General features: G+C 35.9%; 1 long non-coding RNA gene and 2 pseudogenes across 1 annotated transcript; 1 reads left to right on the top strand and 2 right to left on the bottom strand.

Moving 5' to 3' along the window:
* Nucleotides 1-2,273: 2,273 nt before the first annotated feature.
* LOC115278842 lies at nucleotides 2,274-2,786 on the bottom strand (annotated as a pseudogene).
* A 15,174-nt stretch (nucleotides 2,787-17,960) lies between these two features.
* Nucleotides 17,961-28,558, bottom strand: LOC115278841 (annotated as a pseudogene).
* A 14,624-nt stretch (nucleotides 28,559-43,182) lies between these two features.
* On the top strand, nucleotides 43,183-45,969 carry LOC115279508. Its single transcript, XR_003903476.1, has 3 exons — nucleotides 43,183-43,258; nucleotides 44,156-44,205; nucleotides 45,912-45,969. It is a non-coding gene; the product is annotated as an uncharacterized LOC115279508 (long non-coding RNA).
* Nucleotides 45,970-72,089: the final 26,120 nt, after the last annotated feature.

The following is a 72,089-nucleotide window of genomic DNA, read 5'->3' as shown; positions in this document are numbered from 1 at the left end:
GAGAAGCAGCTTCTAGAATGGTGATATAAGGATCTCTCAAAATCTTCCCCTTATAAAAATATAACACTTAGACATAATGGCATATTCAACTATTTCTGAAATCTTAAAATTAACTGAAAGCTTGAAGAAATCCAATGACTATTTATCTAAAAAAGGAAAAAGCAGAATCTCTGTAAGAGCAAGTCTTGTCTCTTACCTTACCCTGATCATTTCCTCTCTCACCCCTGCTAGCTCTGTGGTAGTCTTGAAAGCCAACATTCTCACAACTACACAAAATATGAAAACCAGGAGCCTGGTAGGCTCTGGTGGAGGCAGGGCAGACATACTTGGGGTTCACCAAAAGCATCATCCCAGAAAATTGGCACTATTAGGCTTATCTGAAAATTCCCAGAAAAGTTCAATTTTCAGGGTTTGTTTCTATTCAGTCTGACTGAGAGCTTACTCTGTATGAACAGCCCTACCTACACAACATTTATAAAAAATAATCAGCAGCAATTGTTTAAGATCACAGCTGCCTTAGGTGGCATCATCAACTGGAGTTAACAAAAGCCTGGAAAAAAAACCCTAAGAGAAAAAGTGGAGGAATTGAATGGTCTTGGGGGGCTTTAAAAGCTCTTATATAAATCTGGAAACCTCGAAGGTCACGTACACATCCAGGAAAAATCTGAAAAGACCTAAAGCTCTTACTTCTGGCTGATCTTAAGGTTCTGCATAAGTTGCCTAAGGGAACTGTAGACTCCCTACCAGAATGTTAAAAGTTTAAACACACACTCTCTCTCTCTCTCTCTCTCTCTCTCTCTTTCTCTCTCTCTCTCTTTCTCTCAGTGCTCTTAAGCAAAGTTGGGAGACTTAAGAGCTCAAAGAATAAAATAATATTTCAGTAAAATTATTAGATGACCAAGATAATCAAGCAGACAATTCAGTGACCACATATGACAGGGAATTTAGACTTTACAGAATTAGTTCAGGAAAGTCACAAGCAAATAGTGGCAGTGGCAACAGGAAACAGCATCAACAACAAATCCTGGCAGGTGGGAAGGACTCTGATTTCCAGAGCTGCTGCCAAGATATATTATTTAAAACTTGAGGCACACCTGGGTGGCTCAGTCAGTTAAGCATCTGACTTGGGCTCAGGCCATGATCTTAGGGTTTGTGGGTTAGAGCCTTCCATCGGGCTCTGCACTGACAGCTCAGAGCCTGGAGCTGCTTTAGATTCTGTGTCCCCCCTTCCCACCCCTTTCTGCCTCTCCCGGCTTGTGCTCTCTCTCTCTTTCAAAAATAAATAAATAAGCTTTACGATTTGAACACAGGACAATTGAGATGGTCTTATCTGAGGATCCAAAAGAAGAAAATGAAGGTATATAAATGGAGCTTTATAGACCTGCAGGACACCCTCAAGCATAAAAATGTATGTATCAAGAGACTTCTGGAAGAAGAAAAAAGGAGAAGAAGAAAAAAGGAGCAGGAGAAGAAGAATAAGAAACAAGAGAGGGGAGAGAGTAACAGGAGGAATATTTGAAGCTATAATAGCCTAAACGTGCCTGATTTGATTAAATAGATCAATCTGCATATGCATGAAGCTTAAAAACCTCCAAGAAGGAAAATTCAAAGAAATTCACATCTAGATGCATTATAGTCAAACTATCTAAACCTAAAGATGGAAAAAGATTCTTATAATTCACAAAGTCCTTGCAGCTATTTCCATTTTCAGTGAGAAATTTTGGATGTTCTTCTAAAAATATGTCAAGTGATATAAAGTTCCTTAAAATTCTTATTAGAGTACTAGACACAAAGGATTTGAAGACTAAAAATTTAGGATATAAGGAATTCATGATTAACTTTACTTGAGTGGAATAAAAACAACTGTGTGAAAGATATTTTTAAATCATCGTTAATTGGAAATACATGAATATGGTAAAATATTCAAGTAAAACATTTATGAAAAGGAATGTTTTCATCTTACCTACATCCAGGTATTGTTAATACTGCCTTTAGCATCCTATATATAGAAATGTAGACATGTGCATTCTTTTTTACATAAAGGTTAGCATAATTTTATTTTTTTACTCAATTTCTATTTCATCATCGGAAGCTTAACTCTGCAATCCAGCTAGATTTGGAGGGGAGTAAGGAAAATATGGGACCCATAGTACGGCAGGGAGAGCACAAAGATTATAGGATATTTCCAGAAGATAGGGGTGGAGGGGTGCTTTCTGAGCTACAGAAGGAATGGTCTGGTAGTTGAGATAAAGCACAAGTCAACTTTTTCAGATTTATCCACCGTCAGCAATAGTGATCTTCTTACTGGTCTTGCCATTCTTGGATCCAAAGTGCTCCTTGGCTTCCACAATATTCCTGCCCTCTTTCACCTTGCCAAAGACCACATGCTTGCCATCCAACCACTCAGTCTTGGCAGTGCAGATGAAAAACTGGGAACTGTTTGTGCTGGGTCCACCATTTGCCATGGACAAGATGCCAGGACCCATATGCTGCAGGATAAAATTCTCATAAAAGATTCTTCCATAGATGGACTTGGCACCAGTGCCATTATGGCAAGTAAAGTCTCCACTCTAACGCATAAAACCCAGAATAATCCTGTGAAAGCAGGAACCTTTATAACCACATTTTTCCTCCCCAGTACTCAGAGCATGAAACTTGTCTGCTGTCTTTGGAACTTTGTCTGCAAACAGCTCAAAGGAGATGCAGCCCAAGGGCTCGCCACTTACCGCGGTGTGGAAAAACACCATGGGGTTGACCGTGGCTGGGCAGCAGCATCTCCTAGACATAATTTTCCTTTTACAGCATAATGTGCTAATCTCCCATATCACCTACAGATATTTCTGCCTCTAATTCTTTAGAATCCCATATTTTATTGTAATATTCCCAACTATTTAGAGGGTTTTCAGTATTTGACTTAGAAAATTAGATTTAAGGGGCACCTGGGTGGCTCAGTTGGTTGAGCGTCCGGCTTCGGCTCAGGTCATGATCTCACGATTGTGAGTTGGAGCCCTGTGTTGGGCCGTGTGCTGACAGCTAGCTCAGAGCCTGGAGCCTGCTTTGGATTCTGTATCTCCTCTCTCTCTCTGACCCTCCCGTGCTTGCGCTGTTTCTGTCTCTCAAAAATAAATTAAAAACATTTAAAAAATAGATTTAAGATTAACCTTTGTGGTAGTAGTTTTCTAGTTGGCTTTGATGTAAAAGGCATGGAAGATAGAAGGAACAACCACGGGAGGTAGGAAAATGTGAAACAGTGTAGTGCATTGCAAAGAATAAATGTAGTCTAGGATCGCAGCAGCTGCCTACCCACGTGACAGATGTGGTAGCAAAGCGGGGGACTGCCCTTCAAATCAGCAGTTTCTTGTTAAACTGTATATCTTACTTTCCTATTAAAAATATGCACAATAGCCAACAAATGGAGCAACCAGCAAGCCAAACATCACCAAACTCCTCCCATCTTTCTAAAACATAGCTTCTGTAAATAAAGCATTGTAATAATCTTGCTTACTTTGTGTACTCATAATGTCTGACACAATTTGTGCAAAATAAAAAATAACATTCTCTAGAAATTATGCAAGTTGAAAGCATCTTTGCACCAGTGTTAATGTATTTTAAGTAATCACAAATTAATGAATGTGGTCTTGTCTATATTACAACAAATTATTGCATAAATTATTTTACAATTATATAGGTAATGTTAAAACTCTGTATCTTAGAAATAAACTGAGTATCAATAAGAGGAAACTAAAACTTTCTTGGAATTCTAGGGGCATGGAATTACTGCCCAAAGTAGCAACCAAAAGTTTATTAGAACAAGAAATGTATGTAAGACTTTAAGAACCGTTGGAACTGTGTAATATGTACCATCTTATTGAATGCTAGAATTTGTGATTGCATATAAATATAATTGAGTTGCACAGAGTACTTTGGAAAGTCAATTAAATTTCTCCCCTCCCCAGCATTAGATAAAAACACAACATATAACCACATCTTCAGACAACATCATGGCAGGAACCTTATTTTAAACCTTCATACTATCACAAACGTCATGCCAAAATATGTATTAAAGCAGATTCTACACCCCCATCTGTATACTAATGTGGGATGGGAGAATTTCTTCTTTGCCTACACAAACTGACCATAGTGTCATGGAAATATTAAACCACAGGAATAGGAAACCTAAAGCCTTATGTGATAGATAAAGCTACTAAGCTCATACAACAAGTTGACATCAAAACTAAGATTACAATCCAAGATTCTCATAAAAAATGGAGACCTTTGAAAAACTGTAATTCTGTTACTTTTATTAAATGTTACATAGACAAACATGGATTCACCAATAAATCTAAAAAGTGGATAAATAAAATACTTTTATATTTAAACGAAATACCAACAGTAATTTACTAGTTTTGTCCCACTAATCTCTCCCTGGCCCTCCTATTACTTATGTGCTCAGGATGACTCCAAGACTGACTCAGTACTTGAAGAGTAGAGTGTAACATCAGCATTTAATCCTAGATACTCTATAGTTTGAAATGCATAAATAGTATCACCTGCAAGAAGAAAAAAGAAATAAGAAAGGAAGGAAGGAAGGAAGGAAGGAAAAAAGAAAAAGAAAGAAAGAAAGAAAGAAAGAAAGAAAGAAAGAAAGAAAGAAAGAAAGAAAGAAAGAAAGGGAAAGAAAGAAAGGAAGAAAGGGAGAAAGGGAAAAGAAAGGCCAAACCTGGAAGGAATCTTCTACCTGCCTTTCAGAAAATGAGTAATTGTGTATTGGAAAAGGAGAACAAAAGCTAAATCAACTGTGTGTGATATTAGGGTTGTTCAAATCAATAAATCAGTTTGGGATTCACAGCTCTAACTGTTGACTACTGTGCCCCCAGAGGGAATGGAGGACAGGGGGACTAAGAACATCTCAAAATAAGTAAGCAGTTCCTTTAGATTAATAAACTCAAAGGAAATAAGTGGAAACAGGGACTGACCCTCTAAAGCAATCGGGAATGGAGGCTTCTGCATGTGTGGCTGGAGGAAAGGAAGTAAGGGACATAGTAATAGGCAAGAGGCATTGCATACTGGTATTCTTCAAATACAGTAGAAATGATTGAAGACTCATTACTACAGGGATTCTACAGACACGTAGATACATCTAAGAAGCACAGAGCAGGAGCTCCCCACTTGTAAGGGGCAGAGGTCGGGCCAGAGAAGACCTGTTGTCCCACCTGGACTTTTAGTCCATCTTTCCTCACACAATTAAGAGCATTATGGATGGATAACTGCGTGTGTCTGGGAAAGAGACCGCCAAAGGAGAGTGGGAGGGATTTGGTAGATTTTCCTGGTAATCATTGTGCTGCTGTGGAGAATATATCTCTGAGACAATTAACTTTGCCCAAGTCTTGAAACACAGGTTTGTAATTTCTCATATTTCATAATATCCTAGCATAACTACATACTGTAATGAAAAGAAAATCATGCATAGTTGTTAACAAGAAAATTTCAATTTGAAATCATATCCAGTTTCTCAAGGCATGAGACAGATTTCTTATTGACATAGAAAATTATCAATTTCTCTAAACCAGAAGAGAAAATATTTATTCCTAGAGAATCTATGTTTTATAAAGAATTTATATATTATTTAATGTCTACTTTCATAGAAGATCAAAGAGCTGTCTTTATGGACAGTTATGGGCATTAGCTACATATACAATTAATGTTTTATTTTTCTGCATTTTATAAAATCTAATATACTTCCATTTATGACCAGGGATGATAGACAAGATTAATAAGATTAATTTTTATCACTATAAGTTTTCTATTTCCTGTAGGCTAATGAAGGAAGCCCAGGGTCCCTTGATGCCTTGAAATATATATATATATGTACATATATATACACACATATATATATAATCAGAAAGATAAATGCATAGGATGCTGAAGAAAGTAAGAAAATGGGTAAAAAAGATGCAGGCTCTATAAATTCAGATAACCATTTTAATATATTATCATGAGGAAAATTAATAGGAGGTTAACTGATTTGCCCTGCAGTCATAGATCTATGACCAAGCCAAGGATTAGGGAATGAATTCTAAATTCATGTACTACTTTTTTATGACTACAACACTCTGCCTTTTCTCCATCACCACCAGTGCCACCTCCTCTTTCCAGGGGAAGGAATTCCCAGAGTCTGTTAGAAAACCATGTTACACAGTATGATAGTTGATTCTCAGGCCTCTGCAGCACCGTGTCTTTTGTTTGAGTTCTAGGTCAAAATACAATTGTTAAAGAGTCTATTTAACCCTGAATCAGAAGGAATCAATAATAAAGTTGCTGTACATTTTGAAGGCATTAAATACTCACAACATATATTTCTTATAGGCTTTTCTAAGAAGCAGAAATCACAGTAAAATTGACAATGGCAATTTTCTAGCCACGTTAAATTTCAAATCCATTAATCCATTTTTAATTTTTAATTTATTTATTTTAACATTTATTTGTTTTGAGAGACAGAGACAGATCATGAGCAGGGGAGTGGTAAAGAGAGAGGAACCCAGAATCAGAAGCAGGCTCCAGGCTTTGAGCTGCCAGCACAGAGTCTGATGTGGGGCTCGAACACACGAACCATGAGATCATGACCAGAGCTGAAGTTGGACGCTTAACCAATTGATCCACCCACCCAGGCGCCCCACATTTTTTATTTTTTAAAATAAAAAAATACATTCTTGATTTTCAGAAGCAAATTGTTACAACTCAGATTCTGAGTTGGCAAAATATGCAATGAAAGTTGCTTATGAACACAAAGTATGAAATTACTTTTTGAAAACAGTAAAGCAAATCAAACTTTTACACATGCTGAAACTTACCTACTCATTAAAAAAATGTTTTATAGCAAAGTAGTTTGTACCAGTTTTCTGATAATAAAGAGACTTGTCCTAATAAATCTGATTGAAAAAAAAAAAAGTCTTTCATTTCCTTTCAATTTTTGTTGACGTTGAGTAACGGTAATAGCAAATGGCATGAGTAATGATAGGAAGAATTGACTCAAGAAAAAAATCAATCCCTAGGGAGAAATGCTTTTCAGGCAACAAAAAGATTGTTTCCTTGGCCTGTGCTTCCCTGGCTTTCACTTCAGAGTAACATGAGTTTTCCCTCATATTTTATTCCTTTACAACAACGTGTGTGTCCTGCAAAATGGGAGAGCCTCTCCTGGGGCGGGGGGTCCTTCAGACATCTGCTTTCCTACTATTAATTCTGATGTGTCTCCAGACAGGAAACAAATGCACTGGTCGAAAACTTCCTCTCTAACAAGCAGAATTAGAAATGAACATCTGAGGAAGTATTTTACAGTGGACATGTTTTTGCATGAAGAAAATGCTACCCAATGTTAAGGATGTTGTCGAATGTTTGATATACAGTGTCAAACCCCTTTCCCAAGGTAACAGTTCTTCAAAAGACGGGTAAAGAAAATGGCATATTTAGCCGATAAAATGAAGGGCCAAACAAAATTATGTTTATTGTTATAACTAGCTATTAACAAATAGCTTAATTAAAGAAGCATGTGTGAAGATTCTTTTTGAGCAGATTTTTCTAAATGGTTATAGAATGTTGGTTCCATGAATGAGCTTTGAAGTGAGACAGAATGAAATTTATGTTGCAGGCCAACCGCCTCCTAGCTTTACGGCTTGATCAAATTAATAACCTTTTATTTTCCTGAAGTTACTTTTGAGCTCTTTCAAATAAAAAATTGAAGGGTTCCTAATGCAGAATTTTTGTTCAAAGACCCCTGTGTCTTGACTTTCTGTTTTGGTTTATTTTTGGATGCTCTGACCAGAACATGATGTAAGCGGTGAGGAAGACAGAGAGAGGAATATTTCTTCTTGAAATGGGATGTAAGAAATTAATAGCAGGTGCTCTGGCATATGAGCAAACGGCCCCTGGAGGCCCAGTGTGAAGGAGCCTTTTGCCAAAAAGACTAACTTACCCGTTTCTGAATTCCTCCTAGGCAGTTAACAAATTTTCGCTCCACAGGTTCGCTCTTATTCGTGTGGCTGTTATTTTCTTATCTATTTTTAATTTATTTTCTTATGATAAAATTGAGAGAATTGAGCATTCCCTTGCTCAGTAGTAGCTCCTGGAGCGAAGCAAGAAGCTTTCTGCAGCCCTAACTACCAAATGCTCTCCGACCACGACATTGTTTATTGTTAGATTGAAGTGTGCAGATTCTCTCTCCCTAACACCACACCGAGGACCGCTGTGTGTCCTTACTCCATTCCCATTCTTATCCTATGGCCATACAAAGTGCATCCTTTCTAAGAGGAAATATTGAAGCATATATGAACATCCTCCAGTCTTTTTGCAAGTAGTCAGTTTCGTAACTCTACGTGTAACTTAAAAGCATTCTTATCAGGTGTTTTTATGAATGCAGCTCTCATGAAACTTCATGAGGAATTATTACACAGGGTATATAACATGTTGAAACGTTATTAGCATTCCTGTGGAAGTTTCTCAGAGGAGAAATTCAATTATATTTCCTCCAAATCCTTAACCGCTGCTTTTAGTGGTGTGGCTAAAATCCTGGAGAAAAATAAACCTAACATTTCAATTATTATCATAAATGTTTTAATACTGGTAAAGGTCACAATGCACTTTAATGCTAGCAAGTAAAATGTTGCTAATCACCATGGCTTATTGATTCTTTTTAGAGATAAGTAGGAGAAAAATATGACACAGTTTTCATTATTTGATATACTTCAAGCACAGCAGCAATTCCAAATAGAAGCAGTATATGAATTTGGGGAGGAGCTTAAATCTTAGCAATTTTATTTGTCTAATAAGCCCAGTATGTTACTCAGTTCTTTGCCTTTAGGAACTCAGGCACTTCTATTAGAAAAAAATAATGCAGAGGAGCCCTTAGTGACTCAGTTGGTTAAGCATCCAACTTAGCCTCAGGTCATGATCTCAAGGTTTGTGAGTTTGAGGCTGTCTCAGGCTCTGTGCTGGCAGTGTAGGCCTGGAGCCTGGTACAGATTCTGTGTCTCCGCTCTGTCTGTCTCTCTTTCTTTCTCAAAAATAAATAAGCAGTTAAAAAAAAAAAAAGGCGGGGTGCTTGGGTGACTCAGTTGATTGAGCAACTGACTCTTGATTTTGGCTCAGGTCATGATCCCAGAGCCGTGGGATCAAGCCCCACCTCTAGCCCCATGTTGGGCTCTGAGCTGAGCATGGAGCCTGATTGGGGTTCTCTCTCTCTCTCTCTCTCTCTCTCTCTCTCTCTCTCCCTCCCTCTGCCCTTCTCCTTCCCTCACACTCTTTTTCTCTCTAAAAAATAATGAGAGGGAGTTTGGTTTTATGGTTATGTTTAATAGACTGGAATTTTTTAAATCACTTTGGTTTCTCCATTTTACTGTGTTTATTCATTATCAATAAAATATGTATGAATGATAACAAAACTTTAAGGAATTAAGAAAATTAAATTGAAATATTGTTTTCAAAACATTATATTGATAAAATATGGCTAGTGGTTCATTTTAAATTAGATGTCCATATGGCAGTAAGGACTTCAGGATGGGGAAGCTTAATTTTAATAAGGGGTAGTTAGTAATGCTGTCAGAACATCTCTCTTTAGATGGTTGGTTTTACAACTTACCTCTATGATATTTTAATCTGTAAAATTTCTATGTTACAAAATATATTAATGTGATTCTCCTATTATTCTTTTATCATTTTAATCAAAAGGTGCTTTTAAAGCAGTTATTGTCTGTGAACAGTTTCAGTCTATAGCGATATTAATACAAAAATTAAAATTAAATATTTAGAAACTATTATAGAAATTTCAGAGAGTAATTTTATGTCTACTGAATCTAAAAAATCTAGACTTGTATTTTGTATGTCTTTGTTACTATTATTTTCCTACCAGCCTATGTCGTTAAATTTTATTGAAGTATTACTCCATGCTGGATTGATGAGGGCGGACATAAACTAGACCCACAAACAGTTTAAGAAATTCTGTTCCAGATCTTTGAAAGTTGCGCCAACATAGGCTTAATTTCATTATCTTTTTCTCTGTTGGCGCTTCCTACGTTGTAAGCGAACTTAACATGGTGAGTTGCTCAGAAAGAATCCCGCGTGCATTCTCTGCCTTCGAGCAGGTTACAACCAGAATGAGATTAAAAAGCCCAGGTCCTGTAGCAGGACAACAAGCAGTTTCCTGATTCCAAGCCCTTGGATCACCCTCAGGCAACAACAAAAAGTGGATTTCTGTAATGCTCATAGCTGCTTGTAGATGTCCCTGCTCAGACTGCAGAGTTCACGTTCAAAATGAAATGCAAGACTGACGAATGCGGTATGACGCCAAGGCAGCTGCAGAAGCACAGAGACCTCTCAAAGCTCAGGCTTCCCCCCCCGTCCTTGATTGTTGATGCTGATGCAATGTTCCTTGTCTCCCTCTGGATCTTACCACATAGACTTTCCTTCAGGCAACTGATCTGGGGAAAACATGAGGAAAGTAACTTTATCAGTTGGCTTTCGCAGAGAGTCATTCTCCTAATTTACTGAAAAAAACTTCTATGAATCAGTGATAACTAAGAATGCATCTTTGGGGACTGAGTTACCCTACCCACCTTAAGAAGACTGAAGAATATTAGTGGTCAGCAAATAAACAAAGAAATGTCAAGAGCAAGGGGGCAGATACATTGGAGGATTGGTCATCAAAGAGATCCAACCTGGAAAACTTTCACAGAATAAAACTGTTACAAAACCTCTTACTTAGTTTCTGTTTCCGGTCTCTCATTTCTCCTCCAATGTATTTACCAAAACACTGCTACTCATTTCACATTTAAAATCTAACCTGGTTATATAGGACTCCTTCTTTCAATGACTATACCTTTTAGAATGAAAGCGTCTTTGACTTGGGACAGAAGCTCATCAGGTTCCTGCCAAGCCCTCCCCCAACCCCCCTTCCCCACCTACCCTCACCTTTCCTTCCATTTTACACTATTTGCACATATTTGCATTGAGCTTTCAGCTCCACAGTTAACCGTGTCTTCTTAATGGCTGGGTCTTAGTAGCTTACCAATATTGTTTTCTCTCACGGGCATGTCCATTGTGGGCAGGCTGTGGTCTCTACATGTGCTGCATGTGCTCTCCATTCTGGGATCTAAGCTTGAGGAATGGCTTTTCCCTAGGAAATTGTGACATTGTGAGTCCTGTGACAGAAAAATAAAAGAAAAAGTTGTGATTGCAGTGGCTTATAAAACTTCTGCTTGTCACTTTCATCTATATTTTATTGCAAAATCAATTCACAGAGCCAAGGTTATTGGGTAAAGGAGGGTCTCAGGAAAGGTCCACTTGAAGAGACAAAGGCTATTTGTAAACAATATTATCCTCTGTCATATCATCCTTCAAGATTTAATGTTCACCAGAACACTCTCTGCTGCCACTATCGTACCCTGTGACTCTGTAATCAAAACATCTGTGTCTGTTTCTTTACTATCATTAGCTTGGCGATAATTACAAATCTGTACCATGTATTTCAAAAACTGGCATATATTTGACACTCAAAATATCTGTGCATGGAAAGAGAGAAGGAAGGCAGGAAGGAAGGGAGGCAGGCAGGAAGGAAAAAAATAGGTTAGAAGTAGAAAGAGTTGTAATATACTTGTAGCAATGAATCAATTTAATGGAAAAGAAAAATTTGCCCAAGTCAATAACTTATTAATTATTTGGGGTATTAGAACATATAATGTCTGAAAGTTATATATTTTGATTTGATTTATTTGATTTAAATGGTGGAATTATGATGCTTTCATTATGTAATTTGTAAGAGTCTCAATCCCCTTTGAGGACTAATGGATTCTTTTAGATGTTATTTTTCCTTTTGTTTTTCTTTTTCTCCTCTCTTGTTCTCTTTATAAGAAGATTATGCTTGTGAGTACCTCCATAAGCTATTTGAATCATTTCTAGCTTCCTCAGTTTGTCAGCAATCTCCTGTCCTATGATGCCTTCCTTTAACTTGGACCTGATGGTTATGTTTCACTGTTAATTGATCCCTTATCATATTACTCAAAACAGTCTTTCCAATATTTCACGACATGGAACTTTCCATCTCAAATATGACACTTAGCAGAAGATTCAGCCTCCTACTTTCTGAAATTCTGTGGCCATTGCAATGAATTTCTTCATTTTTTTCTCCTCTTTTCTGAACTTGAAATTACTTATTATGTCCAGGCTTTCTCTTTCTCCTGTTTCAAAGACACATCTTTTTGCTTTGAAAACTTCCTTCTCTAGGGCGCCTGGGTGGCTCAGTCTGTTGAGCGTCAGACATCGGCTCAGGTTATGATCTCACCGGTTCATGGGTTCAAGCTCCACATTGGGCTCTGTGCTGACAGCTCAGAGCCTGGAGTCTGCTTCAGATTCTGTGTCTCCCTCTGTCTCTGACCCTCCCCTGCTCACACTATCTCTCTCTCTCTCTCTCTCTAAAAAAACAAAAACACAAACACAAAACAAAACAAAACAAAAATAACTTCCTTTTCCACCAGGTCAATTGAAGAAACAATTCTTCCTGTGCAACTTCCTGTCCTCTCATCAATCTATTTTCTATCTTTAATGTTATTGTTTTCATTCTTTGATACACACACACGCACACACACACACACACACACACACACACACACACAACTTCTTCATTTAAATAGCAAATGAACCAAGCTTTCTCAAAATGTGCATCCCTCAAAACTAAACTTTTTTTTTAATTTAATATATTGTGAAAGCAAAATGTATGTGACCCTCTTCCAGTGGAAATATTCACTTCTTTATTTGGTTCTTCTTTCAACAACTAGGTAATTTTTTTTTCTATTTCTTAAGCATACTAACCAAATCCTCAAACGTATTAATAACTAAGTGGCTTTACTTCAGTCTTTAACCTCCTTAAATTCTACAGCAGGACACTACATTTCTTCTTATCCTCTACATGTAAAATTTCAGACAATGTAAATAATTGACATCATTTTTAAAAATTTTGCAGAATCGTTAAAAAATATAAGGATTGGAAAAATGACTTGGTGTCTCATTTATATTTCAGCAGTGATCCTACGTTGACAGCTTTTCTTCTCCAATAAGAATATCTAATATTAATACTAATATTTCAGTATATGCTTATAATTTTATTCTTGTACTTCTATGAGAGCTCATGTAATGGTAAAAATCAATAGAGCTTACAATGGAAATAACATTCTGGTATTTTAGGAGTAACTTATTAAACATAATGGAATGTTTTATTTTATTTCTCATGTATCAAGCAAAATTAAATATAAGCAGTAAATATATGAATAAATAAATAAGTAAATAAAATCATATTTAAGTAATGCTCATGTAAGATTTAATCTTTCCATTTGAATTGAGATTTAGCATTCATATAGTTCTCAATACCTTGCATCATTTCAAGCCGTTAGTTTTGCTTGGCATCTTTGAAATATTCTGTTTTTTTCTCTGTTTATACTACATACATGTAAAGCATGCTACGTACATAGAAAGACAGAGGACAAGATAGGGTGGTAAATAGAGACGTTTGATAGATGCATAGAATTGGAAGGATGAGTGAGTGAATAAATGGATAGAATAAATGAGTAAATGCACGAGTGAATGAATGAGTGAACACGTGAATAGATGATGGACTTTTGCTGATGCATGCCATATCCCATACATTCTCATTACCATGAGTACTTAAATTTTACTTCGGATAAGCAAGTCCCACTTTCTAGGTTTCAGACAACTGTTGAGTTTTGATTCCATTCTAAGCTCCAGTCAGGATCCTCCTGAGTAACTTAAACTAATCTTAGTAATTCTATTGTAGCTGTTGTTCTTGATGTTTGTCAGTGTGATTGTTTCAGGCCTGGCAATGGTTTAAAACTAAGATAAACTAACAGATGGTGCTCCTCTGGCCCTAGTGATTGGTTCGGTGGACCCAATTTAGTTAAACTGGATGGAAGCCCGTATCTTCTCTTAAACAATTATCAACTTGATGCAGTGCTCTTCTTTTAGAGGTGAATAAGTAATAAGTGAATGCATGTAGCCCAAATGGACAGTCGTCTGACAACCCTGAGGAAAAACAGGCTAAGATTAATGCCAACAAAGCAAAAGAAGACTGAATTGAAAGAATTACAAACAAACAAATATGCAATCTTAAAGATATCAATGTGTGTATCAAACAAAATATTCTTCTGCTTTAGACTTTCCAGCTTATGAGCCAATAAATTACTTTATTATTTAAATGAGGTGAAATTTCTTTATTGGCTCTAATCCATATTCTAAATAACTTAGATATAGATAGATGGATAGGTAGAGAGGAAGGGAAAGAGGGAGAGAGCGCACACAAGCATCGTGATAAAGGATAAAGAAATAAGAAGATGCATTTGTCCTTAGAATGAAATGGGATAGGTTACTAGAATGCATATTTATTTGTGTGATCTATGAAAAACCTGATTTTCTCATTGCTATAACACTTTGGTTTTCTAAATTCTGTAACCAAGCATTTTATATATGACCATCTTGATCATCAAGTCAGTTCATGTGGGTGACAGTTGGTGATCAATCTTCCAATGCAATATTCAAAAGAATACAATGACCATATGTTAGTTGATGCAGTTGAGTTGCATATAAATGGTTGCATTTATTCTGTACTTTGATATTTATGAAGTAAAAAAATCTTTTGTTTTTTATTTTGCATCCTTTAAAAGAACAGCAAACGGAAATGTTTAGTCCTTAGAGTATGAAACTAATAGGATTTTCTTAGTACAATGTGAAGACAGCAAACTTTTTTTAAATTGGAGCATTTTATGAAACAAAATTAAATATCTAAAACTTTCCAATCAGAATCCAGATAAGATTTTTCATTCATTCTTTTTCCAAAATTGTAATGGCATTATTTGTGGTATAACAAAATAAATTATACAGATCCAGAAGAATGGGGTTTGAATTCTAGCTTTGCCATTTATCAGTGGTAAACTTAAGCAAGCTGTTATATCTGTAAATTTCATTTAAATTCTATGAAGTTCTATATAAATGAGAGCTATTTTTGTTACCTACTATTGATACTGATATATATTGAATACTAATGTGTGTGTGTGTGTGTGTGTGTGTGTGTGTGTGTGACGTATTGTTAACCAGCAATGAGTCCTGGCAGAAAGATATTTGTGTCTGTACATATATGATAAAAATTATATATTATGTAAAATAAGTTAAATGAACAAATTTGATTACATAAATTTGGTTTGATTTAATAACGATCTTGTCAACATTTATTTTGATTTCAGTACCTTTGAGGACTTGTGATTTTATTTCTACAAGTGACATTTTTCATGTGAACCAGCCACCTTGCAAATAGAAATCATTGGTAAAAAGTAAAACTATATGAAAAGAGAAGAAAAATCACTGGACTTGAGTAAAACATTTAGTTTAGCCCCAGCTCAATTCACAAATGACCTGTGTTATGCCAGGCATACTATTTAACCTTATGGAGATTTATCTTACCTATAAAACAGGGATAATAAAGCCTAATTCAGAGATGTTCGGAATAAATTATCTTGCATATGTTTTAGAAGCACTTTTGAATTTCAAAAGCAGCACATAAAAATTATTACCAGGAGCTAAGTATGTCTGTGATGAATGAGTAACTGGCATTTTCTACCTAGTAGTGGTATAGCTTAGTTTAAATTTAGATCATATATTTCTATATTTCTATTATGTTGATTTACTATTTTCTCATATTTAAGTGTATTTAATCTGAAAATAACTTCTAAGAACCTCTAAGATAAGAGAAAATAAAGCATATTTGAAACCTTAAGAATATCTTTAGGAAACCATGTTCACACAAGTGTTTTCATCTAAAAAATAAACAACAAACAGTATTGTGGGACTTCATTTTGAAAGATACAATTAATATATTTTTTAAAGAACCTCCAGTAATCTGCTGCATTTTAGTGTATCATACATCAATATTCCCTGTAAGCATATGAGTAAGGAACTTTTTTGGAAAATTAAGTAAGAGATACAAGGTTGGAGATGGAAAATATGTGACACCTTTTGTTCAAGGTGTCACATTGAATAAAAAATACAGGAACATGTAACAATAATATTTCCCCCCCAATAAGATTCATTTGCCAAAAAAGAAGGAGCATGGGGTAGGCAGGATGAAAATCAATACATTATGAACCCTGTAATTTCTGGTATTTTTACACTTGATCTTAGCCAAAGACGGAGAAACTATTCTAAGTTTTTTTTTCTAACTCCAAATCCAGAACTCTTTACCCAGCCCTAAAGTAGACATCTTCACATTGATGTTTCAAAGCTATTGAGAATGAAACTTCCAAATGTAAATTCACCGTTGTTTCTGATCCAGTCTTGCTCCCAGAACTGCCATTCCCTCCATCTCTCTCTCAGTAAATACGTCACTCAATCAACTTAAGACAGAAAACAGAACATGAGTTTCTCTTTTCCCTCTCACTCCAAGCTAATTATTCACCAAATTGTATTAATTATGCTACCTAAATATTTCTCAAGTTTGTTGTTCTCTTCTCTCACCTCCTTTGCCATGCCTCTACACCAGAACCTCTTTCATTTTTTACCTATTTTCCTTCAATAGCCTTCTCTTTGTCTCTCTGGTCCTGTTCTAATTAAGGGGGTCTTCCTAAAATGTAAATCTTCACCCATCATTCACCTGTTTGTCATTAGCTCCTATTATTTTCAAAAAGTGCAAACTCTTTCTTCACGTGGTTTATGAGGAACTTCATAATCCTGTCCAACTAATTTCTCCAGTCTTTGTCTTCTATCTTTCCCAACCATACCTTGGCAAAATTACTCTAGTTTACTTCCGCTCATATCTTGAGACATTGCCATGCTCCTTTGTATCACTCACATGACAATAACTCAGCTGACCTGTCCCATTCATCACGAAGGTCATTCGGCTTATTGCTTACTTGTGGCCTTTCCTGACAGCTCAAAATGTAGCCTGGGAATTTGTCTTCCATGAACAGCTTATCCTACTGTATTACCAGTTGACGCCTATAGTCCCCAACAGCCCCTGAGCTTTGCGAACATAAGGACCACACTACCTGTTCACATTGCATTCTTAGCACCCAGACTGGTTCCTAGAACATACACATCAGATTCTCTAAGCACTTTTGGTGAAATCAGGACCTTTCTAGGTTTAATGAATTTAATTTGATGATCTAAACCTTCTTGGAGAAAGTGTTGTATGTTAGCCAAATAACATCACACATTCTATTCTTCACTTATGTTGAGTTGAAACTCACATTGAATGAATTTCTTACAGCTCAGAAGAAATGTTGTGACTTGAGTCCTACCTAGCAAGGCTAACTCCTGACTCTGATATGACTTAGCTTCTACCACCTACATCATTGTTTCCAAAGCAAAGTTGAATCTTGCAGTAAACCTTAAGGGGAGGGAGGAACTGAGTTGGGCATGGTTCCTGAAATTCTGTTTGAGAAGCACATGTGAAAGAAACCTTTCCTGGGAATTCCTCTGAACTTCCAAGTATGAACCATAGCGACATTTTATTTCAGATTTCTGAGTAAGCAGCCTATTTAGTAGCAAAATAATGTTGGGGAAAAAGTCATTAAATCTTCGTTTGCTGCCCACCTATGTGGGATAACCTGAGAGCATTAACTGTTCCAGAAAATGTATGGGGAACAAACTGAAAATACTAATTAGCATGAATTATTAAACTACTGCTTAATTTATTAACAGAAAAATCTCATTTTATTTCTTTTTTTCTCATTAAGCATTTGTTTTAATGGGTCTTGAAATTTTGTGAGATGATTTTTGATCAACTTGTTTTTGTTAAAAAGTACTGATTTTAAAAATTGATAACTTAAAACTGACACACACAGAGTCCATAAATCATTCTTTTTTTTCTTCTGAGGTTTTATGATGCATAGTCATCACTAACCAGTCTTTTACTATTAAACTGCCGATTGACACGAACAGTCCTGAGACCACTCTGCCCCCACTGTTACTACGGGGCTGGCAGGTACTGGGAATGATGTGCATTTAGCCTCAGAGCTTTCTGGGCAGACTTGGTGACCTTGCCAGCTCCAACTGCCTTCTCGTCCACTGCTTTGATGACACCCTCTGCAACCATCTGTCTCCGTCACGAACAGAAAAACAGCCCAGAGGAGAGACACTCTCAAAACACACACAAGGTTGCCAGGAATCATATCAATGGTGGCAGGATCACCAGATCTCAAGGACTTAGGGCCATCTTCCAGCTTGTTTCTCCAGAGTGATGATCAGTGTGCCCCTTCAGCTCAGCGAAATTGCAGACCATGTGAGCTGTGTGACAATACAGCACAAGAGTGTATCCAGCACTGATTTGGTCTGGATGGTTCAGGATAATCACCTGAGCCCTCAAGCCAGCTGTTGCCACTGGTTGGTCATATTTGCTGTCAGCAGCCACACTGCCATGACAAACATCTTCGACAGATATGTTTTTGACACTGAAGGTCAAGTCGTCACCAGGAAGAGCCACACTGAAAGCTGCATGGTACAGTCAACAGCTTTTACTTCAGTTGTAACACTGACTGGAGCAAAGGGCACCACCCCTGGGCTTGAGAACACCAGCCTCCATTGGGCCCAGAGGGACAGTACCAATTTCACCAATTTGGTAACGTCCTGGAGGGGCAGACACAAGGGCTCGTCCATTGGATGAACTGGTGGCAAATGCAATCCAGAGGTTCAAACATTGGGTTCCACTGGCCTTGACATCTTTACTGGTGACTTTCCAACCCTTGAGTCAAGGCATGTTAGCCCTTGGCTCCAGCATGATGTCACCATTCCAGTCGGAAATTGGCACAAAATGCTACTACATTGGGATTGTAGCCAATTTTCTTAATGTAAGAATGCGCTGACTCCATTAACAATTTCCTTATATCTCTTCTGCTCCAGTAGCTCTTTCGTAGGGTGGCTCAGGGAACCCATTTTGTTAACACCAACATTTAGGAGTTTCACACCCAGTGTGTGAACTGGAAGGGCATGCTCACAGCTCTGCCCATTCTTGGAGATACCTGCTTCAAATTCACCAACACCAGCAGCAACCATCAGGAGAGCACGGTCAGCCTGAGATGTGCCTGCAGTCATGTTTCCGATGAAGTCTCTGTGTCCTGGGGCCTCGGTGATGGTCACATAATGCTTGCTGGTCTCAAATTTGCACAGGGAGAGATCAATGGTGATAACCCCAACCATGTTCCCCTGCAGCTCTCAGTTTACCCAAGACCCAGGCACGCTTAGAGGAGGTTTTTCCTATCTCAGTAGCCTCCTTCTCAAATTTTTTTTATGGTTCCTTTTTGATCCCACCTCATTTATAGATCAGTTGATCAGCAGGGGTAGACTTGCCTGAATTTATATACCCATGACAAAAATGTTGGTAGGAATCTGTTCCTTCTCTATTTTGGTTTAGGTTTAGTGGTTGGTGGTTTTTATGACACCTGTGGTCTGTCAGCAAAGCTGTATGAAAAAGCTCATTTTATTATTTTTAAAAATTTAAATAATCAGATTCCCATGAAAGATACATAGATGGCATAATTACATTCTGTTCACATTTATGAAATTTGAAACAATTTTTCCCTAAAAAGAATATCATATTTATACGATTAGTATGTCACTTTATTTTAATACCTTTCATAAAGATTGCTTAAAGACTAGGAAAAATCTTAAGAAAAGCTTTTAGGAAATAAGGTGTAAAAGAAAAGATAAGTAATATAGCATGGACATATTCTCTGTTACACTTTGCACTCAAAAATTTTAAAAAGTCTTCAGGATTGGTAGATCACACCAAAGAAATTTTGAGAACTGAAAAATATAAAAATCAGAAATATTAATTAGAGCTAATCTGAATATATGAAAGAAATTTAGTTTGTCTTGGATAAATGAGAAAAAATGTCTCAAAATATTTTTTATTTTTATTTTTTTTTATTATTTGAGAGATAGAGAGAACAAGTGGGGAGAGGGGTAGAGGGAGAGAGAGAATCTGAAGCCAACTTCATGCTCAGCCCAGAGCTGGAATAGTCAGTGCCATAACCCTGGGATCATGACTTGAGGCAAAATCAAGAGTCCAACACTCAATCAACTGAACCATCCAGGCATCCCTCCAATTGATTTCTATTTTACTCAGTCCTCTGATCTTTGATACTTAATTCTGAAAGGATGGCCTGGTAATCCTTCTGCATACTGGATATAATACTATCAGGTTACCTTCTTCCCTCACCCTCCCTTAATATATTATACACCTGAAATATATACAAGGAAAAAATTTACCCTTTCCCTATTTTGTCTTGTGTTCTCCAGGTGACATAGTCTATGTAGTATAGTGCTTTATAGTAATACATGTCACAAAATGAAAAGTAATGTTTTTGTCATTTTTTTCTCTTTTTTGCTACAAGCCATGGAAGACTAAGTCTGCTAAAAATAACACTTAGCTCAATGAAAGGATCATTACGTACTTGTAACAGAAGGTAACTCTGTGGCCAGCCTCTGCCAAGTGAGTCTTAAAATACATACATCCTCCAAATGGTATGTATTTTGAGTAACTGCAATTGTATTGCTTCAGGCAAAGTACTTGCAGACCAAAGACCAGACTGGCAGAATGTGCTGAACAATTAACTTTTGTATTAAATTAGAACTACTTTCTTTTCATTTCAGTGATCGTAAGGCATAAAAGATAAAGAAGTTAAAAATAGCTGAAGGGTGTATGACAGAAAAAAAGTCTTCACTGTTTCAACTTTGCTAGTAATTAAGACAGCTGTGTGAATAATGAAACACAAATCAATTTTCCTTCCCACCATACATTCCGGGAGTTTGACCTGAGTTTATAAAAAATCATACATTCACACAAGAACATTTGAATTTTTTTTAATTTAAGGGAAATACATAAGTTATTGATTAAATTTGCTCAAATCCAGTAATTACTATTTTAAAGTTTTTATTTTATTGTATATGGATTTATTCAAAATTATATTCTATAAAAATATATTCACATTGAGGGTAATGATATATGTACTGTAGTCTTTAAGTTGCAAAAAGTACATGAGCACTTTCATGTTATAAATAGTATTGTTTCAAATAATAAATTTAAGGTTTGTACAATATTCCATGTTATGATTCCTTATTATCAAAACTTTTCATTGCTGTGTTTTATTATTCTAAACAACTTTGTGTTTTAAATAGCCTTTATTCATAAATCTATGATTATTGCTTTTGAATGCATTCCTAAAATATAAATATACCTAAAGCTATGTATGTAATACTTAAAATTATATATGTACTAAAGCTATATACGTTTCTAAAATTATATACATCTAAAACTGTCATCGAACCAATGTGCGTTCACTTCTTGGTGAGCCACAGACACACCAGGTGAGGTGTCACACAAAGTAAAGTTTATTTGCGTCAACTAAGGGTATCCCGGGGAGCAACTTTCAACACCATGACTCCCTGAGCAAGGGTGAATGGGTTCCTTTTATTGAGGGATAGGATGAATATTTAGACAGCGAAACCTTGTCATCATATCTAGAAACGGGCATAACGCTGCATCTGCACCAGAAAGAAATGTGCCTATACATACATTGTATGTTATGTGGATGAGGCCTGTGCTCCTCCTTGAGCAGAGATTTTACTATAACAATCTGGCCAAGGTTGTTGTGGTCATTCTAGATCCATTCTATAGTCCTTCTGTGCAGGTACAAGTTCAAAGTTTTGCCCAAACTGGTCTGGGTGGTTTAGGCTGGAGGTCTTCTCAGGGAAGTTGTTAAGTGACAAACTGGAAAGAAGAGTTTAAGGGAAAATGTGGGACAAAGGTCAGCGAGAACAAGCAGGTGGGTAGTAAAGGTCAGGTCTTAGAGTCTGGCTGGTGAAAAAACCATATACATTTAAAACTACATTTATGATATTATATGCCAAATATTGTATATTATTTACATCTCAAAAACGGAGAGAAAGAATTTATAATTGCAAGTTCTCTTTTTTTTTTTTTTTTAATTTTTAGGGGCACCTGGGTGGCTCAGTCTGTTAAGTGACCAACTTCGGCTCAGGTCATGATCTCGCAGTTTGTGGCCCCACGTCGGGCTCTGTGCTGACAGTTCAGAGCCTGGAGCCTGCTTCGGATTCTATGTCTTCTTCTCTCTCTGCCCCTTCCCTATTCATGCTCTGTCTCTGTCTGTCAATAATAAATGAATGTAAAAAAATTTAAAAAAAAAATTAACGTTCATTTATTTATCTTGGGAGAGAGAGGAGAGAAAGCAAGAAGGGGAGGGGCAGAGAGGGAGAGAGAAAATCCCAAACAGGCTCTTTGCTGCCCTCGCGGAGCCAAAGAAGGGCTCTAGCTCACGAATTGTGAGATCATGACCAGAGTTGAAACCAAGAGTTGGTTACTTAACCAACTGAGCCACACAGGCACCCCTATGATTGCAAGTTTTCTAAAGTAAATGTTCTAAGAAAACAGAGGTTGGGGTCTATAGTTAGGAAGAATTCTGTCTAAAATTTAGTCAAGGTGAGGTGACCATTAAGACTGGGTTGGCTTATAAATAAAGAAATCAATAAGCTAAGACTGTCCTGATATGATTTATATTTTCATGTACCGTGTCACCATCATCACTAGCTCAGTTTACTTTCTTGTGTCCCTCACGCTTCAACTTTAGGAATTTTGGTATTATAATTTGGCAACTAATATTTACATTATTTACCTTCTCATGCAATACCTACTTACAATATACATCATCTGCTCTATCATCAAATTGACATTATAGAACTGCCATCATTCTGGCTCCAAATATGCCATTTAAGAGATCTGTGTGTAACTGGTAACTAATGGGTAGGTTTTTATGAATTCTTGGATGTCACTTCTTATAAGAATTGAAAGATAAATATTTTCATGAAAAGTAGAAATGGAAGACCTTTTTGGAGAACTAAAAACAAACACTCATTTTCATTAGATTGCATAACAAATAACATCCATTAGAAAGTTCAGTATAGGGGTGCCTGGGTAGCTCAGTTGTTTGAGTGTCTGACATCGGCTCAGGTCATGATCTCACAGTTCGTGGGTTTGAGCTCCACTTCCGGCTCTGTGCTTATAGCTAGCTCAGAGCCTGGAGCCGGTCTTTGGATTCTGACTCTTCCTCTCCCTCTCTCCCTCCCTGCTCACACTCTCTCTCTCTCTCTCAAAAAATAAATAGGGGCACCTGGGTGGCTCAGTCAGTTTAGCGTCCGACTTTGGCTCAGGTCATGATCTTGCGGTTGGTGGGTTCGAACCCTGCATCGGGCTCTGTGCTGATGGCTAGCTTAGAGCCTGGAGCCTCCTTCTGATTCTGTGTCTCCCTTTCTTTCTTAAAAAAAAAAAATCAAATGAAACATAAAAAAGTTCAATATAAAGATACAAATCAGTTTTTCTGCAAGAAAGATTAACAAATATGAAATTAATACAAAAACATTTACATGACACTCATATAACTGAGCAGTTTAAATTCATATGAAGTGTTTGGCACCCAGAAGTTACTGTTCTTTATACTGTGTTATAGTTCTCATCAAGGAAAATTAAATTTCCAAGTACATTGTGTAAATTCCTGCAAATTCATGTTCCTGGGTATATATCTCTGCTCTTGTCTCTGTCACTGTATTATTATGTGACCTCTGACAAGCTAATTAATCTTTCTTCTTTGCTTTAGCCTTTTCATCCTCTAAATGTACCTACAGGAAGATTTGTCAAGTTAGTGCATATAGTAGTTTCACCAAAGCACCATATCTCAAGCCAGAAGAAGAACACAATATAACAGTGGTGCCCAACAGCTCTGCTTTCGGGATGACTTTTATTTCCAACACCTGCACTTCACATCAAATTGCAAAGTATAGTTGCCTCTGGGAATATCTGGAGAATGTCAGTGTTTATGCTGAATCTTCAGCATTCTAGGATCATGATGTGAACAAAATAAAGTTTAATTACTGTTGAAATGTAACATTAAGCAGGCACGCTCAAACAAGCGGTCATTAGTGGGGAGGGCATGGAGTAATATGGAAAATATCACAGGGAGGGGCGCATACCTATACATAAGGAAGAGCAGTTCTCAAGATGGACAGACATAATATAACCTTCTGCTTAGAAAAAAGAGGAAGGAGCAAAACAAGGAGGTATATAAAGAAATACTGGTGTGCATAGACACAAATAATTTGTTTAAGTCTATGAGGTGTGACTGCCAGATTTCATGTTATATTATTGAGACAAACACATAGACAAGGACACTTTGCATAGCTGTGATGATCCATAGGGTAGTTGCTAACCCCATATGCCTATTCTGCTCTTGATATGTGGCTAATCTGAATTGAGATGTAATTATGAGGTGTATGAAATACAAACCAAATTCAAAGCCTTCAAAAGAATGTAAAAGACCTGTCTTAGCCTGTTGGGATGTTATAACAGAATACAATTTACACGGGGGTGGCTTCTAAATCTCAGAATAGTATTTCTCACAATTCTGGAGGCTGGAAAGTAACAGATAAGGCACTGATTGCATGTCTGGTGAGAGCCTGCACCCTTTCATAGAGAGGCTGTCTTCTTGGCCCGTCCTCACATGGCAGAGGGGTGAGGCAGTTTTTGGAGTCTCTTTTATAAAGGCTCTAGTCCTACTCATGAGTGCTTCAAACTCATGACCTTACCACCTTCCAAAGATCCTACCTCAAAATACCATTACGTAGGTTTCAAACAGTAGCTTTTGGGAGGACACAAATAAATATTTAACCTGTAGCAAGATCTTACCATAATTTTTTTATGTTGATTACATATTGAAATGCTATTTTAGGTATATTGGTTTAGAAAACTATTAAAATTCATTTGTTCTGTTTCATTTTACTTTTTATGTGGCTATTAGAAAATTTTAAATGAAATTTGTAGCTCTCATTGTATTTCTACTGTTCAGTGGTGTTATAGGAAGCAAAAGTACCTGTGGGTGCTACCCAGAGGGTTCAGAGAGATGTTGAAGATGAGGACCTAAGAAAGTGAAACTTTTGATAATCCCTCGACACATCAACATTCATGCCTTAGAAGGCAAGATTGCCCCTTCTTTTCCCCAACTGTCATTGGTGAAAGTCATCCACTGAATGAAATATCACGGACAGGAAAAAGTCTGTTCCAATATTCCTCCTACTAGCTTAAATTCCTGTGTTTTTTTTAAAAATTGAGATATAATTGACATACAACATTGAGTAAGATTATAGAGTAAGGCATGTTAATTTGATACATTTTTATATTGCAATATGATTTATTACCACCTAGCATTACCTAGATTCTCTATCAGGTCATAAAATTATCATTTCTTTTTTTCTGGTGATCTAATGTCTTAGCAACTTTGAAATATATAATAGAGTATTTTTTACTATAATCATTGTGTTGCGCATTAGGTCTCTAGAACTTATTCACCTTCTCACTGCAGGTTTGAATCCTTCCTTCAACATCAATCCAATTCCACCCCCAACAACTTTCCCCACTCCCACTCTTGATATCTACAATTCTACTCTGTTTCCATGAGTCTGGCTTTCTTAGATTCCACATAGAAGAAAGATCATGCAGTATTTGTCCATCTGATTCATATCATTCAGCATAATGTCTTTAAATTCCTTCCATGTTTTTGCAAATGGCAGGATTTCCTTCTTTCTTATGGATCATTGGCTAGAATAGTCAATCTTGATTTTCCCTTCTCATTAACCTTTTCTCTTTATTCTTAATAGTTTTCTTAAGAATGAAAGTCTACACATGTGATGCTTCTCCTAAATATATCTCCATACTTCCTCATTTTCCACCAGATAATTTCCAACATTCCTGGTCTTATATTCAATATTTTCTGACCAGGTATGAGTTGACTTTCCACATACTTCTACATTATAGTATTTTTCTACATTGATCAGTTATTTTCTTTAAAGCATGCTACTTTTTTTTTTTTTTTGTAAATCAGTTCATGTTATTCCTCTGCCCCTAAGGATCCCTTACACCAATTTCTGACTAGCTCCAACCAAAAATTCATGTCCCATCCCACTGAAGCTATGAAAGTGACTTTGCAGGGTCTTTGCACATATATTTAAGTTAAGAATATTGAGATGAGATTATCCTGGTTAGACCCTGCATCAAGTAGCAATGTCTTCTTATAAGAGACAGAAGAGGAGAAGGTAGCTGTAGAAAAGACCATATGAAAGCAAAGGCAGAGATTGTATTTATACAGTCGCAAGCCAAGGAACATCTGGACCCACCAGAAGTTGGAAGAGGCAAGAAACGATTCTTAGAGCTTCCAGAAAGAGCCTTGACTTCTGGCCTCCACAACCATAAAGGAATAAACCTCTGTTGTTTTAAGCAACCAAATATGTAGAAATTTGTTACAGCAGCCATAGAAACTAATACACTGACCAAATTACTAAATTTTATTCGTCCTGACAATGATTTATTCTCACCCTCAAACAGTAATGTTAACCCCTTCCTTAGTATTTTTTACACATTTTTAATCTATTACTTTCTATTGTATATAGTAAGTGTTCAGTAATCTTCTTTAGTTTAGTTCTTAGTCTGTGCATAGAAGAAAGTGATAATGCTTTACACACATCTCTATTCCCATGGTATCTACCTACCAGAATGTCTCATATATGATATAAAAATGTTTATAAATATTGTGCAAATCAATACTTTGCTTTGAAATTCTGATTTGAAAAATTATATGCTTCTTCTGAGTCTTTTGGGTTTACCAGGATGTTCTATCTGGTTTATATTTTCATATTAAGGATGTGGCTTTGAAATGTATCTTTGAAAAAATATATAATTATATATATAACTATATATACACATATATATAATTATCCTCAAGAACCAGTACTTTGAAAAATTCATTTAATTGTTCTTTTTTATTTTTTATAGATTTTTTGTATTTTTAAAAATTTTTATTTCATTTTTTCCATAATGATAAGTGGACTTATTAGTTTTTAGATCTTGGTTCTTTATAATACAATAATGACTTCAAACCCAATAAGGGTTTGAAATTAAAATATCCTATCTTGAAATTTAATCATGATTTTTATATACATTATATCTGAAATATGATTTGTTGAAACAATCTTTGTCTTCAGCGTGTATCCTGTATAACTTAAGTGAAATATCTTTTGTACGACTAAAGGAAAGGTGTAGGTGTGTATTTTCTCTTAATAATTTCCTGTTATCCTTTTATAAAGCTGAATAAGAAAGACTTCTCTTATGTTTATGGGGAGAATAATTGCTAAAAGGAGATTGGTGACAATGTAATTATATGATGTATCAGACAACATCTTAAATTGTTATTTATACCATGTCTCATTTCTGCAATGAAAAAATAACACCACATGAAAAATAAGTCTGATTCTCACCTCAGTTCAAAAAGTAAATGTCAACATATTTGAATATAATTTCTACAATTTCAGATTATATAACTTAAGATGGAATCATTATAGAGAGTGGGAGCTATGATTCTCCATTAATATAGTTTGATATTTTCCACAATAAAGTTTTTTGATCTTATCTTCAAACTAAATATATTTTCTCATGAAATCTCTGCACCATTCCCTCAACTCAGAGAATTATTATATTATTCAAGAAAGCTAGCACTGGAGTATAAAAAGAGATAGAAATCAAATTATCAACCATTTTATCTTCAATTATCATTTTATTTAATATGTGGCATATAGTAGGGTCTTTCATAAATACTTATTAAAAATATTGATCTTGCATATGGTAGTTTCTTTTTTTACTGTTGACTTTAAGTTTTAGAAGTTCAATCTCTCTTTTTAAAGATAATTATAAGAAGTTTTTATAAAATAAATTTGCAAACACATTACTCTTGTACCAATTACCTTCCATAATAGTGTCTGAGTGACTAAATGTTTTTAAATATACTTCAATTGCATGAATATATTTTTGCTAATTATCTTCATTGATACTCTGTCTCTTTTCTTCTGTCACAAAGGAAAGATTGCTTTCTTGTTTTCTGGTTCCTCCCGTCCACATGAAGAGAACCATCATTTTATTATTGAGTCTCAACTCACCTGTATACTTAACTGTTCTTTATTTATAAAACAACTTCTCTGTCTCTCTATAGGTTGATGTTTATTCTATATTCAGGAACCTCCCTTAACTTTACATTTTGTTCCAATTACCACCTTTTGTCACAGTCTGTTCCATTTTTGAGACACATTTTCCTTCCTTTCACAGTTTCTACAGATAAAAGAATCAAGGCTATGAAACAGTTTGATAGTAATTCCTCATCCTAAAGATTTACGTACAGTCAGTTGTAAGAATTAGTACCCCACTACTATGTGTATCTGAGGTCTGAGGTTTCAATTTCCCCTCGGTTAATTATTTATTTTCATGCAATTGTCTTGAAATGTTGTCAAGTTTCTCTCTCTTGCTCAGGTTGTAGACAGAATTTTACTAGCTCTTTTTTTCATGATGGTATACCTTTTCCAGACTCCTAATTTTCTTCAGGAAGACCAGCTCCAGCTCCTTACACATGTGTAGCCTACTGTATCAAATGCTCTTGAATGACTATCAAAACCCCAGACCTCCATATTCTAACCTGGTCCGATTTCAGCACTGTTTCCACACTGTATTTCAAATCTGCTACCTTTGGATTTTTACCCTCTATTTTCTTGAGATATCCATTCACGCACCTCTTGTCGATTTTCTATTGCTTTGTTTATTCTTAATTTACTCTTTTAGTGGAGCACTTTCTACACTAGCTCCCAAAGAAAGGAAGAAAATATGAGAAAAAGGTGAATTTTTGAGAATTAGATACTTTGCAATATCCTTATTCAATAGAAATGTTTGATGGAAGGGCTTTCATGGGATAAAATATTAGATTGGACATTCCCCTAAAATATTTAAGGCTTTTCTCAATTTTCTTCAACTTTAGAAGTGGCTACAAAAGATTCTTATATTATTCTTATTTATGAACTTTGATTATAAGTGTCTGTCTTTCCTTCTGTGTAAGCTTTAAGATATTTCCTTATCCATAATATTTTGAATATTTTATGCTTGATAAGAGGGCATTTTTATGTGCTGGGATGATTATTGATGGGTTGATCCTTTCAGTCTAGAAAATGATGATTTTTGGTTATGGTTACATATTTATCTTATTTATTTTATTACATATTATAAAAAACTCCTTTTTTTGCAGACTGTTTTGGATATTGGAACACATGAGAGAATAAAATAGAAAATATGTTCCTTTAAATAGTTTATATTCTAATAGAGATAGACAGATTTTTTTAAATATATATTTTAAAGAATGTTAAAAGGTGACCACTGACAAAGGAAAAAATAGAACAGCCTAAAATAAATTGAGAGTCTTAGGTCACTGGGCAGATTGCTATTTTCAGTAGGGTGGTTAGGATGGACTGCCCTGGGAAAGAGAAATTTGAAAAAAAAAAAAAGACATAAAATTAAATGAAAGAAACAGTTATTTGATTATCTGGGTGATTAGTTTCCCAGGAAGAAGGAACAGTCACCACAAAGACCACACTGTATTTCAAATCTGCTACCTTTGGATTATTCCAACATGCTATGTTGCTCAAGGGGGTAAGCATGGCATGGGTAATGATTAAGAGAGAAATCAAAGGCAAATGATCAAACAAATGGATAGTAGGAGATGAAGTAAGAGGTGAAATAGTGGAAGCGAGGTAGATTTTGTAGGGACTTACGGGTAGGCAATAATAATATAGTTAATTGCATAAGCTAAGACCCCTTTTAAAAATGAAAATATGAATTAATAATAACTTTGCAAGGAAAATAGACATAATCTGAAATTTTCTTGTGAAAACCAAGACATATGTGCACTTTAACTGTACATAATTTTAATACATTTCATGTTACTTTGAGTAAAGTGAGGAGATAGTCCTTGTGTGTGTGTGTGTGTGTGTGTGTGTGTGTAGGTGAGTGACATGATCTGAATTAATTTTTAAGGGGATGACCATTGTTACTATGTTGAGTCCCTATGGTAGAAGAACAAGGGTGAAGATAAGCACACAAGTTAAGGGTCTTCTGCATAATCTGGGTGAGGAAAGACGGTGGCTCTGAATAGGGCAATGGCTGTGGAGGTGTTGAAATGTACTTGGATTCTAACTATATTTTAAGGTATAAATTAGGTTATCCTGCTAGATATGTGAAAGACATGAGTAGGCCATCAACTGGGATTCTATTTCTTCCATGAGAGTTTGAGACAGCACAGAAGGAACAAGAGAGTTAAGAACGCATTCAAGGAAACTATCATAATTGACTATTGAGCTGAATAAGGAGGGAAGAAAGACACCAGGGGGAAGGTGCATTGAAGAGTGGAAGTACATGAATAAGATCCTAAAGAATTTTAGGGATTGTCAGAGATGGAACAGAGGAAGTGAGCCAGAAAACTAAGGTGGTTTTGTTTTTGTTTGTTATGTTTGCTTGGCTTTCTGTTTGTTTATTTGTTGTTTTTTAGAAAGTGGGAAAGGAAAAAATGAGGAGTTGATATTTCTGTTACTAATAAATTCTAGGAGGTTACAACAGTTCAAAGTGAGTGATTGAGATTGAATCAAAAGAGAGAAGGTGAAGAACTGACAGCATTGTGGTAGAATCATCTTGTCTTTATTGAAGTAATCAGTAATTAAAACATGCATAATGTTGGAGATAATTACAAAAGCCAAGGGCTAAATGATTTTGGAAGTAAAAGGGAATGGCCTTGAAAGCCTGTGAGGTATTAAAATAACATAATTTGGTCACATGATATTCAGTGCTGGATTTTTATGGAGAAGGGAATATACATGGACTAGAATCAGCACTGAGGCTGGTTGTCTTTAGGGAATTTATCACACTTGGTGAATTTAAGAATCACTAATCATGGTCTTGGGGACCTTGGGAAACAAAAGGTAAAGAAAGAATCAGCTCATGGAAAGGAGGCTAATGGGTGAACCTGTACAAGGATGGCCTTATTGTATCATAACAAAACCAAAAACGAGCTAATAATAAACTCATACGCTAATGCCCACACCCACACACACCCCTCTACCTCATTCTCTTTTCACTATTGCTGAGCATAAGGGAGAAAAATACTCCCCCTGAGAACCTGCAAGTTATCAAACACATTTGCAGACAAATTTATAAGACTTGGGTGGCTTAAAGAAAAAAAAAAAAAGAACAAAAATTGTATCTAAGGTGGTATCAGCACAGGACATGGTAGGGGGCTTGCACCTATGAACCACAAGATCATGACCTGAGCTGAGGCTTGGATGCTTAACTGACGTGCCACTCATGCACCCCAAAGTATGCCAATTCAATTTCTAACACAATTGTTTACCATCTTTGTGAACTTATATGAGTTAATTAATGTCTCTGAGCATTTGTTTCTTCGTGTGAAAAATGAGAATACTATTTGCCACTATGGAATTTTTAATTAGGAGAATAAAATGTGAAAGTTAATAAATATTATTCAAAGCTCATAGATATTATTTTTACCAATAGTATTATTACTAACCAAAATTAAAGCAGAGTATTACAATTTGTAAGCATTCATAAAATGAGTTTCCTTAAAAGATTGAATCATTATGTGAATTGAGAAATGAATTTCAGCCCTTTCTTTTTTATTTCATTCTGAAAAGACTATCTTTGAAGTATATAGCTATGAACTCCAGGAATTAATTTACCAAAGTCAGCATAGACACAAATAAGAACACATGATATAATTAAAAAGGAAGGTATCATGCTGCTACATCAGAAGCAGAGTATGAGAAAAGAAGTAGGGATGTCATTTCGTGGTGGGAAGCAGGAGGAAGCAAGTTAAATTTTTTTAAGAAAAAAAATTAAGACATGTTGAAGTAGCACTCAGCCTGCAAGGTCAGGGAAGGTTAAAAATATTTATCTTATTGTTGAACCAGAGAGAGGAGGAGTCACCACAAGGTGTCTATATGCTTTAGTGACCGAATTTTCCAGAGTTTACATTCGAAAAACATACATTTCCCATTATCTAGAATTGAATTTATGTAATAATTTATGGGAACAGAAATGGTAAGAGTAATTTTATGACACTTAGATAAAATTTTTACTAATAACTTTGCAAGTGGGGGGGTTGGCAGTAAGTACTCCAATAAATGGTACTTTCAGCATTTTATGTGCATTTATAGATAAATACATAGATGTATAAGTTAGCTTTTGCTGCATAACAAATTATCCCAAAATGCAGTGGCTTAAAACAGCATTCTGTTGTCTTACAGTTTCTATGACTCAGGAATTCAGCCACATCTAGGCTAAGTTCTGTGGTTCAGGGTCTGCAATCAAGGTAATGGCCTAGATGGTAATCTTATTTGAAGGCACAACTGGCTGAGGGCTTGAAAGCAGGGAAGGACCTGCTTCCCAGCTGAGTCATTATCATTGACCGGATTCATTATCATTGACCCCTTGAAGAGTGGGACTCAGTTTCTGATTGGCTGTTGGCCAGAGGCTTGCTCAGTTACTTGCCACATGAGACTCTCTATAGGGAAGTTCACAATATGAAAGCTGGCTTCCAACAAAGCCAGTAAGAGAACAAGAGAAGGGGAGCAAGAGAGAAGCCAAGGTCTTCTTGTTGCCTAATCTTTGAGCTTTTCACCATATTCTAGTCATTAGAAGTAAGTTGCTAGGTCTAGCCCTCTCTAAGGAGTTTGGGTTATGTCTAATAGTAGAATACTAAAAAGGGAGGGTTTGGGGCAGCCATCTTAGAAACAGACTGCCACAACAGAACATGTATACACAGCCCAAAATATGTGTAATAATATTATGTATATTTATGTACATAATTATGCTGTATACTTTATATACTTATTTGTACACAAATACAGGTTTACATAAAAATTAAAATATAATTATATACATACAACAAATATATATTATATATGTGAATACACATATACAAATGGACAATAGAAATATATGTTTATGCCAAATATTGAGTAAATAATACATTTTTAGATTTAGCTTTATTTTAAATTAATCCTTTTGGTTGTAATTAATATATTCAGAGTATACGTAACTTCAAATACTGCTAGAATGTTTTTGGAAAGGTTTAGTTTCAAATTTCACTTTTCATCAAGAATATCATGTATAGAATTTGTAGAACAAATGAAGAATAGAGCCATTTTCAATAATGGTGGCTAGCATAACCCAGTTTTGGTTGGCTACAAATTGTCATATCTTTGACACATTTATTTGCACTTATTTATGGTTTTTTAAAGATTATTTTCATTTCTTAAATTTGTTATTTGTTTAAATTTTTATTGTTGAATTTTAGAGAAAGATAGCATGAGAGAGAGAAAGGATGAACAGGGGTGAGGGACAGAAGAAAAGAAAGAATCTTAAGCAGGCTCCCTGCTCAGCATGGAGCCCAATGCAGGGCTTGATCCCAAGACCCTGGGTTCATGGCTGGAGCAAAAACAAGAGTTGGATGCTCAACTGAGTCAGCCACCCAGGCACCCGGATTCTTTTCATTTAAAAAAAAAATACTTTTGGCAAAGTAAAGTATTTTAAGATATTAATTTCTTCAGATTTTCCTCAAACATTATTTTCAAGTTATAAAGATAGTAATCTACGGACAACTAATTAAAGATAACTAGTTAATTTCTAATTAAATATGTACAGGACTCCTTGTTTCATAGAAATATGAACATAAGAAAAGAAACAGTAACAAGTTTAAATTATTATCAAAGGCAACAGAGGAAAAAATATTAACAAAATGGGTATATTGGCCACCTTACAAAAAAAGATCCCTAAGTAAACATTAATGTGATTAATATATTTCAAAACATATCATATTTTAATATTAAAAACAGTTTGCTGCCAGAAAATTGTTGAATTATCTCATACTCTTCTGGGGGAGTTCTAGTAGTACATGATCTTCCAGTAAGGGAATTCACATTTTCTGGCTCATGGCTAATGCTGCCGATAATAATAGCAATTTTCAAACGAATGTCAAGCTTGGTGCATTTACAGAGGCACTTTGGAGGAGCAAGCTAGGGAGACCCATATCAGTTCATTTTCAGAAATCCTCTTATGGGCTCTGATTAGTCAACTATTAAGTAATGTAATTATTTAAAACCTGAGGTGAAATTCAAAATGCTGTATTTAACAAGCCCTATTGCACTGTCAGTCATCAGGGAGGATAGAGCTGACTCTTAAGTATAACCAGAGGATACTGCTTGAATGACAGCTTAGGAGAACAGAGCAGCCTACAGCAGTTATAGGGGTCCCACAAATTACCTTTCAATCAATGGCTGCACGGGCATACTAATTTTCAAGTTGTAATTCATATGGAAATGTACTGTGGTAGAGAAAAAAGTTTCAGAAAAAATAAATGTAATTTAAAGACAGAGATAAAGCTAGATAAATGTGAAAAAATGTTTGCTAGCTCTATTCTCTGTACTGTATGGTAAATACATTACATACTAATATCCCTTAGGAACTCGTACTTCAGAAACACAAAATATAGTTTTTTAACAATGATAGTTTAATCTGTCTTCTTGCCTCTGAATAAGGCCACTGAAGTCTTTTTATTATCACATCTTCACTAAGATTTTTAGAGTTGAAAGTCATCATCACAACTAAATCCAGGGTCATAAAAACACCATTCTTTTAGCCCTTGATTTATCTTCTTTCATCAGATTCCTAAATGTGCCCTTGCTACTGCAGGGATTACATGTCTTGTGGGATAAATACCACTTGAGACAAAAAGTGTACAAAATATAAACATAAAACCATGCAATAATAATTCTGTAATGAAACACTTGTTTTTTTCTGCATTGGCAACCCTGGGAGCCCTCTTTGCAGTATAGGGCAAAAGACTTTCCTTATGTCTACAACCTCTAGTCCCACTCTGTAAATGCCTTCTACCTAGAACTTCTATCATGTAGTCTCTCCTTTTTAAAAATTGATTTTCCACTATTTGCATTATATTATATCTCTACCCTTAACTGAATTCTCTTCTACTCAAAACTAACTAACCAAATTAAAAACCTTGACCTTTCATAACGACTTCCTCAAGATTTCTAACATGGTGGCCCACACATGTTATATTTACCACTCCCTTACCTCCCATTTATCTGTCTTACCTACTGAAATTTGGTGTTAATCCTTCCCTCTCTGGGAACTCCTATGGAAATTTCCCAGTCTTTGAAATGGAATTGCTTCTCTAAAGGATTACATATTCTGAGCAAAGTTCTACCCTCTATTCTCCTTTCCCTCAGGGCATGCCCTAGTCCCTTAATCATTATAGTGATAGAGTTAGTGACAGGTGTTGTAATTGTGGGGGAACAAAGAAAATTTCTTCAAGAAGTAGCTCTCATACAACTGGAGAGTAATGGTGGTGGCAGTGCCCAATGTTCTGATTGGAATGGCTTTATATGTCCAATGTGGAAACAGAGAGTAGTGGGCTATTTCTTTCTAATTTACTCCCTATTATGGATTGAACTTTGTCTCTCAAGTCTTTCCCACCCCCCCAAATCTTTATTTATTTATGTGTTTATTTATTTAGAGAAAGTGTGTGAGTGAGTGGGGAAGGGACAGAGAGAGAGGGAGAGAGAGAATCCCAGGCTGGTTCCTGCCTATCAGTGCAGAGCCCAAGGCCCATCTTGAACCCAGATTGGTGAGATCATGATCTGAGCTGAAATCAAGAATTTGAGGCTTAACTGACTGAGCCATCCAGGCACCCCTGAATTTTGTCTCTCAAAAGATGCTGAATTCTAACCATTAGTGCCTGTGAATATTGCTTTATTTGGAAATAGGGTATTTGCAGTTGATCAAGTTAAGCTGAGGTCATTCAGGCAACTCTAATCCAATATGAATATGTCCTTATAAAGAGGGGAAATTTGGACAAAGATAACATCGTGTGACGTTGATAGCAGATCAGGGTGATGTACCCATTGCCAAGAAATGCCAAAGATTATACAAAAACAACCAGAAACTAGGAGAGAGTCATGGAACAGATTCTTCGTCACAGCTTCTCTGGTACCAGCCCTGCTGACACCTTGACCTTGGACTTCTAGCCCCCAGAGCTGTGGAATGCTACATTTCCCTTGTTTAAGCGACTTAATTAGCGGTACTTAGTTACAGCAGCCCTAACACAGTAATTGTGAAAATAAATAAAGGAAACCTCATTAAAAATGGAGTTGGGAAAAAAATAAAATAAAATAAAAATGGAGTTGGGAGTCCCGGAGGGGACCACTCAGGCACTACCACCCACCCTAAGAGGTAAACCTGGGATTCCCCAACTGGAAGAAGCCTCCGTAGGGAGGTGAAAGTTTCTCCTTGCCCAGCGGCAGCTCAGCCAATGAGAAGCTGCCACATCCAGCCAGTGAAAAGGTACAACAGACCCTCCAGCTGCCTTCTTTCCTCTATAAAAGCATATCCCTCCTCTGTTCTCCAGACTTGCCTGTGGTTCACCATGGATTGTTTATTGTCAATTGTGATTTTCCATTGTCTCTGAACAAACTTTTTTCTAATAAAAAGCTGGCTTTCTTAATGTTTATATTTGAGAGAGAGAGAGAGAGAGAAAGAGAGAGAGAGCGAGCGAGCACGCGCATGAGCAGAGGAGGGACAGGGAGACGGGAGACACAGAATCCGAGGCAGGCTCCAGGCTCTGAGCTGTCAGCACAGAACCCTATGCGGGACTTGAATTCACAGGTGTTGAGATCTCATGACCTGAGCTGAAGTTGGATACTTAACCTATTGATCTACCAAGCCACCCCTGGCTCTTTATTTCCTTTCTTTTTCTTTTCCTTTTTTTTAAAGGTCAACATAATATACTCAAATTGGTCACATATACTGTTTTAGAAAACAAAGTGTTAAGAGATCATTGTATTCTGCTTCTGTTAGTTTTATTAGAAATGCACTTGTAGGAAAATTCTTTTTTTTAAAGGATACATTTGTTTCCCATAATGAAAAATGTCCTGGAATTGTAAGCATTCATGAATTTTCTAAATGAGAAATAAAAGAGACTTTATCAGGTATGCAAGAAGATTGTCATTTTAGACTATCGATGTTTAAATGACATTTATTGCTATTATTACTGTAAGAACAGAACACACACCCTGTAAAAAGTTGAAATAAAATGCTGATGTATCTGTCAGTACAAAAAGCATTGTGTCCTGGCTCTTGACACCGATGCAATAAAGAGTTAGAGGTTGGCTTCCAAAGTGAAAGCAGAAAATAGTTTTATTAAAGCAACAGTATATTCTCTAGAGCATGTGTCATTAAGTAATAATACAAAAAATAGGCATTATAAGCATGTCAATTGGGCCCCTATTCTCTGCCAGGATGGGGTAGTATGGACTCATCCTATACTTTGATATAAACATTATATTTGTTTTCATTTTTAGCTGTTACAACGGAAAACTTAGAGATTTTAATTATATAAACATTTTTATGCTTCTCTGAATATTCCTCTTGTGTAAATTCCTGGGTCTTTATACTACCATTAAAATGCTTTTGGCAAATATTACAAAGTTGCACTTCAACAATATTATATTAAATTACAGTGCATTTAGAAAATTATGAGTGCTCATTTGGCTCAACCCTACCAATACTGGATATGATATTAAAAAACAAAACATAATACAAAACTAGCAATTTGGCAGCTATATTGTTTGTTAAATCTAGCAGCTAATTTACATTTCCTTAAACATTAAATAAATTTATGAGTCATTAATACTTACTCTTTTTTAATTAGCTTTTGCAATACACATTGAGCTGCTTCTTTCTGAGATTGATCCCAATGAAGATCATACCTTGGTTATATTTATATTGTATAATCTACCCTTTGCTTCAATTGATGAGATAAAATTCAGTTGGTAAACATAACTGGAATCTCAAATATCTTCCTCAGCAATTTAGAATTGAAAACCATAGAATTCAGTAAGTTGCCATTAGTATCTCTCCCTGAGAACTACTATAAAGTTGAGTTGGGCAGCCACTGTTGGGTATGTTCATGACGAAGTAGATGATTGATTGTTAGATCTGATCACTATTCCAAATGTGCCCCATCAACCTGTTCAGTACGATGGCTGCTGTCCACTGCTGTGGTGGCTCTTGAGTATTGGAAATGTGACTCGTGTGGCTAAGAACTGAATTTCTAATTTCATATAATTTTAATTAATTAAACTTAAGGTTGCATACAGAGAAAAAGGAAATGAAAGATTCTGTGGTGTTGGAGAGATGGAGGGAATTAATGATAATCTCTAAGCGCTTGTGAGCTTCATGGGTTTTTTTTTTTTGGTTGTTCTAGTTCCTGGTGAAGTGAAACTGTATATTTCCTGCTCTGAACTCAGTGATACCAAATGTTAGCCTTATAAATAATAATTTAGGTCTTTTCTCAGGTCATTTTTCCACTTGTGTATTCTACTTGCCTCAAACTCTGAAACATACATTTTCCTTAGAAGACTGTTTATCTAATAGGGAATTTAATAATGATAAGAATCACTATTTTCTTAAAGAACATTTTCTTCATATGCGATGGTGTGTCTATTTTCTTGATACAAATAGTCTGCACTCCGTAGTTATTTTTTTGTTTGTTAGCTGAATGATTTCTGCTTTTTTTTTTTGCTGCCCTCTTCCTATTTATTGTAATTTGAACAATGTCTTAATGCCATATAAAGACAGAATTCTTCTAAGCTGCAGACCAGGTGTTTTTCTATAAGAAAAATTCTACCTAAATTAAAAAAAAATTCCAAACTTACTTAAACTCTTTCAGGGAATGTAGAAAACTAACCAAATCATAATTCATGTTTACATCATAATACTTACTGTTGATATCAACACTAGAAAAAAGTATAGACTAATCTCATTCTTAAGTAATCTTAAGCAAAATATTAGCGGATCTCAGTAACATATAAAGAATATATCATGATATAATTGAGTTATCTCAGGTGAACAATTCAAGAGTTATTGAAAAATATTTTTTAAATGTTGCTAAATGCATTTAAATAATTACAGATATATATCAAAACCACAAAAAGGAGTGTTTTATAGGACAACATTGTCAATAGTCCTAAAACTGATGAGAAGTCACGATGTAATTATAATGAAAAACCTACAAAAATTCTCATCAAAGTAGACACAATTGATTATCTGCAATTTCTGGGTCAGCAAAAGGCCAATTAGAGCAAAGATACTCTTAATAAAGAATACTAAGCTTATAGGACATATCCTATCAATTGTCAAGAATTATTATGAAGTAGTATCATTTAAACCCATACAATACTAGTGTTAGAATAGTGAAATTGGCTCTAGGAATAGATTACAGAGCCCAGATATAGTCCCATACTTATTTAAAAAAAAAACCTTAATTCTGATATATGAGACATTATAGACTCCACAGGAAAGGGACCCTGGTCAACATAAGATGCAGAGAAAACTGATCATCCATAGAGGGAAAGAAGTCAGTCCACCCACACCATGCTCGAACAATTACAGCAACATGAAAGAACAATAAACAACTCAAAGAAAATTATATACAAATATTTTTTGGCCTTGGCATATGAAAGGGTATTATGAACAGGATAAATTTGGCTACATTGAAATTTAAAATCTTAGTTCATTCATGTATACTGTGGGAATGTCAAAAAGGCACATCACAAGTTGGGGGAGATGTTTGCACCACAGATGATCAACAAAGAGTTTTGTATACATGATGACAATACTGAGTGCTTCCACAAATTCATAATCATAGTAACAATAAACAATAGAAAACTGAACAAAAGATATAGAAAGGAAACATGTCTTTACTCATTCACCAGATGTTTACTTAGCATCAACATATACTAAACAGTGTTCTGAATGTAAAATGTGTTATAATGGAAAAAAGCACATAGATTCTTTATCCTCACAAAACATATTTTCCTGGTGGCAGACAAAAATAAGTGACATAAATAAGTGCAATGGAGAAAACAAAGCAGAAATGGTAAGGGGGTAAAGATTGTGGGTTGGGAGAAGGTAGAGATTTCCATTTGAAGGAGGTTCTCAGTAAGCGAGTGACCTTTGAGAAATGGTTTGGAAAAAAAAATGAAAGGCATATCATGAAGTTGGTGAAAAGAAACACTTTCCAGGCAGAAGAAAATTTGGGAGCAAAAACTCTGAATGTCAAGTGTGCTTGAGAAACTCAAAGATCAGAAAGAAGCTTAGTGCAATTAAAAACTAAGCTGAAACAAGAGAAGACTAGACAAGATGAAGAAGAAGTAACAGGATCCGGACGAGGAAGCACTTCTCGGCCACAGAGAGACTTTGGCTGAGATATCAGCACTCAGCTCTATTCAGATCAGAGAAAGTAAAGTTAAGAACAAAGCCAATATTATTTTATGCCACTAGAATAGACAAACTGGTTCACAATTACAAATGTTGGTGGGGATATGAATGAACACCAGTTCTTGCTGGTAGCATTCTAAATTCTAGAGCAATCTTTGAAAGCAATCTATTTATTCACAACCTGTTAATTCTACTTCTAAAGCCTTGTATATGTGCTTTAGGAGGTATATATTATGGGATATCCATCATAGTACATTTACTGTATCAAAAATTGGAAACAAACAACCCAAATAGCCTTATAGACATACAATGAAGTATTGTATAGCAAAGAAAATAAGTGAACTAAACTTGTGGTAAAGATAAACTTTATATCTATAATGTTAGATATGTTATATCTATTGTTATAATGCTAGATATATTATATCAATACTCATGTTGCAGGAGACTACATTCAGAATGTTCCATTTTTAAATGCCTATAAAGGAGTAAACATTTATCTTATTCATGGAAATATAAATATGGGATAAAGGACTTCAAAAACAAAAGAAGTAACAAACACAAAATCTTCGTAATGACAACCTCTAGGGAGATGGTGAAGTGGAGTGGAGAAGGGGAAGGGGAGACTCAAAATAGGCAGTTGTCACTACTGGTCCAGTTCCAAAGTGGAGTATTGTAGGGACCCAGAGCATGTTGCCCTCAAATGGGCCAATTTGGCAGAAAGATGATTTTGAGTTAAAAGTAATCAAAACCCAGCAGGTGCAGGAAACGCTCTTTGCCTCCCCTTCAGCTACCTAATTTTACACTGGAAAGGAGAGCTTGTACCAGGAAGAGATCTATTAATAGAGATTTCTCTTTACCTAAGGAACTTACCTGCAACCTACAGCAACCTTGTTTTTCCAAACCTTTTTCACATTTTTGCTAATGAGCCTCCCCCTCCCCGCTTTGTATCTTCAGACCCCTACCCCTCTCCTTAGCTCATATAAGCTTCCTGTTGCTTTATTGTCTTTGGAATTTCATGTCTATATGGATTTCCTTTAGGTGTGCCTATTAAATTTGATATTCTCCTGTTAATCTGTCCCATGTCATTTTGATTCTAGGTCTAGATAGAAAGACTGTAGTGCAGAGGAATGTCTCTTTCCCTGACAGTACTTATATGTATATGTGTGTGTGTGTGTGTGTGTGTGTGTGTATGTATATATATGTATGTATATATATATATGTATATTAGTCTATCAAATATTGTCAAGTAGATCCTTTAAATATAAGTAATAAGACAAGCCTAATAAAATTTATGTAAAGGCAAATGAGTCAGTGTGATTGTCTCATACTATTCTAGATTCATATTTAGCAGTTTACTGAATCATGATCTATTAGTTTCCTCTGGCTTTTGTAACACATTAGCAAAAACTTAGGGGCTTAATCCAACAGCAATTTATTCCCACAATTCTTCAGGCTACGTATCCTAAGTAGTCAGGGCCTCATTCTCCTAGGAGCCCAGGGGAGAATTCATTCTTAGACCCTTCAGCTTCTGGCTGGCGCAGTATTTTGGGGCTTTCCTTGGCATTTGGCTGCTTCACTCCAATGTCTGCTTTGGTCTTCATATTGCCTTCTCCCCTCTCTGTGTCTTCACCTCTTCTTTCTGTCTCCAGTCTCTTCTGCCTATTATAAGGACATTTGTTACTGGATGTAGAGCCTTCCCTGATAATCCAGGATTGTCTTCATTTCAAAAGCCTTAATCTCATCTGCAAAGAACCTTTTTCCAAAAAAGAAAAAAAATTAACAATCGCAGATTCCAGGGATTTGTTTCCGTATCTTTTGTGGGGACCTCCTTCATCTGACCACACATAATTATGATATGCAATGATTATGACTTGATTTTTGATTCAAGTTAACAAATTAAAACTAAGGTTTTTACAATTCATTAAAATGCATTCCTTAAATGTACTATATAAACTATGCAATTTTCATAAATTTCTAAGTGTGTGAAGGTCCACACTACCTTGAAATCCTACATACCCATTTCATAAACCATAGAGCACAAGAGCATCTCCAGAGGTCAGTTCCTGTCTTTCCTTGGGTAAAGCCACAGCTGCATTTACACTGACCCAGGAGGAGAGGTGTCTGTTCTTTTCTTAAAGATTCCCAGCATAAGGGATTATATATCCTCTTCCAGCAACATATTTTGGCATTTCAAGCATTGAATATTTAAAACCTAACTTTTACATTCCAGAGGCATGGGAAATAGTAAAATCTTTGCAACTTGCACAGTGACTGAGAATTTCCAACAGTCACTAGAGGAGACTGCAAATATGAGGAAAATAAGAAAAACTAATACAGTGCACAGATTTTATTTTATATTACTGCTGCTATTATGTAACTCAAATATAGCTTGACATAGGCATACATTTTGATTTTGCTTTTTCTAGTCTTTTGAGAAAAAAATGAATTCACTCTTAAAAAGAAAACAAAAAGAAAATTTAGCCTGAAGTGATTGACAATATATGAAGAAAGGTTTTCAAGTTCATGACACTCCCACTAATTTTTCTGTCTACCACCACGTCACATTGAGACAGGGAAGAGAGCGTGACACAGGGTAAGGGGAGGATCATGAGCAAATGTGGAAATGAAAACTAAACATGAAATAATCTGGTTGTTCTCTTACATTAAACAGAAAGTTTGACAATTTCACTCGATAAGATATAAAATGGACATAGATTTGTTCCAAAGCTCTGTTATTTTATAAAAGAGATTTGATACAGATGGAAGTAGCTAAGTCAGCTTTGCTTACAATGTATTTCTATCATCTCCTTTACATTCTAGATACATCTTCCTGACAGCATTTCATCTGATATATAGCGCAGACAACATCCCGCATTTTACAGAGGCAAGGATAGCATTGGATTCACTGTCCTCAGAAATCAGGTAATTTGGCAAGTAACTGCACTGCCATGTCATTCTCGAGATTATGCACAGTGTGGGATCAGTATTCTACCCTCAGATAAAAGACTGAAAAAGTGGGGTTCTAGATGGATCTGTGCTACCACCTAAATGTGGTAGAAGTGAAAAGCAACTCTCCTATATTTCCATAATATTGAGATTCTAATACGTACTGTGTAAATAAGATAATACAATCTATTTGTCTGTAAGGCAGAGACTTAAGTGTTGATTCTGAAAAGTTTCCCTGAGACTTTCTTTCGGGAAAGAATTGCTTTAATCCCAAGTGGCTTCTTGATTATTAGTATAAGCTGTCTAGAATTTCTTCTATACATATTGCTCACAAATACTGTATTTAATGCAACAACTCTCAATTTTTTTTTAATGATAGTAGTTTGGCAAAGTGCCTACTCTTTGGTGATGTTGCTTAATCACTGTACTTTAAATAATGGTTTGTAGGTGACATGCATAGTATCCCTCAGGAATTGTTTAGCATCTGATATGTTTAGGATTCAGTCAAATATGAGTATGAAGTCTGAGTATAATAAATTACCTCTTGGAAAAATGATGTCAAACAAAGGGACTGCAGCAATCTAGCGGTTGCTAGAAAAGACTGATCTACAGGAAAGGAATCAGGAATGGGAGCATCTTAAAATGTGAGCATTCTGGTAAAGGTCACATTGTATTTTCATCTGCTCGAATATACTTCAAGATGAAGAATAGTATCTCAAGAGGGTTGAATGGCATGTGATTTTTATGAAACAGTTTCTTCCCAGATACATAATTGTTAGATGATTACAACTGTTCCTTTCTTCAACTTGAGTTTATAAGAGCAACTGACAGTTCATTCTTTGTGAGAGGTTTGTCTTTTCTACTTATCTCTAGGGATTTTGTGAATTTATGTTCTCCAGAACTAGGAAATTTTCTTCAATCAGGTAATGGGGAATAATGTCTTATAGATTAGTATGGATGTGGAAGGATACGGGAACGGGGGGGGGGGGATCACAAACTGAACAATGGATTGGCTTTGCTCATGATTATTATCATTATCTTAGGAAAATTGTACGTTTCTACCTTAATATTAGATATAGATTAAAATGCTTTGGACTGAAAACATAAAAGAAATGCAGTCCCTTCTTTAGTTGCAAAGTCTTTGCTTTAAAAGTTCTTCTGTAAATAGTTTAAGATAAAAGGTTTTTGTTTTTTTTGTTTTTTTTTTTTTTACTTTTTAAGAGCATTTTAAATTATGGCAAAATCTCTAGCAAAATAGAACCACTTATTTTAAGTGGGGAAAATTATCACTCAGTAAAGTCTCTGAATACAAAATGTAGTCCAGGACAAATCTTTAGCCATGGTTCACTGTTTAACATCTTTCTCCTTAAATTCTTAATCTTGAGAATGCAAAGAATTAGCCAACCTGTTCCTCTTTTATTTTCCTTGTCATGTTTGACCAGGGATGTTTTCTTGAGTGGGTGTGTAGACAGAAGTAGAATAATAAATATAATGGAAGAAACTTGGAAGTTTACATTGAGAGAACAGTATTCGGGAGTGGGGGGCGGGGTTGGCTGTGCGTGACTGGGAGGGTTTTCCTGTCTACCATCCCTTAATTCACTTTCCAACACCACTGCTGTGCCTGGAAAAACAAAGCTTCAGGCCATTTTTAAATGTTGTCTCACAAATAGGGATATCTGTATTAAAAGAAAAAAGAGAGAGAAATAAAAAAGAAAATTCCAAATGGTGTTTATGGGGAATAAACAAAATGCTTGGAGATATAGATCCTAGCTTAACTTAGTGACACCACTCAGAAGTCATATCTCAGAGTCATTTATGTACAAGAACCATTTGCTTGGAGCCAACTCCACAAACATAAGTTACTCTGTATACAAAATGTTAATATGAAGAGTGATAATAAATTACAGGAATAGGTGAAGTTTTTATTATAATATAGGTTGTGATGTCTCTTTAAAATGAATGGAGCCCTTGTTTTGTGTCACTGTGATAGACTATTGGAGATAATTATACTATAATGGCATTTAAATGCAGTAATACTGGATAAAATATTTGCTATTACTGAAAGAAAGGAAGTGATTCACATGTTTGGATCATGTAGTTAGGAGCCAGGGATTATTTATAAAAAGAGTGAGCTTCACAAATTGAGGGAAAATGGATACCAGAGCATTTTCTTCCTAAGGCAATTTCACAAACAGATGGAAATGGCAAATGATACAAGTATTAGAAGGAAACATAAGGAACTACACTAACTACATCATATGCAGCTTTATTATCAGGACTCAAACATACAAATTACTGAACACATATCCTTCTCATCTGGATGCCTCAACTGTCTCTGTACTGGTTCCAGAATTGTTACGTTTTGCAGCCTTGGTGATTTACAGGTTAAAATTATTTTCACTTTCGTGCATTATTTCATTAAGCGCTGTTTTAGGAAATAGGATTCATCCAAAAAGGGAGGATGTGACATGGCGGATATGCCATCAGCCTGACTCCTTAATTCCTCAGTTAGAGGTTAGGATTTGGTTAATTGCCTTTTCCTACAACTTATGGAATAGCAAGTATAAAATTCACATAATGTACATTAACTTAAGGTTTAAGATTTCATTTTAATGCCTCCTCTACTTAGCCACTTTCTGAAGAACTAAAGATCTCGAGATGAATCATGACTGCAAAGCTGAGTTAGTAAGTAGTATCCTCTGGTGTGATGGAATTAGATTTATTCATGGAGAAAATATCTTAAATACATATGCAATGCTTATAAAGAAGCATAGTGCATGAACTGTTTGCCTATCCTCCCAGACTTGAGGAAGAAACTATGTGTTTGAATGGATCTTTTCTACCTCTTTTGCTCACCAGGAATGAGGTGCGGGCCTCGTGCTATCTAAATGGAGTGTCTATCAGATGGGTGGAAGCCAGTGGCACGGGAGGCAAGAGAATTCACCTGAGGCAGAACAAAGGAGATAGAAGTGTACTGAATACAGCGCCGGGTAGCTGTGGGCAGGACGGCAGAGAAGCAGCTTTGCCAGGAAGCAGTGGAAGTGGAGCACATCATCAGGGAATGGAGGGCAGGACAGCCGAGGAGAGGCTGGAGGAGAGGCTGGGGGAGAGGCTGGCTGCAAGGAAGCAGTGGTTGTGGGCTTTTTAAAGGGGGAAGAGGAGGTATGGCAACGTATGGGATTATCCCTTTTTTGGTAACTGTGCATAGTTTTAAGGAGCCAATTGGTCAGTTAGGGTCTGTGGATATTCTGAGGTGGGTGGCCTCATGGGCCTCGCTGTATTCAGCCAGGGGGTGGCTGTGGGCCCTTCCTACATTCCATTCCTCAAGTCTTTTTGCCCAAAAGCAGCCTCTGCAGGCATGAAGAGTCAGGAGAAAGAGGACCCATGTTTAATGTAGGCCTTACTCCAGATGAGTAAAAGGATACTTTCTTGGGTTTTTTGTTTTTTTTTTAATGTTTGATGAGGGGCAGTGAGGGAGGGAAGGAGAGAGAGAATCCCAAGTTGGCTCTGTACTGTCAACCTGGAGCTCAATGCGAGGCTCCATCTCACAAACTGTGAGATTGTGGCCTGGGCTGAAACCAAGAGTCCAATGCTCAACTGACAGAACCACCCAAGCACCCGGATAAAAGGATATTTTCAAGCTGACATGGAAGTAAATGAATTAGCTCAGGATGTATAGGGTTTCTGCATTGGAGACATGCTGAAGATCTACGAATATACTGAGGAACTGTGTGTAGCATCATCTCCCTGTGTTGTTTTTTTAAAATTTTTATTTATTTTTGAGAGAGGCAGAGACAGTGCAAGTGGAAGAGGGGCAGAGAGAGAAAGAGAGGGAGAGAATCCAAGAAGGCTCCGTATTGCCAGCTGTAGAGCCCCGATGTAAGGCTCGAACTCACCAACTGCAAGATCATGACCTGAGCCCAAAGCAAAAGTCATTGGCTTAACCAACTGAGCCACCCAGGTGCCCCTCTGCATTTTTCTTATTAAGCAATAGGGACCAGTAAATGCCTGAATTAGATCTTTTAATATTCTCACAACTAAAGGAAGCAAACAAAAAAGAAAGAAGTTTGTACATGGCATATAATGAGAATACCTCCAATTTCAAGGTTGAAACGATGCTAAGTCATGAAGCTCCAGACAGTTTTCCTACACAGGCACTACGTTGTTCTAAGCACTGAGGCAAAGTTGACCTCACAGAGGGAAAAGAAATAGCACTCCAGTATCAGACTCCCCATGGCCAGTTGCACGAACTAAATTCAGTTCAAAATGTAAAGGTGAATCCCAAGCAAATTCATAGTGTTCTGAAATATTTTATTTTCTTTAGGGCCAACCAATCAATTTGAAGATAAATAGAAAATGGTATAGAATTGAGAAAGCTGCAAATTCTTTTTAAAATGCCCAGGCTACTCTTAGGGCCCCAGAGTGGTTCAGTTAGTTAAGTGTTCAACTTCGGCTCAGGTCATAACCTCACAGTTTGTGGGTTCGAGCCCCACTTCGGGTTCTGTACTGACAGCTCAGAGCCTGGAGCCTGCTTTGGATTCTGTCTCCCTTTCTCTCAACCCCCCTCTACTCTTCAAAAATAAATAAGCATTAAAAATTATAAAAACAAATTGCCTAAGTATAAGTTACATTAACATTTCTCCAAAATTTTTTCAAGTTTTGTTTTCTATATTTAATATTTAATGGTTTATCCTTAGGAAAGTGCCTTGATATGTCACCAGAGGGGAAAAAAGGAACAGATAACATCAACAAAAAATGTTTTCATCTTTGAGATATTTTGGAATATTCTAGTCAAGTGTAAAAAATCTTTTGCTGTTATTTTTTCCCTTTAAAAAGTAAGTACAGTAAACAAGCAGAATAGTAATTCAGTGAGTTCTGTGTTGGTTATAAAATTATATAGCATGGGATGCTAGCACCAGATCATTCAAATGGAAAAAAAAATCACATAGACCTTTCTTAGCAAGATCTAGACTGGCCACATAAGTTAGAATCAAGAAGTCATAGGCCCTCGGGACAAACTATTGTCACATGGAAGAAATATGTCAACAATATAAGAGCAAACTAGCGGGAAAACAAAAACAATTTTTTTTTAATTTTTTTAAATTTATTTTTTATACAGAGAGAGACAGAGCATGAGAGGGGGAGGGGCAGACAGAGAAGGAGACACAGAACCGGAAGCAGGCTCCAGGCTCTGAGCTAGCTGTCAGCACAGAGCCCGACGCGGGGCTTGAACCCACGAACATGAGATCTGACCTGAGCCGAAGTCGGAGGCTTAACCGACTGAGCCACCCAGGCGCCCCTAACAGAAACAATTTTTGACATTATTATCACAAGGCCTAATAAGGACTCCAAGATTAAAGTAATAACCATTCTATCTCTACTGGCAGTTAACGGTGATCCTGTGTTATATGAATATTCACAAACTTTAGGGATGCAAATATTTATAAGTGAAATAAGTTCATAAAAATATCTTTTAGTTAAAAAATGTCTTTAGAAAGAAGTATTTCCCAAACTTCATTGCACTTCAGATCTATCATTAAAAACCAAAACCAAAACAAAACAACCAAAAACTATTCTGAGGCTCCATCTAATGACTTTTCCTGGGTGTAAGTCTAATTTTATTTTATTTTATATTTCTTTTTAAAAAAATGTTTTTGTCTTTATTTTATTTTGAGAGACAGACAGAAAATGAGCAGGGGAGGGGCAGAGAGAGAGACACACACACACACACACACACAGAATCTGAAGCAGGCTCCAGGTTCTGAGCTGTCAGTACAGAGCCCAACATGGGGCTCGGGCCCACAGACTGTGAGATCATGACCTGAGCCAAAGTCAGACACTCAACAGACTGAGCCACCCAGGAGCCCCTGAAAGTCTGATTTTAAAAGTCTGTGATTTAAAACTGAGCAACCAACCAACAAATAAACAACAGAATAAGTAAGGGTTCTTAAGTTTCATTTCTTCTGTAGTTATTTTCTCTGTTTTCTTTAAGCTTTATATCTGTATATAGTCAGATTACCACAGTTTCTTAAAAAATCTTGTTCTGCATTGGATAAATTTGCTTTTGCAACACTAGAAACTCAGTATCATTTCAGACAGTACACTGCTGCTATTCAAGTCAAAAAAAGAAAAGAAAAGAAAAGAAAGATAATTTGGCCTTAGAGAACTTTGTTTCAATGTATCTTTTATTTGTGACAAAGGATCAAGAGTGTAGTTGCTATATAATGTGGTTTAGAAGTGGTTCAAATCCTTCACGTATATATTATTTCCTTTTTTTCTATTTTTAAAAAATGTTTACTCATTTTGAAAAACTAAGAGTGTGAGTGAGGGAGAGGCAGAGAAAGAGGGAGAGAGAGATTCCCAAGCATGCTCTGTGCTGTCAGTGCAGAGCTCAACACGGGGCTCAATCCCATGAACTGTGAGATCATGACCTGACCCAAAATTGAGAGTCAGGTGCTTAACCGACTGAGCCACCAGGTGCCCTGGGAATGTATCATTTCAATTAATTAATTTATTTATTTATTCTGTGTAATACATTGAACTTCTGAATTATGGCAGGTGACGTGGTATGTGTTGGGTATAGGGTAGTGGACACTCCTTTCTCTTACAGAGTTTTCAGTATAGCTCAGGGGTGTGTGTGTGTGTGTGTGTGTGTGTGTGTGTGTGTGTCTGTGCGTGCGTGTATCTTTTGTGTGGGTGGAGATGTGTTAAGGTTTCTTTACAACCGTTAAGAATACCATCAGTGTTGGGTTTTTTGTTTTGTTTTGTTTTTTTGGTTTTTGTTTTCCTAAACTGGCGGCTTAGCCAGCAATATCTGTAACATAAATTACTTATAAGGTCTGTGATTTGGCTGACAGCAAAAACAGATCACATTAATGTTTGCTGTTCTGTGTCACAGTTAGTAAAAATCTGATTCCAAAGTAGACAACTCTCACAACTACAGACAAGTGTTACCTATTTAGCAGGTGTTTCTAGCAGTTATGATGTCATACAGCTTCTAGTGTATGCATGTATGCACTAAAGATATACATCTTATAGTGTGTGTGTGTGTGTGTGTGTGTGTGTGTGTGTGGTATGCATAAAATCTCTTCTGTATATAGTTTACCTCTTCCTTTTCCCACACCTGGCTGTTGGTTTGTTTTGTTTGTTTTACTCTTCTTATGATCAATTCAGTGAACAGCATCTGATAAATTGCTTTGAAAATTTGCTCTGATTAAAGACTCAAACGTCAAGACCACAAGATGTGGTATGTCTACAATGAAATATTACTTAGACTTAAAAAGGAATGAAATCCTGCCACTTGCAACAACATGGAATCGCCATAGAGAATTTAATACTACGTGAAGTAAGTGAGCAAAAGACAAATACTATATGATTTCACTGACATGTGGAAATTAAGAAACAAAACAAATGAACAAAAGAAGAACAAAGAGACAGATGGAAAAACCAGACTCAATTACAGAGACCAAACTCATGGTCACCAGAGGGGAGGGGTAGGTGGGAGGAGGGATGAACTAGATAAAGGGAAATAAGAGTACAATTATCTTGAGGAGCACTGAGAAATTTATAGATTTGTTGAATCATTCTATTGTACCCCTGAAACTAATATAACACTGTATGTTACATAATAATTCAGTAATTATTGTATAATTTAAAAAGCTATTTAAGAGACTATAACATTAGGGGCACCTGGGTGACTCAGTCAGTTGAGCATCTGACTTCAGCTCAGTTCATGATCTCATAATTCGTGAGTTTGAGCCCCGCATTGGGCTCTGTGCTGACAGCTCAGAGCCCAGAGCCTGCTACAAATTCTGTATCTTCCTCTCTCTCTGCCCCTCCCCCACTCGCATTCTGTCTGTCTGTCTCTCAAATATAAATTTTCAAAAACATTAAAAAAAAGAGACTGTAACATTAGATTGAAATGTCTATGGTGGTGATGCTAGGCCACTGGAGAAATACAATCAAGAAGGTGCCATCATAAGATTTGGCTTGAGAATTAATTTTGGGTGCCTTAGTTGGTTTAGCCGCTGTCTCTTGGTTTTGGTGCATCAGGATCTAACAGCATGGAGCCTGCTTAGAACTCTCTTTCTGCCTCTCCCCTGCTTCCACTCACGTACTCTCTCTAAATGAATAAATAAAGCAAAAAAAAAAAAAAAAGGAGTAGAGAAGTAGGAAACTAAAGTCAGAGAGATCATTCAGTCCCCATTTGATTGTCCAGTTAAGAAATAATAAAAATCTGAATAAAAACAGTAAGAAAAAGAAAGGGGGAGCACCTGGGTGGCTCAGTCAGTTAAGTGTCCAACTTCGGCTCAGGTCATGATCTCATCGTTCATGGGTTCGAGTCCCACATCAGGCTCTGTGCTGACAGCTAGTTCAGAGCCTGGAGCCTGTCTACAGATTCTGTGTCTCCCTCTCTCTCTGACTCTCCCCTGCTCATGCTGTCTCTCTCTCTCTCTCTCTCTCAAATAAATAAAAACAATTTAAAAAGTCTATGGAGTTGGAGAGAAGGTTACTCAAGATATAGTTATGAGACAGAATTAACCGATTTTAAGGATATAAAAGTATGGGTTAGGTAAAGTTTTACAGAAAGGGGTTGTTAATATCAAGGAGCATTTCAACTGCTTTACTTTTCAGGAAATAGGCAGGTGGAGAAGGCACTCATCAGGTAGAAGTGAAAAGAGTTGTTCTTGGGGAGACATTGTCAAATTCAATTTTGAGTTTGCAAAGTTGGTGGTTTTTATATGTCAATAATTGGATATGTTCAGTAAGCAGTTAATTAATGAATCTCTGTCTCAAAAGACAAGTCTGAGTAGAACATGCAAATTTGGGAAAAGCCAGTGCACAATAGAAATGAAAGTCATAGGTGCAGCTAAAGGCAACAGGGAAAATTATATATGCTAAAAATAAACAAAGCCAAGGAGAACAGAACCTTGGAGAATGAGAACATGAACAAAGAGGAACTTATGAGAAGTAATTGTTAGGGATGGAAACCGAAAAGAAAACCAGAGGAGAAAGAAACTTGAGGTCCTCTCAAAAAATATTTTTATATTACTCATTTATATACATGTTATGCAAGGATCCCTCGACTGAATATATACTTTGAAGTAACAACCAGACCAGAGGGTACAATTGGTAATTTTGGCAGTTATTTAGTCATGATTATTTGATTTCCACTGGAGATATAGACATAGATGGTGATCTCTTAAGAATAAGACCGGAAACAACCCAAAAAAATAGGAGAAACTGTTTTCCTTCATTTCTCATTCTTGCTTTTCTTGCCCCATGTGCCTCTGCTTTACTTTCTGACTCTGACTTGTTTGATTTCCAATTCCCTTCGTGATAAATCATAATCGGCAGCTCTAGAGTTAATAGCTTCCTTTGTTCAAGGGCATCAAACCGATTGAGGATATTTTGTCCAAATATAGCAATGGATGGTTTCGCTAATTCACTGACACCAGGTGCCTGCTACAGCCTCATGAACAATGCCAAAGGGAGATCCTCATTGTGTATGAACACGGATACTCATTCTTTGAGATCATGACCTGAACCGACGTTGGACGCTTAACCGACTGAGCCGCCCAGGCGCCCCTTGAACACAGATACTCATTCTAAACAAGCCTCTCAATAGCTCTGAATTGCAAAGGAATATTCCCAGAGATCTTGAGTGCTTGGGCTCTCAAAACTGTAGATGATCATAAATTTTAAAGTAGTGGAACAGGTGATGTGATATTTTAAGATACAACGGCCTGTGATCACCAAAACGATTCTGATCTTTACTTCAGAGAGCGAGCAAGGATTTAAAGAGTGAGTAGGGAGAGCAAAGCCTCCTCCTTCGTATCCAAATATGTCTGATGTTTGAGTTTCAGGTAGGAAATCGGAAGAATGTAGATAGCACAGGATTTTGGAATTTACTCAAATTTAATCAGGTAGCGTTTAGATAGCAAAGGGTTCCTATATAGAAATACTGGATTTTTTCATGTCCTTGAAAAAACTATCTGTCATGAGATATTTTCACAAACTTACTGGTCTCAGGATCCAATTAGTGCCTAAAAATGGTTGCTTAGCACGTAATAGAAGTGCTTCAGATGTGCTTTCCATTTCATCGCATAGCATTTTTTAAAATGACATATATTGAGTAATGGAGATTTAATAAAATAAATTTTTACTGTTTTGAAGAGCTCTGTTTTTTTTTTTTTGGTACCATCTACTGATATCAACCAACTAGAATTTTAAATATATTTCTTAATTTGTTTAAGGTGACACAATAAACTTGTGATATGGTAACAGATAATATTTTTATAATGTAACTATTTTGGAAAAATAGAAACAAATGGGAAAGACACCGGAATTTCATTTTCCAAATTTCTTTAATGCTTGCATTTTAGAGGATATCTGGCTTATAATGTCTATCTCTACATTCAGTTTATCACTATACGTGTTGGTTGAAGTAGATGAAGAAATATGTGGTTGAAGAAGACTTAAATTGTCCAAAAAAGATTAAAGGGGCACTTGGATGACCTTGAGAAAGTGAGAAATAAGTCAATAGACTTTTCAGATAAGTGTAAATATTTCTATTTGATGTCACCCCCATAATTTATAGTAGAACCTCATCTCCTATCCAGGGAGTATTGTATGAAATGCTTTGGTTTTCTTGCACTCACTCATGCTGTGTTGTTTACCCTTGGTTAATTGTGTTACATCCTCACTGATCATTTGGAAAGCAAAGTTCACTGTTCTGCATATCTTCTAAATGTTGTCACATTTTACTAGAGAATGTGGAAAACTGGTTTTGCTGATATCACTACCAATGTTACCAGAAAATTCTTTAAGTATTGGCAAGTTTCAGAGCGGCAGATGTGTTTTTCAAAACTCCAACTTTCATGTGAGAAATCAAATTCTACCATGAGCAACACATCTTTTCAGTTGCTTCCATTAAAAGGACAGGGTCACTTTGTTCTTATGTGAGAAAAGTCTGCCAAATACCCAAGTCCAAATAACCATTGATCCTTGGTCAGCATTTCAGGTGAGAAGGATTTACCCTTACAAAAGAACTGGCTAGTTCAGCCAGCAACTCAATGTGCTTCTCCTCAAGACAACTCTTATATTTTAGAACACAGCAGAACCATTTTTGTGTGCTTTCCATTTCATTACAAAGAACTTTAAAAAATACATAGGAAGGGATAGGAACTTAGTATAGTTAATGTTTAACTGCTTCATGAGGACATTCCTAAGTAAAAGTTTGTTTTTTTTTCATGTGAGTGTGTGGAAGTAAAAAATAAAATGAGTACCATAGTTTAGTAACAGTTTCAATTCATGCTCTTGCCTCACCAATTCCTTTTCCACCATCAGTACGCCCAGTGAAAAAGAACGCAATAATGACTTAGTATTGTGATGAAAATAGTTTTGACCTTATGAAACCCTGAATACATCTCAGAGACACACAGGAATCTATTGACTGCACTATGAAAACCACTGAAATATAATCTAGACAAGATGAGAATATTAAACACAGACAGAAGGAACCAAAGAAACATGTCAATGTCTTTTGCTCTTTATATACAGAATAAAATAAAGAGATTATATCTAGGTGAAAACTTATCTGAAGGCACAGTAATAGAAAACATGACTTCACTAGGTGCCTTTCAAGACTAAGGTTGTTGTTTAAATGTAAAGATAAAAACTAATAGCTTTTTGAAAATGAAAATAAAACAGTTCAATGATGATACAGTCTGTGTTCTTTATTCTATCATCTTGCTTTTATGACATTTAGTAATGCCAAATGTTTCCATGCTTCTCTGACTTATCTATTCTTCTGAATATACCTTGAGCATTCCTTACCTACAACTGGTATTAGGTATCATTCATTACTGTCAAAGTTACATGGAAAACCTATTTGTGCATCTTAGCCATGGTTCCCTTATCATCTCTTCGATATTATCTTCCATTGAGTCCTTTCAAAACATGTCAAGTCATTGATCCTCCTCAACCCTATTCCTTATATCCACCAAAATACTCAGCACCATTAAAACGTGTTCAGAGAGCAAACAATGACCACTAACGTTAAGTAGGGCCTGGATATAAAAATGAACCTTGCTGTGTAGATGTGCATATCCAGTACACACACAGCTGCCCCTATGTATGGAGACTGGTACTCAAGGTTTTCAGCCCACATTATATCAGTTTTGCTGTTATTAGTATCTGCAGTGCTTAGTTTACTTATACAGGTAAGAAAGAGGATATTTAGTGATTTCTTTTTATACAGCGAATTTTTTCTGATTAACATATATAATTATTTGGCATTTTATTTTTAATGTTTAATGTTTACTTATTTTTGAGAGAGAGACAGACAGAGTGTAAGTGGGAGAGGGGCAGAGAGAGAGGGAGACACAGAATCTGAATCAGGCTCCAGACTTTGAGCTGTTATCACAGAGCCTGACTTGGGGCTCCAACTCACTGACAGCGAGATCATGACTTGAAATGAAGTTGGACGCTTAGCTGACTGCACCAGCTAGGCCCCCTATTTGGCATTTTAAATAGCTACTTATATTAGTCATGGTTTTCCAGAGAAACATAACCAATATCAGATTGTGCAGATAAAGTATTAACATACATATACAGAGAGAGGAGAAGAGAGAAATTTAAAAACTTTGGTCACATGATTGTGGGGAGATGGCAAGTCTGAAATTTGTAGGGCATGTCAGTAGATTGGAAACTCAGCCAGTATTTGATATTAAGGCAGAAATCTTCTCTGGAAAAATTCAGCATTTTGCTCTTAGGCCTTCAACTGATTGGATGAGGCCCACCTCATCCAATCCATCCCATCAAGGGTAATCTTTACTCAAAGTTAACTGGTTGCAGATGTTAACCACATCCATGAAATATTTTCACAGCCTCACTTACATTAGTGTCTAATCAAATAACAATACTTTGGCCTTTTCAAATTGATACATAAAACTAATCATCATACCATCAATGGGATCCATGCTCGATAGGAGCTACTCTTCAGTTATATTTCTTGATTGTTAGATATACAATCCAATTTCACTTTTTAATCAAGAACTAAAGCTTTGTGATAATTGCACCCCAAGGGGAATGTAATAGGGAAAACTTGGGTTCATGGCTTCTTTGGATTATTTTGAGAAAGAGTGTTTGAGCTGTTGAAATTCTATCTCATATTAGGCTATGGAGACTATTCTAAAGGTCAAATCATACATTTCCGTCCTCACAGTACCTTGTACTGGTCAGAGACAGTTATAATGAACCCCCCTCTGGGTTTTGGCATAATTTCATCAAATAACTGTTTTATTTTAGTAAATATAGTGAAGGCAGCCCAGCTGGAGACATTCCTGGATAGGAAGGGTGAGAAGCCAAGCAAAACAGAACCACAAAGAGCTTTATGTTGTGTTACTAATAATCATTTATTCTCTACCTTTTTTTCACTCTTGCAGGAGTTCTCTGCCTAGTTTCTCTTTATTCTTAATCCCTGAAAGCTTCCCATTTCCGCTGACACATTTTGCTTCCTCTGGGAAGCAAAATACCTCTTAAAAACCTGCCTGGAAATCTCACGCTTGTTTTCCTGCCTAGCCTTGGCTTTGAATTTTACATTCAGCCCTCTCCACTGACACTCAGACCTACTAAAGATCACAACTGCTATATTTGGAGCCACAAATATTTCAGGTTTTTTTTATATTAGAAAGTGATTTATGATTTGCAATATTAAAACTTTTTTTTTGTTACCAAGTAACAGAGAAAAACACTAATGACCCAACACGATTTCACATTACTTTGGACAAACCACTCAGAAGTCACAAATCAGCACTTTGAACACAATATATTATAGAGAAGTGTCTGTATAGCACTCTTAACAACATAAGTGAAATCCTTTATTCTAATTGTATGAATTATTAAGTCATGTATACTAAACTGATTGTACATATAAAGATGTTGAATTTTAATATAATAATATTGCAATATATGCTCTAAAAGTAGTAATTGTGTTTCAAGGCCATAAGTTACCATAATTTAAACCAATTGGAGTACAACCAGATAGTTTTTATAAAATGAAAAGTGGAGCATGCTAGTCTCTCAAAATTTGCAATAACTTAGGGTTTTGTATTTTTAGGTTGAAAATAATGTCATGATTTCATCTCTTCCAAATGTACTAAGAAACAAGGTTTTCACAACCCATGCAGATGACAGTAAGGATTCTTTTACTTGGTAGGACAATGGTCTTAACTGAAGAGAAATTAAATTGGCAGCATATATGTATTTAGATTTTCACCAGTAGAATGTGTAAAAATCAGCCATGGTACTCGATATGGATGCCAACGCCACAGCTCCACGCAGGACATACTGAATTCGAATCCGTATTCAAACAGCGGGTTCATAGTTTTACCCATGATGACACATTGAGAGACAAAGGACCTAGATTTGACACCAGTATTGATTTGAGGTTTGTTAATATTGCTTAATCTATGCCATCAAATGATAGTTACTGCTAGTTTGTTTTAAATTAAATCATAGTTTTATTGCATTAAAATATTTGACCTTTTCTTACATAAATTCTATATTAAAGATATCCAAATATTTATCAAACCAATTTACAAATACTAATTATTTTGTAATTTAAATAGATATAAACCATTGGTTATTGAAATACATTAATATAAACTAAATATGATCATTAAACAATATTAGGGAAAATAAACTATGTGGACAGGTTGTGCATATTTTACTATTATCTTCACTTCTTCTTGTCTGAATTCCATGTATTTTCCATTGTTGTTTATAAATTTATTATACTGTATGCAAATTAGAAAAGATATCTAATTCTTTCAAATCCATGAGTTTATTTCAAAGAATTACAAAAACTTCTTTATAAGTTTTTTCCATTTACAAGATTGAAGGCTCAGTAATTACATACTTGGAATTATCAAATTAAGGAACAGATTTAGTTGTTTTAAATTTAAAAATTATTTTTTGTCTATATTTACTAAAATTTTTTAAGTTACTGCTTTTCAAGAAATATGCTAAGTGCATTACATAAGACCTCTTAATTGTTAAACTATATTTATGAGATACATACAACAAATGCTCTGTGGATTTACAGAAATATCAGTAAGTAAAATAGTAAGGAATTTTTAGAGAGAGCCACTAAATTCATCCTGTTCATTTTATTGTCTTAGACGCAGATACTGAGACAAGGGTATGTATGCATGTGATCCATTAAAGAAATATGCTCAGGAGCAAATCTGTAAATGAACAGGAGGAGGCAGAACAAAGAAGGGGGGGAGTCCAAGCAAGAACAAGATACAGGGCAAAGTCCTAGCCCCAGACTAATCCTTCAGGAGAGTTCTGGAGTGAAGATTATGTTTCCACCGTTGTCCTAACTCATGACATGGAAGCCTGGCTTTCATTTTTCTCTACCAGTCAGTCATGAGCTAAGGGCCTGGCATCTGTCTTTTAGCAAACTGCATTCAAGGTTCATTCATGTTGTTGTGGGAGTAAATAGCTATTCCTTTCATTTGCTGAGTAGTATTCCAAGCTGTGAATGTACCACAGTTCATTTTTCCATTACCTTGTTTAAATAAAGCATACGGGCTTTGTTGGAACATCAAATTTCAGTTCATTTGAGTAAATACAGGGACTTTGACCGCTTGGTCAAACAGTAACTGTATATTTAACATTATAATAAACCGCCTTACTGTTGCATTTCTGCCGCTGAGTATAAAACTTTTTATTGCCTTCCATCCTCATCAGTAGGACTTATTGTCACTTTTTAAAATATTTAAGGATTTTAATGGGCATATAGTATTCTGTCTTTGTGGTCTTAATTAGTATTTACCTAATGACATTTACCTAATATTTGATATCTTTTCATATGTTTAATTACCATGTCTTAAGATTTTTTGGCAAAAGATCTTTCAGATTTTAATATTTTACTTTTAAAATACATTGTGTTCTTGCTGTTGAATTTTAAGTGTTATTTTTGTATTTATTCTGGATAAAAAATTCTCTTGTAGAAGACATTAGTTGTAAATATTTTCTTCCAGTCTGTGCAGTTCTTTTCATTTTACTAACAGTATCTTTTAAAGACTAAAAGTCTGACATTTTTATAATATAGTATTTTATCCTTAAAAATTTTTAATGTTTATTTTCTTTTTGAGAGAGAGAGACAGACAGACAGACAAAGCATGAGTGGGGGAGGAGCAGAGAGAGAGGTAGACACAGAATCCGTAGCAGGCTCCAGGCTCTGAGCTGTCAGGACAAAGCTTGATGTGGAGATCAAATTCATGAACCACAAGATCATGACCTGAATCAAAGTCATATGCTTAATCAACTCGGCCACCACAGTGCCCTTATCATTTTTGATATTTTATGGATCACACGTTTGATGTTATATCTAAAAAAACTCATTGCCACATGCAAGTTCACAGAGATTTTTCTGCCATGTTTTATTCTAGAAACTAGGAATTTTACATATTATATTTAGATTTATGATCCTTTATGAGTTAATTTTTATATAAAGTATATAAAGTTCTATCCTTTCAAGTGATTGTCCAATCTTTTTAGCAACATTTATGGTAAAGTTGTTTTTGTACATTGGATTGCCTTTACACCTTTGTGAAAATCAGCTTGCTAGAGTTGTGTCAGTCAAATGTGGACTGTAAAGTAAAACAAAGAGTATTAAAATTATTTATAATTAGGAATAAGTATAATACCTAGTATTTTCAGCTCTTCTTTTCTATCCCATTTCAGCAAATTCAAGTTGCTCATTAAATACATTTATTTTATTCATTCAAGTAGCTGAATTTTGTGGACACCATTTCTATCAATAATTAATAAGTGCTATACACATACACATATGAATTCTATGGTCAAGTAAAATCTTAAAACATCATGTTAAGCAAGCAGAAATTAGTTCTCATTAAAGGGAAATCTCATTAAACATTCAACTTGCAAGATTTCAACCATTTAAAGTGGATAAGCAAGAAAGTAAAATAATAACCATGTAAATAAATATAAGAAAAAATACATAAATATGGTACATGATTCCACCTACTGATCCTCTCCATTTGTCTAGAATAAAATTGAGGTTGGGGATGGAAATTTGCATTTGGCTGGACTGGTATAAATTGCCACTCATTTTTTTATGAGAGCATCTGGCCATGTTGCAAATGAAACTGATGTTGAAAGATACACATTTTCAACACAATTTGGTGTCTAAATTAAAGCCAAACATTTCGTGTGAGCCTCTACCAAGAAAACAATGAAATAGCATTAGACTATATATTTTCATACAACATGAACTATAAATTTAGCCATGAATATTATTATATCCTGCAAAAGATTTAGGAAACTTTTAAGGGTCATTTTGAATGTTCTTATTTTTGCTTTTTAAAACCTAATTTCTAAAGAAGATGCTAATTCACATATCAGAAAATATACTTCAAGAGATTGAGTAAAAGCAATATTTTGAAATTTATTTGATGATGGAATACTATGTGCTCAAAATATTTGTCATTAATTTCTCCTAAAATTGGTTCTATGTAGAACACAGTCTTCTTGCAGGTAGAGTGTAGTCTTTTCCATTATTTTATCTGTAGTCCTGGTATAGTCCCTTTAACATATCTCATTATGTATTTCTTTACCTAATGAATAAATAAATGCATTGGTTGCCAGATAATTTCCAGTTCCAACTAAAACAATAAACACATGATATGTCAATATGAAAAAATACTTGGAAATTCTTTAGTTCAGATTAAGGTTATTATTCTCTCTTATATCAGTTTTAAGTTTAATTGATTTTATCCTATCATTTGAATTTATTTAGTTAGAGGGAAATTACTTGTTCCTTTTTCTTTGATTAAAGAAATGTATTTCTGTCTTTATCTTCAGCTTTGATATTGACATTTAATACTCAATTTTATTCATTGTGGAGTATGACTTTTTTTGTATATGACTACAGTCTTTCAGTTATTCTTTCCAAAAGACAGATTTATATTCCCCTCAGAATAGTGTTTTAATTAACTCTGATTTTCAAGTTACAAATAATTGGGAGGATTCTAAATTATGGTGGTTGCCAACACCAGAACTTCTGTTTCTCTCCTTTTTCTTTCCATTGAATATGCATGAAAATATATTCACCTCTCCAGGTATAAAATAAAATTAAGGAACTCCCGGGTGGCTCAGTTGGTTGAGACCTGACTCTTGATTTTGGCTCAGGTTATGATCCCAAGGTTATGGAATCGAGTTCTGCATCAGGCTCCATGCTGAGCATGGGTTTCTTTCTCTCTCCCTCAGCCCCTCTTCCCCACTCTGATTCTCTCTCTCTCTCTAAAATAATAAACAAATAAATAAATAGATAGATAAATAATTAAATTTTAAAAAGATACTTTATCTGCACATCATGATGTAATCTCTGGCCCCTTTATGGTCTTATATTACATTCACATACCATTTATTACTGAGGGGCAGTAATATTTTGAACTTGAGCCTTGCCTTCTAAAATACTGAGTGTCTACATCTCTACACCCCTTCTACATTTTCAGCAGGAATTGAGAAAATACCTGTGATATTTAAAATATTTTGGACATGAACACTTGTTCTCTAGGAAGTGAATATAATTAGGTAGCAGTGACTTAGCTTTGTCTCTCAAAGTTAACAAGTGAGAATCAACATTCCCTAGTTTACTACTCGTATCTATCAGCCATTATTTCAATTGCTTCCCTTAAGCAATTTTTTTAATGAAACAGATTCCCTCCTATGCAAATATAGAGAGAGGAGGAAGACTTTAGTTCACAGTGTCCATATGATAATATTTTATTGACAAATATTTCTATGTAGTTGTGGGGGTTTTGGTTTTTGTTTTTTTTTTACAGAGAAAGAGCAAGTTGGGGGACAGGGACAAAGAAGGAGACCATCTTAAACAGGCTCTGTGCTGCATGTGGAACCCAATTCAGGGATCTATCCCATGACCCTGCTATCATGCATGACCTCAGCCAAAATCCAGAGTCTGGTGCTCAATCAACTGAATTGCTCAGGTGCTCTGACAAATATTTGTTTAAGGCACATGAAATGATGCTCAACATTACTCATCATCACGGAAACACAAATCAAAACCACACTGAGATACCACCTTACAGCAGTCAGAGTGGCTAAAATGAACAAATCAAGAGACTATAGATGCTGGCAAGGTGTGGAGAAACGGGCACCCTCTTACACTGTTGGTGGGAATGTAAACTGGTGCAGCCGCTCTGGAAAACAGTGTGGAGGTTCCTCAAAAAACAACCCATAGAACTCCCTTATGACTCAGCAAAATAGCACTGCTAGGGATATACCCAAGGGATATAGAAGTGCTTACGCATAGGGGCACATATACCCCAATGTTCATAGCTGCATTATCAACAATAGCCAAATCATGGAAAGGGCCTAAATGTCCATCACCTGATGAGTGGATCAAGAAGACGTGGTATGTATATATATATATATACACACAATGGAGTACGACATGGCAATGAGAAAGAATGAAATATGGCCATTTGTAGCAAGGTGGATGGACCTTGAGGGTGTCGTGCTAAGCGAAATAAGTCAGGCAGAGAAGGACAGATACCATATGTTTGCACTCATAGGTCTAACAGGAGAACAGGAGAAACCTAATGGAGGACCAGGGGGAGGGGAAGAGGGAAAGAGAGTTGGGGAGAGAGAGGGATGCAAAACCTGAGAGACTATTGAATACAGAAAAAGAATTGAGGGCTGAAGTGGGAGGCAGAGGGGGTAAAGAGGTGGTGGTAATAGAGGAGGGCACTTGTGGAGAAGAGCACTGTGTGTTATATGGAAACCAATTTGACAATAAACTATTTAAAAAAATAAAGAAAATGTGGTATATATTCACAATGGAGTACTACATGGCAATGAGAAAGAATGAACTCTGGCCATTTGTAGCAAAGTGGATGGACCTCGAGGGTGTCATGCTGAGTGAAATAAGTCAGGCGGAGAAGGACAAATATCATATGTTTGCACTCATAGGTCTAACTGGAGAAACCTAACAGAGGACCATAGGGAGGGGAAGGGGGAAAGAAAGCTGGGGAGAGAGAGGGTCACAAATCATGAGAGACTATTGAATACTGAAAACAAACTGAGGGCTGAAGGGGAAGGGAGAGGGGGTGATGGTCATGGAGGGGGGACACTTGTGGGGAGAAGCACTGGGTGTTATATGGAAACCAATTTAACAATAAACTATTATAAAAATAAAGAAGTAAATAAACATTAGCAAAATATTTCTGTTTAAAAATGCACAACTATGGTTTTCAGCTTGAACATCTCTCTGAATTAAAAATTGGGATTATTGGCTAGTCCATGGCTAATTGTAGAAAGAAGGAAATTATGGGCTTTAGGGAAGATATATATATTATATATATTTAATGAGATCTGCCATTGTTTTTTCTGAGATCTAATACCTTCCATCTCACAGGTTCTACTAGTTAGACATCTCTCTTGCTCCCTGTCTATATCCAAACTGATGCAGGTATAAGCCCTGTGTTTTAGGTGACAATTTTCCCTTATTTGTAACTGATATAAAACCTCCAATCTGTTCTCAGAGCTGTGGGTCTTTCACTTGAGGACAGGGTGACTTCCTGTTCTTCAATTATTCCTCTGCATTTTCCAATGTTACTTGTTCTTGCTGTGATGGTTTGTATCCGGCAACAGATAGTAGGATAATATACCACAGCAGTTAAAACTTTTAGTCAGGTACAGGCCTGATTGGATAAAATCAAGACTACCAGTTAAACATTGGCTGATTTGGAGAGTTATTTTTTTAACCTTAGTTTCCTCATCTGTACATCACTATCTTTAGAGTGGTAACCAAAATGGTATCTTCCCAATGGAGTTGTGAAGATTATATTTTTAGCACCTATAAAATACTTTGGATGGCAACTGGCACATAGTTAATTACTACTGCTGCTACTACTGCTACCTTTACTATAAATCCATTTGAGTAGATTCCTAAATGCTACTTAACTAATGCTACTCTTGTGTTTAAAAAGAGTACTTCTTTCAACATATGCATGCATAATAAGTACAGGATACAATCTTTCTGCAGACGTCTTTCTGGAACCTTCAAAATATAAAGTAGTCCCAAATAAATACATCATATAATTCAAACATCTTGTTAATTTTTAAGAAAATAAGACTAAGCTAAATGTAAGTTATATGAAGGCATTACTTAATACAGAAGAGTGTAAAAACAGATGACTGCAGACAGCCATGTTGACCTAAACACTTTAGTCTCATCATGTTCAATTTCCTTGCTTTATGTAGAATGAACCTTACCCTGACCTGGCTTAATATTGTAATTCAGATAAAACACGTCTCATCAGAAGTCAGTTGGCTTAAGAAGCTAAGAAGAAACAAATTACTGTGTTAGGTAGATAAACTTGACCTAGTCAAAAAGCATTTATAGTCTTTTTTATTTTTATGTTTTTTATATTTATTCATTTATTTTTGTATTTTTGAGAGAGAGAGAGACAGAGACAGAGAGAGATACAGAGAGAGACAGAGAGAGAGAGATCAAGCTTGTGAATGGGGAGGGGCAAAGAGAAAGGGAGACAGAGATTCCCAGGCAGACTCCTCACCTTCAGCTCAGGGCCTGATGTGGGGCTTGAACCCACAACTGTAGGATCATGATCTGAGCTGAAACCAAATGTCAGATGCTTAAACGACTGAGCCACCCAGGTGCCCCAGTCATAAAGCATGTATTATTGTAATGGACAGATGCTGCTAAACTAGATGGGCTTCACTCAGACTTGTTTCTTGGCCCCGTAATCCATGTACTCTTATCTTAAGAGAATGGTAAGAAAGGAAGACAGATATTATAACATTTTTGCATGGGATTGAAATGGTGGTTTCACTGACACTTCTGTAGTTATTAGAGAACAAAATACACAGCCTTAGAACCACTTGAAAGAGCATCTAAAGAACAAATGGAAAGAGTAACTGATCACTTTGTCCCAGAACATCCTATCAAAGGGCTCCTCAACATCAGAGTAGGATTAGCAGTGGTTTCCAACAGGAGATGGTGATGCCCACTAGGAAGCAAGGATAACTGGAAAACAATAGTTCTTGGTAGAAAATCAAGAGAGGTGACAGGTGAAGGCAGAAGACAGAAGCACCTTGCAGAAGTATGGTGGCAGTGACCTAAGACAGTGTATTACTTAGTGTTTGATGAGACTTTATAAATGGTAGAACAATAAGGGACCCAAAAGCAAGGGACAAAGTAATACATCATTAGACCTTTTTAATGAAGTAATGTGAGGATTCCTTAGCATCTTCAAAATGAGAACTTTGCAGGAGTTTGAGGTCCGGCAATCACAAAGTAGAGAGTGAATTCATAAAAAGATATGGGTTATATACATATGACATTAGAGCTTCAGAAAATCTATTGCTTAAAAAAAGGAACCAGACCTGGTGTCTTGAGTCATCAGGGCCCTTTCCAATGGTTTGATACGTTTAAGATAATCTCCTGAGTTCTAGCAATAATGTTAAAATTCATAGGAAAATGTCTTCCCCAGGTTGCCCATCTATTTATTAAAATGTTTCAATTTATAAAATAAACTTAATGAGTGTCAACAGAGGCATACTGCAATGACAATGGGAAGCTTGCCATCTTCCTCCTCAAACCCGATCCCAATTTTTGAACATGAAAAAGCAGAGAAGTACAAATATCCAAAGTCAAAGCTAAGGAGATTATTATATCATGATGCTGGGATGTGTTAAGAACAACCTGGCAGGGTGAAGAGTTGGTTGAGAGTTAGTTTTCAGTCATGTAAGAGATGTTAAAGATTTTTGTATATATTTGCCAAAGCCTTGGGATTTCTTCAAGAAGTTTATTTTTTGAAGTCAGTTCTTTGGACTCCTCTTAAATCAATTTTTCTTTAAAGAGATTGGCTCAAAACTTGAGAGGCCAAATAAGAGGTGGAGGGGAGCCAGTGAGAAAAGGATGCCAGAGACTAGGCTCCTAGTTTGTGAAAAAGGAGCTGTTACAGTTCACCGAGTACTATTTCAGGTGCTCAGAAAGGTCTAACTGAGGAGTTCTAATCAGTTTTTGGTCTTATCTGATTGGCATTATAATTGAAAATTTGCAAGTATCTTTCTTGAATGTTTAGAATGGGAAATCTGTGGCAATAATGGATTCAGAGGTTTTGACCTTGGTTATACTTGTCATAGCTAATACATAACTAATAGGTGACAGTAGGCCAAGTACTTGTACATCCAAAGATTGACTGACTTGCCATCGTACCAAGAGACATGAATCATCATTGACTAGGTTTGTTTTTGGTTCCACTGTTCACTGTATATCTGAACATCTTTAAGACTAGCTAGGAAGACATTCTGCAGTACAATGAAATGAGAAAGCATACAAAGAAATATAAAGCACTAATTTAGTCAATCATTCTATGCAGTAAAATACAAATAACATACTCTGGTCTATCAAATGTCATCTGTTAATAGTGACTATCATTTTAACGCTTTCTGTCTCTGTTCTGAATGTTCTCTACCTCTTGGTATTTTGTCATAAGACTTTGTTTTCTTTACGCTAAATTGAAAAATATGATTTATAACTGGCTTCTTTGAGGAGAAAGAATGATGTGGATTTAATCTTATTCAATTATTTCCAAACTGGGCATATTCACAAGGGTGCATTAGGCTTTCTGTTTAACTGTTTTCAAATTTCAGTCACTGAAAATTTTTGAGATTTCATTGTTTTGCTTTGTGCCCATCGTGGTAGGTTAGTCTCTTATCATGGAGGAAGTAACAAGCAGATGGTAACAACCTACAAGATGCTTTGCTTATCTTCCAACAGATAATTACTACTGATCATGTTGACTGAAATATACTCCTCAGAATTTATGAATTTTCTCTATACTGGTTTGTCTTCCTATACCTTTCTGTATCAATGATTAGCTTAACACCTCCACCAAACCCCTAAATTAAAATCTTTCTTATATCCTTTACCTTAAACTCCACCTCCAAAAAACCACAATAGCTCATCAATTTCCATTCTCTTGATTTCAGGATTCCAAGTTTTTAACTTGGGTATTGTAGTAAAAGGAATTTTTTAAAACCATTATCCATGATTCCAGACTTTTCATCCCCCTATCCCTTAATCACTTTTTTATCATATGATCTTGCTAATAAAGTTAGACCTGATCATACTATCTTCTACCAAGACTTTCTCAACACCCCATCCCCAAACAAAAACTACAAACCCCCCCAACAATGCTATTGTATTGTCTAGGGGACAAATCCAAGTTTCTTGAAAAGGTATTCAATGCTTTCAGCAGATTCTGATCATCTTTTCCATCCTGTGTGTCACACTTACCTGTATAGTTAAACTTCACTTGTTCACTTGAATGTACAATGCCAAGTGTTCTCCAGCATTATTTTGTGAGAAAATATATACCTTCATAGGGCGCCTGTGTAGCTCATCGGTTAAGCATCCGACTTGAGCATGCTCAGGTCATGATCTCACGTCATGAGTTCAAGACTTCCCAGTTGGACTTAGTGCTGACAACTCAGAGCCTGGAGCCTGCTTCAGATTCTGTGTCCCTCTCTCACTCTGACCCTCCCTGACTTGTGCACGTGCTCTCTCTCTCTCTCTCTTTCTCTCTTTCTCTCTCTCTCTTTCTTCTCTCTCAAGGATAAATAAACATTAAAAAATTAAAAAAAGAAAATATATACCTTCATATCTATGAAGTAGATTTTAGATACAAGAAAAGAAAAAAAAGAAGAAAGAAGTGTTGGATTAGACCAGGGTTTTAATGTGATCTGTTTCTGAAGTAGTTTGCCAAAGGGTGTGATTTTATGAATAAAAAAAACCCCATAAATACAGGAGTTTGATATATAGAACACAATCTACTTTAAAATACAAGTAAATATGGAGGTGTAAAAAAAATCATAAAAGGATAATGAGTATATGCATCTCTTCCTGATTTCAATAAATTGCAAGTATCCACAAAGTACTTTTTTAGTTTCACTTAGATTGAACATTTTGCAATCAAAGCTATTCCTTGGATTTCAATAAACATTCTGGTTGTCCTTGGCATCTTTTACTTTGTGAATGAAGAACTTTGTTCCCGCTGGTCTGGGAATACTTTTTACTGGTGATGTTTTCCTTTGGCTGGGAAACAGATTAAGGACCTCTCTTTCTGGCAGATACTTCTTTCTATTGGATGAAACTACTAAACTTACTTAAAAGAATACCTTTTTTTAATCTGGCTGTTCAAATCCGTCTTGTAGATTTCTATAAATTTGAAAATTAGAGGGAATAAAAAAATAGTTTTTCAACGTACACCTGCAAATGGGTTATCTTAAATATACCCTGGAGAGAATAAGAAAAAAAATAATGATGATATTTTAATGGTTAGACTGCACATAGGAGTAGTTTATAACTACAAAAGCTCTATTTTATCAAAGAAATATGTATGTAAATTTATTTGTAGTCATCAGCTCTTTGGTCTTTCATTATGAAATGCTTTCATCCTCAGAAGAAACAAAGCCATGTGGTTTACCATGACTGCTGATTTTCCTTGAATGTAAGGAGTATCTTTCAACTAGAGCTGTTTGAAATAATTATGAGAAAAAGTGAAGCATAGTTTTTTTTTTTTCTAATTGTGAAATGTTTTAAATTTGCCTGTTGAGAAGATCAGTTTTTCTGCTCCTGGAAAATAAGTTTTTAAATACTATAAACTCTTTTATTGTGGTGGGTATTTCCTGTTGTCCTGCTGGTGGCCAGCACTTTGGAAACGGTCATACTTTGTAATGCTGACGAGCTGCAAAAGTTTGCCAAAGAAAAATGCAGTAGACCAAAATGGAACATCTTGCACATGAATTTTCTAAGATTTTCTTAGACTCTATAACTGAAAAGACAGGTAACCTCTGGTGTAAAGTATCAAAAGGAAAATGCATCCCACCCCTACAAAACTTTGAAAGCAGGATGATAAAAATCTTTTAAAACATAATTCAAGTGCTAGAGGAAAGCTTTGGAAGCTGTCTTTTCTGGCTTTATTTCCCATCTGCGCTTTGGTTTTGAAGCATCCGTGTTTATTTTGTCTCTAACCCAAAAACGATTTATCAAAGATGCATACAATCAATCACTACTAATTGCAAGCAAATTCAAAAGCACAATTTCAGGGTATTCATTCCATTGTCCACAGGAATGATAACAATATATCTGAAGTTTTTCAGCAAAAGACTTTTTTTGGGGGGGAAAGGCCAGGAAAAAAGCTGTGTCTCTTTTTTTCTACATAAACGACATAATGAAAAATTATTGGTAACACAGTAGTTCCTTTTGGTCTTTAAAAGAACATAATTCATGGACAGATTATCAGACTGAGAGTAGTGGCTTCTATATTTTTATTTATGTGGCCAAGTTTGTGCTTATTTTTAAACTGTTCTTTCTTTTCTTTTTTTCCATTTGATGTTCTTGCTCAGAAAATGTTTTGTTGGTATCATTGTCTAGAAGCATAATGGATATATATGAATTAAACACATTCAGTATTGTAATGCTTTTTGATAAGCATAGAATAATCAATCAAATTAAGTTTCTTTCCTTTATAATATTGAATTTCTTCTAAATGTTACTTATTATCAGAAGTCTTTTTCTGGGAGTGGGGGCATCAATCACCCCTTCCCTTAAATAAGAAAAAAATAGCAGTCAGAGTCACTGCTTATCTGAAAAAAAAAACCCAAAAAAACAAAAAGGACTTCATTCCTATGTAAACCAAACTATGTCTTACTTCCTGAATTTGTGCACTTTCATAGGAAATTGTTAGGGCAGGAACTCTGTCTTTTCTAATAGCTTGATTAAGCCAAGTACCTGTCATCACTTCACAAATAAATAAATGATAATAATGGTGGAAAAATGAAATATTAAAACCAAACATTTTACTAATTCACTCTTCATTTCCCTAATAAGTTGTATAATTTTAGTTAGGCTATTTATGACTAAAATAGCAAAGTCTTCATGTGGGAGAAATTGCTTTTCTGTTTAGCATGTCCATTGCCCCCATTTATCATGCCTTCAGTCTAGTGCCAAAAATGGCTTTCATAATTCTGGCTATAAACGGCTGACTGAGAATATCAAACCCTGCTCCACCCAATACATCACTAAAGAAAGAACTATATTTTGCAGTGTCTTATTACATTTTTAGTTTATAGGGGAATTAAGGCAGTTATAAACATTAGTTGAAAATGTTGGCAAGCAAATTGGGGAGTGAGGAATGGCCAAGGAGATGGAAGAATAAGGAAGTAGACACATTCTTAGCTAGGTTTTGGCATAACATATGGGAAAGCTAGTAAGTTTTCTTTGAGTCTAAGACATTGACATTCAGTTGAGGGCCTGAATTATTCATATTAGCTACCTTTGTTGCATATAAAGCCAAGTTAATTAACTCCATCTTTTGCTGAGTATTTGTAACTTCTGGTTAAATTGTTTCTTAGTGTTTTTGTTGAAGATATATACTATTATGATTCAGGTGGAATACTCTTCTTCAAAATTTTAGGAGAATTCATCACAGAATTAATGGCAATTATAATAAGCTTTGCCATCATGAGTGCTGCTGATCTGACAGAGTTACATGGTGTTAGGGATCTTGATCAACATGGTGTGACAAAATTCTTGTGCTATTTTACTCACAAATATCCACTCCCTCCCTAAACAACTCCAAACCATGATGGCTCTGAATGCATCCAGGTAGTTGTAAATCTCAAACTCAGTCCCCACAGCCATGTTGATTTGTTATGTATAAGAAAATCTCCCTCAGTCACCATCATTTTATCCCTTCCCTAAAGAAGGAAGAGGAATTGTTATGTGTGGCTGCACATTCTGCTCTATTATTGTCGTTTTCTGATGCACAGACGTGGGACCTAGTGCTCATGTTTGTGCTAGGTGGCCCTACCTCTTTTCAATATCTGCTTGACTTAAAGGTGCTTCTCTCTTAGAAAATCAGAGTTGGAGGCCGACAGCTTTCAAACTTTAAATAATCAGAGCATCTGTCACTCTAATAGCAAAGCCAAGAGACATAAAATTGTGCAGGTTGTCACATTTCCAATCACACAGAAAAAGTTGATCTGAGAAAATCAGGCAGAAAGAAGTGATGAAAGGTGGAGAAAGCAGACTTTTAGAAGTTCCAGTTAGCGATGACACCCAACTAAGCAGTAGAGCGGTTACGTGAAATTCCCTAGTCTTACTGGTATGTTTTTCATCATACCTGAACAACTTTATATTGGGCCCTACTTGTTTGAAATACAGTCTTGACTATTTCAACTTTCTTGACTATACGTGGCAAAGATACATCTCCAAAGTACCTGAAAATACTAGTGCTTGTTTCTCAAATTATATTCTTCTTCTTTTTTCCTTAAATATAGACCTCCTTCAAAAGAGGAATCTACTTGGCTAGACTTTAGTTATCTAGAGATATCTATTCTCTGTAATTGGATAAATATGCAGAGTCAACATTTGCTTATGCTGCCATCAATATTCCACCTCGTGGCAATTCACTTTATCTCTTGGACAGCAGAAATGCCTTCTTACTTAAAAATGAGGCCACCCTGTTTGCTTTCCCTATCCCATAAATGCTTCAAAGAGAGTTCTTAATATCATGAATATAAAAAAGATGGCAACAATATATTTAAAAAACAGAAATAGTGAGGAAAATAACAAACTGTTAGTCTGAAGGCCTGGCTTTGCATGTCAACTGGGTACCTACTATGATGCATTGAGAAAGTCACTTAGCTACTCTGGGAA

Source organism: Suricata suricatta, chromosome 15, assembly GCF_006229205.1.
Source record: "Suricata suricatta isolate VVHF042 chromosome 15, meerkat_22Aug2017_6uvM2_HiC, whole genome shotgun sequence".
Lineage (NCBI taxonomy): Eukaryota > Metazoa > Chordata > Mammalia > Carnivora > Herpestidae > Suricata > Suricata suricatta.
This window is presented reverse-complemented; position numbering and strand designations above follow the sequence as displayed.